Source organism: Rhipicephalus microplus, chromosome 1 (genome assembly GCF_043290135.1).
Source record: "Rhipicephalus microplus isolate Deutch F79 chromosome 1, USDA_Rmic, whole genome shotgun sequence".
NCBI lineage: Eukaryota > Metazoa > Arthropoda > Arachnida > Ixodida > Ixodidae > Rhipicephalus > Rhipicephalus microplus.
Window position 1 is genome coordinate 128991081 of NC_134700.1, and position 72089 is coordinate 129063169.

Genomic DNA, 72089 nt, shown 5'->3' on the forward strand with positions numbered 1-72089 from the left:
GTTCTTGCGTAGAAGATGTTTCACGAAGAGAGAGCTTGCTCGGCCGGCATTGCGCTGATAGCATTCCCGTCAGCACTCTAAGTCACGATTAAATTATCTTAGCTAGTGTAACGTTAGCTCATATCAGTTCTGTTTAGTGCCATGCGCAACGCGTACTTGTGATCAGGCCTTGATTGAGTCGCTCGTCGTCGCAGTGACCGATGTTAACTTTGTACACACCACCCCTTAGCATGTATGTTCGTAAACGTACAAATTGGCAGATTCCACGTACAGTGGGAAACGATGATATGCGAAGCACGAATAAGGAATGTTGATATGTCACTTTGAAATCAGCCCAACGTTAAGAGGCAGACGTAAATTGTGCTCTACATGACTTCAATGAGATGATTATCTTGTTTGAACATGTCATTTAGCTTCGTCATCTATGCAAATCGCCTGATCCCAAATTTGGTATATACCGAGCTAGAGAAAGGGCAGGGAGCGTGCTATGAGTGGAGCATGTTGTATAGTTGTGGCATGAAACCCATTTCATGATTATCTTGTTCGCGTCAATCACATACCTTCGTCGTCTATTCACATCCCGTTATAAAGTAATCGAAATTTCTGAAGCTAGCGACATGACGGTAAGCGCATAATGACCGGCGCAACATACTCTTAAGCAATGTTGACGCGCGCACACGCTCAGAGCAGCGACGCCATGCTAGCAAAACGTGACCACTATATAGTCTGACGCCAGGCGCTACCAGCGTCCATCGGCGCGGCCCGGTGGCAACAGGCTCGAAGTGCGACATGCTGCATTTCACGCCGACGACGTTACACAGACAGCACCGCGTCTACCTCTCTTCTTGACGGAGGGACGCCGGGCGCGCTCAAAAGCCCATGCGTCAAAACAACGCAGCGAGGCGCGCGCCAGCGAGTATATGTCAGGAAGAATGGCACCTGGGCGTGGCATCGCCGGTGCGCACGCGCACCGGGTCACGTCGAAGTGTATTGGTGCCAGATTATGGCATGTAGTCATGCTCTTGCATGACACGCATCTCATGATTATCATGTTTGGACGTGTGCTTTACTTATGTCATCCAGTCGCGTAACGTAATACTCAATTTGGCACATGTGAAGCTAGTGAAACGGTCATGAGTGCATTATCAGCGTAGCATGGAACCACGTTCTTACATCACATGCACCTGATAATTATCATGTTTGCACCAGTCGCACACGTTCGTCATCCATTAACGTCCCGCAATACCAAATTTGGTATATGTGAAGCTACTGAAACGGCCGCGGCCGCATCATAAGCGTGGCATGTAGTCATGATTTTACATCACACACTTCTCATTATGGTCATGTTTGCACCAGTCACATACCTTCGTCATCCAATCACGTCCCGTAATATCAAGTTTGGTAAATGCGAAGCAAGCGAAACGGCCATGAGCGCATCAAGAGTGTGGCATGTCATCATGTTGGTACATGACACGCATGTCATGATATTCATATTAGGGTCTGTCGCTTGTGTTCGCCATGCAGTCATACCATATCATACCAGTTTCGTAACACGCAATGTGAACAAAACCATTGCAAGAGCAGCATGACCACGAAATATAAATTATGATATATATTACACACATGTCATGACTTTCATGTATACAATTCACTTATGCTTGTATTTCAGTATTGTACCAATATCAAAACGCTCAGAACAGCTAAACGTCGTAGGCAGATAGATAGATAGATAGATAGATAGATAGATAGATAGATAGATAGATAGATAGATAGATAGATAGATAGATAGATAGATATAGATAGATAGATAGATAGATAGATAGATAGATAGATAGATAGATAGATAGATAGATAGATAGATAGATAGATAGATAATGCTTGAAGTCTCCTCAATTCACTATGAAATGGTTCGCATTCAAAAAACGTGATCGTCAGTGAGAAACCCCGTTTTTCGTGAGCTCGTCGTTTAGCGCGTCTTCGGATAAGCTTTGCATTATAAATAACATCGCTCAGATGTTCATGTGCGGTTGCTATGACTAACCTTTTTGTTAGCTGGCTCGATAGCGCCCGCAAGGGCAGTGAAACTGCATGGGTTCCGCAAGCTTCACCATGCATAGGGTACATAATATGTGCAGAGAGCATTCACAGTGACTATCATGCAGTGCAAGCAATACCTCACGTTAACGCTATCGACGCGAGGCGGTGATATCGCCGACTGCATACTTCAGCATTTAGTAAGGCTTCATAATGCATCAAAAAAACGCCCAATGTAAGTGTTCGAACAGCTGTTATTGTTCCTTGAAGTGGCTGAAGGCGCAGCAATCATATTTCAATGTGCGCCTTGGGGACCTATCTCACATACGGAATAAATCGCCTAAAGAATGAGCTAGTGTATGAATGAAGTAGCGTGCCACCATACGCGATTACATCGCGAGAGCTCCCCTCGCGGATATAAACTTTCACAAAAAATAGCAAATAAACTATCATGTGAAATGACACGTATGTGTGAGGTTCCTAAACCACGCACTCAATGACCCGAAAGAATGCACGCATTGCATAGCTGCCCTCGCATCGCGAGGCCCCCGACTTATCAGTCAACTTGAAAGAGCCAAAGAAAGCAAGTTGCCTTGAAATATCTAAATGTGAGTTGCTGCAATCTAAATGTGAGTTGCAATCTAAAAGCAATCTAAATGTCAGTTGCTGCAGTCCAGTTTTGTTTATTCAAAACAGAAACGCGAAATCTCAGAAGTTTGGCAATCACAATTTCGAGCGTCTTTGCGCGTACATTCTAAGCGCAAATTATGCAGCCTATGTGGGAGGGGCCCAGCTCTTGAGGACTAGCCAAGGCTCGTGGAGCGGGCGCTAATTTCAGCACAATCCAACGGAGTTCTAGAATAGGGACCCGCCCAGTCCTCTTTTTATCTACATTTTCAGCAATAAATGTTTTATTCATTCATTAATTCATTCATAAGCACACAATCCAGCACCACGCACTCAAACCAGTCGGCACCCAGCGACAAGCATAATACGTAAGCATAAATTACTGACAAAAAAACTGCCCCCGCAGAAGCTTTCATGAAACCTTACTGAGAGATTGCAACGTCCTGCACAATTAACTGTCACTTGTTTATGGTGTTTGAGTAGGAATTGAACTGATCAAACATCTAAGCACACTTACATAGAGAGGTGCGCAACTTACTTCGTAAAGTGGACTTGAATATGTCGGCCTGAAGTTCTCACTTGCTCTTGTATGTAACCATGTCTTTTATTGCAACACGTTGTGCTTGACGGGCGGTATCGTAAAAAGCTTTCGGCCGTCACTAGGATTGCTTCGGCAACAGAGGGTGCAATAACTACCGAAGGCAACGAACGACGACGCCATTCTTGGATGAAAAGCATTTCACAGAACGGCGTGTACAGAAGGACAAGCCCGTATCTGTCAAAACAGAAGCGCTGTGCCCAAAGGAGTACGCACCTCTAGAGCAAAGGTAGCAGTCACAAGCGACTGTAAACAAACGAACACTGCGAGCGGTCCCACATGCTGGCATCTGGCCGATACCGACGCGGCGCAGGCTTCGGAGTAGGGGGAGGAGGGGTAAAGAGAGGAGGCGGTGAATAACCACGTATGTCACGACATTGCGAATTTTAGGAGCTATAGTTACGAGTGATCTAGAAGCGTACGTGGCTTAGCAGTTACGTAAGTACAAAGACCAAAGAAGCTTCTTTGGTAAGTAATGTCAAAATGTTGAAGCTTTACTAGCTGCTGGTTGAAGTAAAGAGATGGCACGAAGGCCGTTAATTTTGCTCGTAACAAGTAAATACATGCACTGCCAGTGGCTAACTTTAGCCCCTGAGAGTGTGCTGGCCATACGAATACGTAGCGGGATAACTTCCCCTATGGAAATCGGTAGTGTGGTTGTACCACTTGAGATATGTCACCAAGAAACTATTGATCAACCGTAGTAATGTGCTTTGCATGCTTTTGCAGTTCTTAACGCATCTGAGTACATCAAGTTGATGGGACGTTGATTCTTAACGAGATAAAAATATCAAGATGTCTTTCCTTGATTGATTGATATGTGGGGTTTAACTTCGCAAAGCCACCATATGGTTATAAGAGATGCCATAGTGAAGGGCTCCGGAAATTGCGACCACCTGGTGTTTTTTTACGTGCATTCAAATCTGGGCACAAATGCCTACAGCATTTCCGCCTCCGTCGGAAATGCAGGCGCCACAGCCGAGTGGCGAAGATGTCTTTCCGACGTTGAGGAATTGTAAAAATGAAATTGACCTACCCAGCCACTTCTGGAGAAGCAATGGAGCCAGTTGTTTTTTTTTTCCTTCCGAGGAATTAAAGAGAATGAAACTGCGGTCAGTTATCCTTGCTCGGATTGGAATTACAATGAAATGGAGGCGCCGATTCCGCAACACAGCTTGAGACATCAGACATCGGGAATGCACCGCGAAAACGAACAAAACGAGCAAATACAGGTTAAATAGAGACAGAAGAGGAAAACAAAATACTTTATTTACAAAATATATGAGGCGTTGGTCAACACATGCCCGCATAAGTTTACGGGCAAGGTAAGCTCAAACGTATACAGGTTACAGCACGAAACATAATAGCTAACGACGCGTGCTGCTAAAGCAGCAACTTACGTCCTAAATACTATATTATAAAAGCCAGGCCTTGTGTATGCCCATTTTTATTACACGATTGTCTTCTAACACATTCATCTGTGCACAAACGTATTCGCAAAAACAAAATAAACTTGGCCATTTGCTAACGAAAGTATTTTTTGTGGCGCGACTCTTTGAGACAATATAGTTCACAATACCGACTAGCCACATATCAACTTAAAAAGACATTGTATTGTTTTCTGCAATGTTTTGGTATTCTAATTTTCGCAGTGCACTATGTCTTTAATTTTATTTTTGTCAGTCTTTCCAATTTTTCATTGAACATAATTTGAACACTTCGGCGCAGTACTTAAGGTTCTCTTTCTCAAAGTCTGTCAGTCCATCTTGAATGACGAAATTTCCACACAGTTTGATACCTCGGTCGATTAAGCTCTGTCCGATGTCTGTGATGTCATCACCGACGACCTTCATGTACGCGCCAAAGAGATTCATGTCCTCGAAGGCTGTCCTTTTTTGGCTTTGAAGAAGGATACTTTCGATGGCATCGCGTGCCTGCTGCATAGTGCCTGGTTGAAAAGGATCGAGGTTCTTCACAGCGCCCAGAGCTTGAGAGATGATGTCTTTATACTTTGCACATTGCACCTGCGGAGATGATCCAAACATGGTAGTTGCGTTCTGGTCGTTAGTGATTGATTCCGGCGTTGTCGGAAACTATACCCTCAAGTATTATTGCAATGGCATCATAAAAATATTTCAGCACAAAATATTCAGAGTAGGCCAGTGACTTCAAACCACGAAATTACTGCACATTATAATTGGTAAAAAGAACGCTCAATATGAGCATGCGCCCTCCACTTACACTCTAAAATAAGACGAACCATGCGATTCGGGGCTGCACGCAGAAGTGTTTTTCGAGGTGGGAGGAGGGGACCTATTCAAAATTTGAAGCGGGGGCCGCACAGGTAAATAATCATCTTGCGCTTGTGTATGGAGAAATATATTGGGCGGGAGTGGGGGGGCAAAAGACTGGAATGACACCCTCTGATTGCACCCCTGAATTGCAAATGTTTGTAACCAGCGAACATGGAACATTGTTAAAATATATATAGTTTAAGTGATGTTGCTCGTTGTCTTATTATGCGGCACAAGTTAATAACTCAGTAATACTTTATTTAGTTGTACTTCGTACGTATTTCTGACAGTTTCACCACAAACACACAAGGCATTTAATATCAAAACACATGACACAAAGAGGCGCTCACTATAACAAACGTTATTCCTTCATGCTTTATTGAATATATACGCCTATGGAAGCCTTACGTCACATGCACACACAACAGTAGTTCTAAAGAAAGCCAAACAATGCTGAAGTCTGTGTACTAAAAGCGCAAACACAAAAGTTCGTATTTAGATGAATGCATATACAAAGATGCATTGCTGATACAAAGCTGAGCTCCGCTTCGCCTACTCACTTTCTCTTTTGCCTACGATCGAGGTACCTTCAAATTGTGCTTCACAATTTTCGGATGAATTATATGATTTACAAGATGAGCTCTTTTACAAGCGCTCTACAATATGGTCCCACTAATATTTGGTGCGGCTTCTAACAACTATCTAGGTGGTCCCAGGAGAACCAAATTACTGGCATTAATGCGGCAGCCACGCTGTTGACAAACTCCCTCTACCTATTGCTTAGAAACGAAAGCCAACGATGATTTTTAGCTCCGATTAAGTGCAAATGGAGAAGTTGTAACTGAATAACCTGTCTTGATTATTAAGCCTTTTTATTCTATGCAGAGTGGTGAGCTGTTTTGAGGCTTTATCTCTAAACTAAATGCCAATTTCAAGATTCGCGGACATTAGCATGACTAAGACGATGTCACTACTTTTGTCACCACCATGTGCATTTTTCCTCCACTTGTCTCACTTTTCATGCTCAGGGATCGTTGCGCATAACAAAATATCTGGGTGATCACAAGTTTGAAATATTAGTTTTGTATTTTGTACAAAACTGCTTTTTTTAATACCACTGATCCACGCTACATTTTCTGAGGGAATGCAAAATTGTAAAGCTATTCTTCCATGTGATTCAAGCTATACTACCACACGAAGGTTCCTCTGTGTAGTGCTATTTTTTGGTACACACCGTTTGATCTCGGTTGCTCTATCCTAAATTCATCCTGACCATATCGTTGCATGCATTACGCGGAGGATATCACCGACCTGACCATAAGTGCTTTATGAAAAACAGAAAAGAACGAGGCAGGACATTGGGAACTGTAAGTATAACTTTGCATTAACACATTCCTTAGATGAGTGGGGTAGTTTCAATGTCTTGCAATGAACAGAAAAGAAAGCCCCCCCCCCCCCTTAAATTGTAAACCTTTAGGAGCACATATCATTTAGCCGTCAGGTTTCTTCGACCTGCCTTGCAATATTGGAACATTCAACTTAGTATTGCTGCCGCATGCGGTATTCTATGCACGATGATAAAGTCGGCAGGAATTCTCAACCGTTTTTTGGCAACTCTTGTCTGATTTCCGCTGCTATTTTTTTGCAGGTTCAGATTAAAATGCAAAGCCTACTTCGTAAGCTCTTGCAATTTCAATGATCTTTTTAAGGTGATAAAGAGTGCGTGTGAAAATATTTGAGGTCAGCGCTGCATATATCAATCTGGTTGTGGCACTTTGATGCGAGCCATTCGCAAGCGGGACGTCTAGAGCCAAATAAAGACAGGTAAATAAACATTATGTATAACAAGTAGCGGCACAGAAACCTCACCGGACACTGCATCGAGAATTCGATGTTTACTTCTAGCTGAAACACCCAAATTCAATTAGAAGCCAGCCCCTGCAAAGGGACTTTGCATGATATCCATGCTTTAATTGCGACCAGAACCTCACCTCGTCGTCAACGTTCGACTGGCTTCGAAGGACTGTCATCATTCTTCGGCTGAATTCCTTCAGGACTTGACCAAGCTTTTGCGCTTCCTCACCCATATTGAAATTTAGGTCAGTGAAGTTTGCCATAGGCGTTTGCCCGTAAGCATGTCCTGTGTTAATGAAAATAGGAAGGTTATTTCTACAGATATAACATTTTACGATTTAACCTATCTTTGCATGAATCATGATATATTTGAACACAACACTTGTTTCAAAGTTTGGGTGCTGTAGGTCACCGATAAAAGCAAACATTGAACACTTCAGACAGGAGATATCCGGCAACAACAAAAAGCTCTCATACTTAGCCTTGCATTATAATGCGGCAGAGAGTTCTAACTCACCTAATGTGAGGACGAGCATCGTGCTCCAAAGGTACTGACTATTCATCGCACCTAAATGATGGAAAAAATAGAGTAGAGGATGTGTGTTAGTATCGAGATGTGTGCTGGTATTCGGATGCGGCGCGTCCAGATGCGGTTACATAGCTCCGAAATGGCAAACCTGTCGTAGCCACAGTGTCACTTACAGAGAAAAAACTGTGCGCAAAATATCTTCAAAATGAAATCGTTTAGCAGACTCACAGATGTTCATTTCTCAGCACCCTCAGTAATGGAGTACTGCTACTGATTACTACAACTTGTCATTCATGTGCGCTACTAGACTACTAAGTAGGTCGTGCGTTTGAGCGGTTTGCGGCACACTTTCAAATAGGCGCAGGAGAAAGGGTAGCTAAATTTCTCACAGGAGAAAGGGCAGCTAATTTTTGCCCAATTTATGTATGAATATTTTTAAGTTGCCTTTGCCCAATTCACTTCGTGCCCATACATCATAGAAGATAGGTTTACGGATTCATCTCGTTAGATGTCAACAAGAAACAAGAAGCTTTTAGAACAATTGCTTTTTTTTGCTTGAATGCATACTTACTGTTTGCTCTAAGAAAATCCTGTATCATTTCTTATTTTTCTCCTCCAAATGCACTTTTATAATGTATAAGTGAGTTCTCGTCGCTGTTCCCGGTTCTTTCTGCACATATAAACGCTATCTCTGCTCGAGTCCGCCAGAGTGTACTATCGGATGAGGTGAAACAGCTGACTGTATATAACATGCGTTCCCCTTTGAACTACATGGTAACAGAAATGCCTAACTGTTCACATGAAATATTACGTACATGCATACAGTTTTGCGCTGTCGAGGAGTCTCCACTGTTATTGCACAACTGCAATACAGATTCAATGAAATACTTGCATAAGAAATTAATTTACGGTACCTCTACAAATGCCAGGAACTGCACTATGGCTGTCGCTTTGAGTAATAGAACCACTTTCAGGAAGTGCTCGAACTTCAGCCAGCTGGGGCGCAAAGAGTAGCTCGGTGGAAGAGCTTTTATAGCACATATGTTTTATCTATGAACTGATAGCTGCGCAACGTATAAGATGCATGGTAGCTTCTCGCGCCAGTATGTGAAAATTCACAGTAGGTCATAGAGGTAAGGGAACTTTGTGATATGGCGTGTATTGATGTGAGCGCAAGGGATGAAGCAGGTGCACCAACACTCACTGAATAAGCAAACAAGGGCCTTGTATATGAGTTGACAACCTTTATCTAGTTCGTGGCGCCCTGAACAAACACCGCTTCCAGCATACCGACCGATGAGTACGAAATGGCGTAACACATACACTTCTGCATGTACGCAAGCATGAGCGTTAGGAGACCATATAATGCGTTTGGAAGGATGGGGTGTTTAGTTGAATGAGGCTCCAGGAATGTCCCGAGATACACTGTTTCGAGAACATCAAGCCAGGTTGATCTCCAATATTTCCAGTGATGTTGAACGAAAAAAAAATCAAGCGCATCATAAGGACAGAAACACATAAGAGATGTGGCAATAAAGGTAGACAAAGGCAATGTTTTCTACTGTTTGTTCATTATTAATGTTTAAATAAAGATTTTTAACATGCCATGGTTCACATGCCCTCATTATGATTTTGTTTCCCTTATAGTTTCCGATATTTCTCTTAGTATGTACAATTTAGGATTTCGTTGAAGGCTTGTCAACGTAAGTACGTTTGCAGTATGGTTTAATGAGCTGCGGAAGCTTTACAACGTAACCTTTTCTTAATGCATATCAATGCATTTCTCCGCATAAGCAAAAAAATTGAAGCAGCTTTATTTAATCAACGAGGTGATGGCTGGTTACATCACACTGATAGGCATTTTCTATTTTGGTGCAAACAAGGCCATTCATAATTTCATCCTTCACTCTCGACCAAATGTTTTATACGAAGTCGGTCCTCCTTTCTCTTTTCCTCTCCTTCTTCAATCCTTTCTTTAAAATCGAGTCTGATGGAATCCCGTCTGGTCGGGGACAAACATGGTGCCAAATATTAAACGCGCTGAGCAGCGGGGGAACAAGGCTCCCGTACGGGGAGCCGAAACATCTTTTTAATTTTTCTGTATTTTACTTTGGTCAGCGTTTTTAGTATTTGACGCTATCTTTTTTTGTTTTGTTTCCATCCGTTCTCTCTTTCTTCTTTTTCTACGATTTTTCCTTCTTCCTTCTGTTTCTTTCCTCTCTCTTAATTTATTTCTCTCATTCTTTCTTTAGCCATGGCACATATGCTTGTGTCCGCAGACCTAGTTTTTATAGGGACCAGTGGTGAGCAGTGGAGCTTGGCCCATTGCTGTAGCGCAAACCTGTGAGCTAGCGTGAACGCTTCCCGGAAAATAACCTCGGCCCTTAACAACACTTCTCTCAAAATAACGTCTTGTTTCATACATTCGCTTAAGACTACTGGAAGCCTAAATGCGTTTTTTGTCTTATTTTGTCCTGATGGCAAGTATGTGGACACTCTACGCACATTTTTGCCGTTGGTGCCACCATCATGTTTTATATAGTGTCCAAGTGATAAGATTCCCCAGTGCATTGAAGTTCTTGTGTAGTGAAAGAGTGAGAGTGTCGTCAGTGGGTGCGGCTGAACCACAGGTGAAGAACGCCGGCCGACTTTGCCGCGCAGCAGCACACGAAGGGGGGCGAAATCGTGTTCCTCGCCCGGGTAGCAACTTTCATGGAAGTACCGCTGTGGCATGCACGTCTCCTCGATGGAGTCATTTGCTCATGTGCTCATACCGCATGCTAAGCCTTCAAGCAATAGACCGCACGAAGGGAGCTATGCTCGCTGCAGCGGCCATGTTTCTTTTGACCAGGTCACTACGAAATGAGCAGATGACCTTGCTTTGTGCAGCATTCGAATTGGTTTCTATTGTACTACTTTTATTGCGTCGCGTGTTCAGAGCAGCTAACAATTTTTGAATCTTTTTTGAATATTTTTTATCACTAAATGTGTTGCACCTAACATGGTGTTTCACTGCCTCCTACTTCAAAGAAAGACGCCACACGATGGCGTCTATAGTGATATTATAATATGCTAACAACATCAGGCAAGCCGTCCCGTTTAGGTACCTTCACTTGTGACGTCGTGAGGTGACGTCTTCTGGCGTTTTGAGAAGGTCATGTGGGTTTGAGATCAAGTATTTTGGTATGTCTCGCCCAATCTCATGCCTGGGAGCACCAACTTGAGGCCTTCACGCAAAAACATGTTCTTGCCTTTAGGAAAATATTCTTCGGAGAAAGTCGCATCTTTTAACAAGCTCTGCAACTGAAGAAGATTAGTGTGTTAGCTCAGTAAATTGGATCGCTATGTAGTTACCTGAGAAGCTGCATTTCTTTGTATTTTTTGCCACTGCACCTAATTGTGGGTCTTAGTTTTGCTGCGAAGTACTGTGCAAGTGGGTACACTCCCTGGCTTATTCACTACCGGGTGCCTTCCGCGTCCAACCTAACACTTGCCACGATTTCTGCATTCGAATTGGGGGAAGCTTCTTTAAGAATGTGCTCAAATAAAACACATACCCTCATATGAAATACAACATTACGTTAGCATGCCTGGGCTTTTATGTGTATTTTCTCCTCACTTCATGTCAGAATTTTCAGCTAGCATACTTATAAATGTATTGAATCTTCCTACACCTCACAAACTACCACCTTCCTAAAAATTGTGATGGTACATTAGGTTTCAGATCACTAGTAATCAAGAAATCTGGCTTTTCTGTTAGTCCTCTCCACGGCGTCAGAACCAGGCTTCTGACTGACGTCCCTCATTATGATATAAAGCTTTTGAGATGTTATACCCAGATATTGTTCACATGTTATCATTTCTGGCCTACCGCTAATACTAAGAACATAGGACATAGCTCGGCACTTGTTGCAGTGTAGTATTCGTATACTTTTCCAACGCCGCGCCGGCCAAACTTATGTTGATGTTGCTTTTTTAGGGGTGAAGCCCCTTATAGCGGCACCCGTTCGTCCCTCGTAGCCGTTTTTGATGTAACAAGTATATCATTTTGACATCCAAGGTGGTACCGGTAAGAGATTTCTTCTGTGCGTTGTTGAACAATAAAACCTAGTGCTTAATGTACATGCCAAAGGCTGTTAATGGGAAAGGAGAGACAGAAGCAATCGGCTTTTAGTTAACGCGCACGCTGCGATCCCCATTAGCAGCCATTAGCATGTACATTGAGCACTATCTGACAAGCAAGGGTTGCTACGTTATACTCGCTGGGTGTAACCTCCATGGTTTTAGAAAGGTTTAGCGAGCGTTGGGCCGCAGTGCCATAAATACAGTGAACTAGTATATACCATGAAGTCGATGTGGTTAAAGGTAGGAAGTAGACCCGAAGCGCAAGTCGTAAAAAAGTGTGCGTGTGCCACTTCTCGTTTAGTCCGTGGAATGTCCGCTGGATTGCGGCGCCTCTATATGGGGAATATATTATAAAAAGATGCGAGATGGTGGTACTTGGAGTGTTGAATAGATGGACGAACGAACACAGACAGATGCATGGATGGACGCATGATTGGACGCCGGGGCGGATGCATGGACGAACGCAGGGACGGACGCACGAACAGACGCACGCAAGGACGGACGGATGTACGCATGGACAGTCACACAGACAAACGCATGGGTGGACGGAAGCAAGAACGAACGGACGTATGAATGCTTCGCCCCACTCTCCATCATACACTCCGTGGATATGCTGCCATTTTTTTTATCAGAGTTTTCTTGTGATGGGTGGAGTCTGTGGTTTTCTACCACAACCTAGATTACACAGCCACATCTTTTCTATGACAAGTACTCTAAATAGTGCTCTCATCAACGAAAACCTCCCTTCCTATTTACCTATAAAACATATATAGCCATAAATGTAAGCGAAATTAATAGTTTTTCTTAAATACCTAAACCATAGAAGCACGGACATTTTGTTGTTAAGTAAAATAGCGGTGTATTCCAAATAACTTATTTTTTCAATTTTATTCTCAAGTGCAGATTTTGTCTAGCCTTGCCCATGCATTGAAAAATGGGTGATAACGTCGTCAAAGTACGGTGCCAACTCTGTGAACGTGTACATTTGTTGTTCTCAGAAATAACAAGATAATGTGGCGTGAAGTGCTTTCTTATCATCTTTGCGCACGTTAGAAAAATTACAGAGAAATATAGGGTACAGTACTCAGATAATGCCCTTGTGTCGGTTCGGACGCCCAATTAAAGCCGCGAGAGCTGCTCATGTACAAACTATATCTCAAGAAACAAGTCTGTGCTCGGTGTGTCTCCGCTATGCGCGTCCTTGTTTCATGTGCTGTAGAACGTTCACATTCTTCTCTAACATTTCGCCCAAGGCTCAACCTTGGAAAAGAAATCACCGCCATTCACACAAAGCGAACGAAGTTAGGGTAGCTTGCTCAAAGGTGCATGGGGCGCTTCTTGAAGGGCCGATTTCTGTCAGAAGGCTCGCTAAGAAGCCGGTGCGTGATGAGGACGTCCAAGGCAGTGTCCTGGCCGGCACTGCACACCTTTGTCCATCTCTATCAGCACGTTAAGCACCTGCCCCTTTAATCACATTCACATTTCGAGAGGTGATGCGAAAACCAAAACACCCGAGCTGCCGGAAGACCATGACCGCGTGCAACAAATTTGTTCTCATTCGTTCTGAGCCATCCCGTCACCGCTGGCGTTGCTGCGTTGACAATTAATTCAACTGTGCCTGCTTTGCCCCGCCGCGGTGGTCTAGTGGCTAAGGTACTCGGCTGCAGACCCGCAAGTCGCGGGTTCGAATTCTGGCTGCGGCGGCTGCATTTCTGACGGAGGTGGAAATGTTGTAGGCCCGTGTGCTCAGATTTGGGTGCACGCTAAAGAACCCCAGGTGGTCGAAATTTCCGGAGCCCTCCATTACGGCGTCTCTCATATTCATATGGTGGTTTTGGGACGTTAAACCTCACATATCAATCAAATCAACTTTGCCTGCTTTCTGAGTACTAAAATTTATACCGAATCCTCACTACACGCAAAGTTGGGAAATAAAACATCTCGCATTTTTTTTTTCATTTTTTTTTTGCTTTTTGAGATAAGCCAGCACAAACGACACGAACGAAGGCACCGGCAGAGGCGGTGATGAAACGCGAGGCACATTGGGGCCAGCCGCCTCACCGCTGCTGCATCGTTCAATTTCAGAGTTCTCGGTGATCATAAGGAAAACCAAGCTCTCAATGAACGTGTCCTTTTTGAGAGCTTTAAGCTTCGTCGTGCTTCAAGGCTAGTTTGCAATTTGAGCCGACGCGAGCCATTGCCGACGCCTTTGCCTCCATGTTGAATCTACGGGCGGCTCACGTGGTTTGATCTAGCGCAGCCACTTCCGTAAAAGGGAAACAGAATCTGCATTTGCGTGACAAGAAAATTGGTCTTACACTAATTTTTGCATGACAGCCGCATGGCGTGGTTTTACGGGCGATTTAGTGACGAAACGCGCCCTTTTGCTTTATTGGCCGCTTCCCTGTGTCAAATGCCTAACTGTCATTATTGTCAGATGGGGAGATATTAGGCTTTCTTTAATGGGCTTTGAACAGAAAGGTGAGGGGGCTTGGGAAGGTTTCGGTACCCGTTCGTGGTACTCATCCTAAGAACTTGTAACGTGCTGCCGTGCCCACGAAGCGAGGAGAATGAGGTGGGCGTAGCCGTGAGGAGGCGAGCACCAGGGCCAACGAAAATCGACGCCTTGTAGGGTACCTCGATCTGCACGAGCCTCCGCTTCCGGTGTAGAGGCATCTTCTGAAAGTCTCCGCGCCGCCTGGCGGAATTATTGGTTCTAAATTGCCGGGTGGGGAGTAGAGGTAAGCGCGGGAACGGTGCTGTGAACTCGTTCTTGACGAATTGAGATCCGTTCTTTGGCCACCATGACAAGCAGCGGTGGGCCACTGGGTACTAGTTCACACGCGAAAGGCCAGCAGATGTTTTGCTTCCCACGTAACCGCTAGGGAAAAATATGGAAGCACAAGTGGAACGCGACCACTCACATTCGACCAACAGCAACAACATGTGCATGGTAAGTTGTTCATTTGTCCAGCATGCGGCCGTGCATTTTTTAATCGCTGACAGTGAGCATCCTGTCAGAGCATTCCTTGCTTATCTCGCTATAGCTGCCTCGCATAATCACCGCGTGAAGCTGCATTTATAAAAAGGTTGTTAAGTTGTCTGTTAAGCCATATGGGGTGAACAGATGCTTCGCCTACATTCCTGATAAGAATAGACAAGCTTGGTCATTATAAGTTAAATACAGACCATGCTATATTGAAAAGAATCAATAGTGTTCTATACAAATCAATACTAATTTATGCTCATGATACCAATGAAGCTATTGGATTAATCTAGAGTATGCTTAGAAAGAGCCTAGTCAAGCGGGTATATGTCATCCTAAGTTTGTTTGCACAGGCAATATACGATAGTCGACACCAATCTCTACTGATAGATACCTACAAAGTGAAATTAGGCAAGATTAGTGGATTTGCGCCAGATCCTGCTCGTGCGGTCTAAGATGAAATAACATAGCCAGAGGCATATTAAACCGGACTACGCTATGTTCTTTCAGATTAAGCATAACCAAAGAAATCCCGGTTGATCTAATCCTGAACAAGTCAATGTTTGCTGAATTGAAAATGACTAGCCGTTTGGGTGACCGTGCATGGTCACACTAAGCCAATCTGAATAAATTCAAATAATCTGCATTAACTTATTATGAAGCTTGATTCTTCCAATTGAGAGTAAGCTGAGAGTGCTTAGGCAGTTGGATGACATAGTATGGCCGCAATAAGTTTATGTTTGTTAAGCCGAGTTGGGCTAAACCACACTAAGCTAATCGAGAGCAAGCGAATTTGGAGTGAATAGAGGCTGTCTAGCCTGTTGTATGCCTGAGCAATGCCACGTTAAGCCAAACAAGGTTTGAGCGTATTAGGGTAATCTGAAATAGGTTAATTATAGGGAAATCGATTTCGAGGAAGTTGAGGTCACCTAGCCAGTTTGATGACGTGGTGTGACCACAGTGATATATTGTGAATTATGCTGGAACAAGTAATCACGAGCAAGTGAGTTTGAAGTTAAGATGTTCCAGACTGTTGGATTCCGGAGCCGGGTCACGTTAGGCTCATTGGGACTAGACCCGATTAGACTTATTTGAATTAAGATATGCTATTTCAATGCATTATTACTAGTCATTTATGTTAGTCGTACTCTCCAACAGTGTCATATCAACATTGGTCGTCAACACAATAAAAGCCCCCTGACTTGGTCATGTGTCATGGCACACATGACACGAATGCGTGTACTGCTTGCTGAACGCCCAGTGGGGTCTTATGCTTTAATAGCTCCTGAAGCGACAATTTCGTGGTTATTTTCCTGGGCCGGCACGGGACGCCAGCGTGTGGCACGAGGCGCGTGCTTGCACAGCGAGTGTGAGGATGCCGCAGCCGACGCCGAAGCGCGGCATCTTGCGACTAAAAAATTCTCCTCATTTAAGTTATTTCTTATTCTTCCTGTCGAGAGGCAATGCATGAGGGGTGCTCTCACCGATGACCGTAAAGCACACGCGAAGGCTAGGCTATGGGTCAGAGCAGGAAAGGCTTAGATGAGAGGCTGGAGAACGGATGAATCGGCACATATGGCAGAAAATAATAAAGTAGTGTAGGCGCTGATAAAAAGAAAACGGAATGCCGTCTTTTTTGTCGCTTGTTCACATTTCACAAGATTCAAGTTCAAGCAAGTGAAAGTAGGTTAGCACGTTTTTAAGGAGTTGCGACTCTTCCATTCAATTGATGGAGGGGTGATTGTGGAGTTTTGGTGCATGATGATGCAAGTTTTCCATGTCGGAGGCCACTCCAGACAATTCATTCTTTGCGTGCAGTGACAGTAGTTTCTTGCATAAAGTCTACTTACGCATGACTTTGGCGTTTTCACGCAGAATATTCCTTTACCTAGCCAAACGCAACTCATGCCCATCAGGGACGTAACCACCTGTTATCAATACTGCCAGCACACAAGCCTAATGCGTATTCGAAAGAAATCTCATAGATCAAATCTGACCATTTCATGGAAAACCGAATAAATTTTATTCAAATTCGGACAGCTTAGAAAATCTTGCGAAGAGATTTTACATGGAGCCGTGCTTCACTATGATGTCGATGATATTCTGTATGAGTGCTTCAGCTGATTCGTTCAAGTCATGCTTGGGCAGGGGAGCGACTGTGCCATTTCCTCCAATCCCAGCCAGCCTGGTGGCGACGTCTTCCAATGAGTCACCTGTAGAGCCAACAATATCGCCAACTTGCTCGACAGCCTCGAATATGGAGGATGCTGTGGCCCTCGTTGCGTAAGCGCTGATGATCTTGGCGGTGATTTGGGCAAGCCGAATTTCAGCCGTGCTGTTACCAAGCTGTGCGATGTCGGACACCCAGAAATACGCCTTCTGTTTCTTGAACCTGAACATCTTTTCTCCGAACACGGTGATCTGGGTATCATAGAAAAATGAATCTTTTCAGTGGACGACGCATGCAAAGTAGTTCCAATGGTCATTTCCCCGCAAGCAACTTGTTCAATTTTTCTCGGAATGCATTTTTCAAGAATGAATGTTGTAGTTTCTAACTAGTGTTTCCTAGGTATTTGTAACGCACGTTGCAACCTGTTAGTAAGGGCAGTTATTACAGGTAGTAATAGTTACTGACTGCTCAAGATACCAATGGCTATGCATAGCGTAAACGCATTAAATTCGAAATTTTATAAGCGCTGCCAACGTTACACAATTATGTGCACTTCATTAAAAATCTGTCCTCCTAAAAAAGGTGGTTCGTTTGGATAGTCGCTTTTAACCTACACACAATACCGACCAGGATCACCAAGACTACCGTTGGTAAAAAAGTGGCGTGCAGAGCATTCAACAACTCAGTGCAACTTCTTACAGTCTGTAGTGAAAGAACAGCCTTTAGGGACACGGATTTCAAATGAGTCAAACATTTGTCCTTAGTGCCGCTTAATACAAAATAGACCTTTTTGTACGTGTGTGTATTTCAAGACGAACGAAGTTGCGGTTCGAAGCGTGCGAGAAGAATGTATTCAATAATGTGCACAGTAAGATGGCATCTAACTGTTAATAAAAAGTCATAAACAAGTATCATTCCACTGTTTTGCAAAAGATCCATTCCTTTATTGCAGTAGACATTGTGCAAGATGAATAAATACTTGGTACTAACTTTGCACAATTTTATCTGCGATGGACTGGCGTTATTTCAGAGCTAGGTAAATATTTGTAACTACTTGTGAGACGCAGTAACGCCGCCCGTCGCTAACTTGCTGCTTGAAGTTACAAGAACTAATTATAAGCGAACGCTGTCACTTCAAAGGCTGTTTGTCTCATTTATACCTAACGGGTAGTCTTTGCTAAAGGTCATTACTGCATCGAGAAACATAACAATACGGATCGCAAGAATGACTAAGTTGTAAAAGCTTGTTGTGAGAAATACTTTTTTTTTCAACCTATGGTGACTGCTTGGCATGCCTCACAAGAAAATTATTTCAGTGAAATAATCTTGGGAGAAACACAGACCCGTGTCGACCGAGTCACTGGCGTAAGATGCATGGGTCACGTGCTTTAGACCTCAGGGGTACACAAATGTGCGAATGCATAAAACTGTCAAATTTCTAAAAAGACCAAATACGCGTTTAGAAGATTGAGAACTATATACGTAGTCTCATTAAAGTCGTTGTTTTTACTGTGCGCACGCTTGCTTTCCCAAGCAAAACTGTGAAAAAAATGAAATAATTTTGCTGCTTCCTCATGTGCCATGTTCTTAAGTGCGTCAATCTTTGAAGATTGCATTTGAATTTATGCGTTTGTATAATGAAATGAAATAAAGTGCTTGGTTGTTGTCTTTCGGAAGGACAGTTCGGGATGGTAGCATCAAAGTTGTCTTAAAAGAAGTTTACAAGCCTACAACTTTTTCATAATATAGGACCGTGAGGACACAATAGACATGGATATTTCTTTAGATACTAAACATTTATGATTGTATACATATGCAGTTCTTCCACATTATGTGCGGAGAAAATGAAAAAAAAATGTTGTATGTGTCCGATCATGGGAAAATCCGCCCGAGTTATTGCTAAACATATAGTCTATTTGTATAAGCATATGACGAAAGGAATGTAAATGTTGCGAATGAGCATAGAAACTACGCTATCAGGTGAAGTTATTTAGCTTACTATGGGTCATTAGGTGAGGTTAAAGTTTGATTAACGAAAAAAATGGCGTTTAGCAGTCTTAAGGATAGGACATACGTGTTATCGTCTGCGGAGTATAGAAGAGTAGAGCAACCTACCACATCCGCACGTTTCAGACAGTATAGAATGCAAATTGAAGGAAAGAGTAGTAAAGCTGCGTGCAGTTAGATGAAAACGCACCACTACTTTACGTAATGGAAATGTACTGTGAATAAATATGCTATAATTGACATCTTGATGTAGGTAAAAATAGTTAGGTAATATATAGGCGTCCTTAAGCGCAGTAATAAATTTTACTCGAAAGTCTACTGCACACTTGATGTTGGTTAAGTATAAAAAGAAATTCAGTAAACTGCGACTCTATTGAACCAACCAGATATGATCGGCATTGCATGTCCTATACGAACCCGATCATTGAATGTATGGATGAAAATGCGTTTAGGGTTAGAATCAGGTACAAGGAAATAAAAGTGAGAGGAGCGGTGTGATGCTGACCCACTTGTCGCACATTTACCACTTGATTTCCACTGTTTTTCGATGCGGAGCATCTTATACTCGCGCCTTGTAGTGCGCCGCCCGCGTCGTCCGCGCCGTCCACACCGCTTCTCGAACATTCGACAGCTGACGCGCGCGCATGCGCCGTCGCGCCGTCGCCCACTCTTCCACCGTCTGTGCATCCCTTCCTCCTCTACACACCGCGCGCGCTTCACTCCCCCACCATCTGTGCACCCTTCCTCCTCTACACACCGCGTTCGACATCTACAATTCTCCTGATTCTCCAGTGGACGCGCATGTGGCGTCGCGCTTCGAGAACATTCAACAGCTGACAGTGCATGCGCCGTCGTGCTGTATATATACTCAAGGTCGGCGCTCGCTCGCTCAGTTGCCGCTCGTCGGTTGGTTTGTACGGCGCGTCGACGTCCAAGGTCGCGGTGAAATGAATTCCAACGAATCCACAAACACAATGATCGACGTCCCTTCGACCAGCGCCGCCCTTTCGCATACGTGTGTACGTGTTCACTCATTTAACACCCCCTCCTACAACCACGTTAACCAATTTAGCCATCAACCCAAGTAAGTCGCAATTTAACACCCCATTTCAAAACCACGTTAACCAATTTAGCCATCGACCCAAGTAAGTCGCACTTTAACACCCCGTTAACCAATTATATGGTCCGCATCCTCCTCAGTGTTCCCCCGAGGGAAGCTGCGGGCAATTTTTTTATTATTCCTTGTTATGCGGATGTTTTAGAGGAATGTCCGTGTTATTAGGGCGCTTCAGTGTTAGCTTGGGCAGTGCGTTGCATATGAGAGCCGCTACAGGCAGAATACGGCAACACAAATGTTTTTCTTACACATGGCTACACACTCTGAAGCGTGAATTCAGTCTTACCGTTATTTAAAGATTCATCAGCAGTTCATTTCTCTTGTTCGTTTTCTATAATTTTCTTACTAAACAATATCCCCTAAACACCGTTTCACAGCACACGATGTATATTCGCATGCAATTATCTTAGCCTGCTACGTCTCTGCAGTTTGCAATGCGCATTTCAATGTCGTATCTCTCGAAATGTCATGTGACTGATTTGACGGAGGTTACCTGACACTTTGACACTTGTTAGTTGCAGCGATGGCTGTGATCATCACTGGCGGAAGTTATTATTTTTCTGATTTTTATAGAAAACTACAGTGTTAGGTAAAGGTGTAAAGCAAGGAAACGTTAAGAGGCCGCTCACTTATACCATGGGCTTTGAGTGAGTACTACGCTGGTTATAATAAAGTATCGCATGTAACTTATAAGTAATATTTTGGCTGGGCAGCCAATCTGAAAAACAATGTGCTCTTTACAAACCATGAGGCCTTCGAGGTCTAGCAGACGACGGCCTCCAATTTTCAGAGCGGCTCCCATTCTGGCAAGCAGGAAGCCCATGTCATTGAGTTTTGACGCAGCCTCCCTGAATATGGCGTCCGTCTGGTCGTGAACGCTGGTGCTGCCGCGCATCGAGTCACTTGCGTTCATCATCACGTCACTCACCAGGCGAGTGAGCAGAGCTGATGCGACGTCGCTGGTTGTCTTCGGCGGCATTGCTTTAGCTCGTAAGATAAAATCGGAAAGGCTAGAAATCATGCACTCATGCCAGGTTAACGAAATAGTAACAGTAAGATAAACGAAATAATTTCGTCACGTTTAGCTACGAAACTATAAATCGCCTGAAAACTGAATTGAACGTTCATGATTATGCAATTCAAGCATGTTATCTTTCGTGCATTTTGAGCTCTCTTTCGTTTTTTTTTCTAACGTAATACAACTACTCTACCCATCTAAGGTGGTTATCGAGTCTATTTCTTCGTCGTATCATTTTAAGCTAACGCGTGAAGCTACCATAAAGCACATCCTGCTCTGTTGAGCAGCGTCGACTTATTTATTTATTTATTTATTTGTTTATTACATACTGCAGTCCATAGACCAAGCAGGAGGGGCACAAAAAGGGAGCATAGGGCACAAAAAGAAACTTGGAACACAGAAAACGAGGACACAATGTGCACAACGCACTACACAGTGTTTTTTCATGACACCGTGTGTATTTTCAGGTGGTAAATCAGACTGCTAAAGAAATTGTTGAGGCTCATCACATTAACGAAAAATCAATCTATGTGCAAGCACGGGCTCAATAGCATAGCGTGGCAGGACAAATTATTCTCATCTTTCGTAACATTACATGGTAATAAAAAGCGTGCACATAATTACTAATTTTTTAGATTATTTTAGTATATTTAGGAAAATATGTTCCTTTACTTTTGGCTATCAATTATGTGCGAGCATGTGACATTCCATCATACTTATATTACTGCGCGTTCGTTACGACAAAAGTTTCTGTGAGAAAAATACGCTGTGTGGGGTATCGTACTGACTTCAAACATACAAAAATGATTTCACTTTGTCAATGTCAACACTTTTGTCGCATGGAACTCAAACGTTAGTCGGTCAAAACTAGTGCAATTGGCTGATTGTGTGAGGCTTTGGAGAGTTCAGCACATATCAAAAACAAATACAGTTATTTTATTGCACACTGAAAATGAAAACCTACCTTAATAGTTAGCTATGCCCAAGAAGAATATGGCGTGCCGGTTAATTGCAACAACTTTTTGTTTGCATTGTTCTCTAAGTTTAGTGCTACCAAGGCTCCGGACTGGGCTAGCCAGCCTGTGTCATCATTCTCTTTCTCGGTTTTTTGTGTTTGGCGCTGGTTTTTATCTAGTTCTTCATTAACTAGAGCACACCAATAGTTCATTCTATGACATTCGCATTACGCAACAACGTAATGTAAAGATATCTTATGTGCATAAAGTAACGGAGAAAAAGGTATCTAAACATATCTGTATTTGTGTTTTATTTCACAACTAACACATCACCAGATTTGTACCATCAGTAGATTTAAAACTGAGCGAGAACCACACATCTCATAGGAGTGATACGTATAGGCTCTGTTTGATACGAAGACTATACGCTAATGAGTAAAGCCATACTAACAATAAAAGTACAATGCGTTGATTGCCTGAAAAGCATGAATTCAATCAATCAAACTCACCTTTCGCTGTACTATTATAAGTGCTGGAAGCATAAACAGAAACAAAATATAAAACAACATAAAACCACACTTCTAAAATGGAACCTGTCACGAATGTGTTTAGAGGAGCTTGTGTTTATCATCTAGAAGATAGATGAACGAGTGGATGAGTAGATATATAAGTAAAAAAGTAATTATTCTTGGTCTAGATGTACAAAACCATGCAAATACTTACGTCTCAACGCCACCTTGAAGAATTTGGCATCCGCCACATGCAAAGTTATTGAACATATTATTTTAGTTATTGAAGATCGAGCGCACATATACAAATCTATGTGTGAAGAGAGTATCTTTGTATATTTAAACAGTGCATCAGTCGTTATTGTTATCTTCAAGATTGTGAACTATTCAACCCTTCAAGATTGTTAATATTGCTACCGTGCAAAGCCGGAACGTATTTCTTTGAACATTCGTTGTTGGTGTTTGTTACAATTATATTAGTTCCTGTCTCTTGGCATGAACCACGGGCTCATTACACTGACAGCCAGGATACACAGATGTGCAAAATACCATAGCGTTCTCCATGGCTCCCCAATTCAGCTGTTCTTTCACAACCAACGAAGTCAGTACTCAGCTTTAGCTCACTTACACGCGCAGGTAAAAACTCGAAACCAGGCATATCAATCATTTTATGAGCAGCGACTGCATAGGTCATAAGTGCTCATTTTCAACTTCAAATGAGAATGTGACGAAATTATTTGCAGTATATAGATTAATTTACGCAGACATTTGAACCAAACTATTGCAATCAGCTTACAGGACACACGGCGTGAAAACTCACTTGAAAAGTGGGCCAGTGAAATCACGAGGACGATGTGCACCAACTTGAACTTCATGTTATTTCTTGCGTTGCACCTGCGCACTGTAAAGATGTGCCTGATGGCCTGCATAAAATATTTTAGAAGAATGACTTGTACTTTTTCTAACCGATAAAATCAAATAAAATCCTTTGATTCGTCATTATGCGAAAGAATCAGGACTTATGTTTAAAAAAGCTGTAAAATATTTTCGCTACAAATTGTTTATTAACACATTGCCGTAAGATTTTGAACGGCGTGTATTGGTAGATGGGCAAAATGTACACAAAATTATATAATCGCCATAATATTGTGTTTTGTACTTCTATATATCTATGTATACATACTAGATGCAACAAACGTTGGTTTACCTAAGCATGAAAGCAATTTAAAATAAAGAATATTGCTGCAAACACGTACCAACATCATAAAAACTTCTTTATTGCATAATTACAAAACTAATCTCCACTACAGAAAAAGCATTCATTATTTCAACTTCGCACAGATGTCGTTGTTTTTGAAATAATGCGAAAATGAGGTAGTCAAGTTGCACTCATCTTGTTGAAAGAAATGAGTCAAGCAAGGTATGCTGGGCAAAAAAGACCACTTACTTTTCGCTAGTGGTCGGTAGAAGCTGAACAACTAGTTTATTAATCTATTCGATGTTAAAATCTTGTGAGAACGTAGTGAAACAAGTGTTTTGGGTGTTGCCGTTACAATTTTTGGCTTCGGCGTCATAATCAGTGTAAGATTAGAATCTCATTCATAGCACAAGAATACACACCTAACTTTCCAAGGCAGACACGACAAAATTTTGTACAAGGGGCCTGGTGAGACATAAATATAACTCCACACTTTTAACGTAGTATTCGGTATGCTATGCCCCAAATACCTTAGAAATGATCTAGGATTCTTGAAACCAACCAGAACAATAAGTACTAAATAACTATCGAGTGCTCGTGTGCGTCCTTCTTTGTATCGCATGGCATGCAAACCCCAGTGTTATAGGATCACGAGCACTTGGTTCAAGAATGAATCAATATACCATGTTAAGTCTTAGTTAACTTGTTGCAAGTCAGTTTTGCGAAGCTCCGAGAGGCGGTGGAAATGTTATGTAAAAGAAATCGACCACCACTCACTCGTAGCACAAAACTACAAGAGAATCAGTACCAATTTTCTAGACGGAGAGCTTACCAAGACTATAACAAATGCTTCTGCAACAAAGAAGGTATGTTTTTTTAGAATGGCATAAGGTTTTTTTTTGGTACAAACGAGTAGTCACCAACAAATTTCCAATTACTAATTCTTGTGAACATGGTATACACTTTTTGCCTACAAAATCTTAGGCACAACGTGCGTGTGTGAGCACAACAAATTAGGATATGCCCTTCCTTACATAACAAGCCAGCTATTTGCCGACTGGTGTTGTTTCGGCCCTCTTTTCAACCATTTGTACCTTTTTATAGCAGTCAACCTGGGTGATTCCCGTCGCATGAAATAACTACACACAATACTTAGGCTTAGATGTAAAAAATGACTCCTGTAATCCAGCGTAACCTGTTGCGGTCTTTATTCCAGCTTGAGCGGTTTAAAAGGACAATAAACGTAAATATTAGGTCAATGGTGGTTTCTGAAATAGCAGTCCGGAAACCCTGTAGTGCTACTTGTGGGCCAAGAAAGTGCTCATTTTAAAGCAAAATCATGTTTTAGTGATTCGCATCGCGTTAACGGACTTCGATTCAGACGCCTCAAGTGGCAACTATCAGGTCACTGTTTTCGTGCACAATGTTGCCCCGCTTTACTGTGCGGCCGATAACACTAGCTGCGGCATAGCAAATGCATCGTGAGCCATAACAGCGAAAACGACCATTAAACAATTTCTTGTATTGGCCTTTGAGATGGCAGACGTGCTTGGTTCACCTGGGCCCCAATAGATGGGATGACCTTTCTAGTTAAAAAGGCGAAAATTGAAGTGATGAAGCACTCGGGACTTGCTCAATGGTAGCGTCCAGCTTTTTTTTTTTTTTTTTTGGCGAAGGAAGCAGAAACGAACAAGCACCGTTTCATTGCGTCTCTTCATTCACAGAAAGTTTTTCATTTAGTGCAGCTAGTTAGATTACGAATGATGAATTGTAGGCGGCAATTTAGACCTCATCAGGATCACTTTTGCGAATATCCTATTTGTGGCGCAAGGCTTCTCGTGCATTTACATTAAGTTACTCGTATGCACGGCACATTTGTATAATATTGTCTTTTTAAACGCTGTCAATAATTAATCGTTCACTCTGTCATAAACACTGATTTGACTTTAGTGTCCCCTTAAATGCTTTTTTTTACCATCACCTTGTTTAAAATTGCGTTGACATTGTTCATAACAACAAAGCAGTTTCCCATAATGAGATTATTTTGTTATCATCAAACTTGACCTACTTAAGACAACACGGACACTGACTCCAGACAGACAGCTGATTATTCTTAGTACAACGGTGATGTCAATAAACAACTAAAACCTCGAAGCAGAAAAACGGTTGTTTTCCTCAAGAAGCAATGCTTGCGGCTGTCTTCTGTATTAATGTTTGTCAAACCAAATGTGCCGTCTTGTCTTTCTCTTCCCCTGTGCTATTGTGAAGTGGTCAGAGCGTCAAAGTTTTTCTGGAATATTCTTACAGGTTTCTGAACAAACATTCTTCATTAAAAGGTATTCAACTAGGAAAACATAATAAACACAAACATGAAATGAATGAAAATGAGTCTAGACAAATAAATTCAAAAGTGCATCCAAATAGCTTACCTGGCACGAACACTCCGGTGACTAGAGTGTGCACATCGGCTTTGTTGCCACAGCGAAACACCTGCGTTATCTCGCCGTGGCCCAATTTGTCGAGGTCTCGTGCAGGAATTCTATTGACACTTATGCCGAGTGATAAGACTCATTATTAAATCTAGACATGCAGTTATCTTTATTGGCAATATTGCTTTATCTCAAGTACTTTCAGGTGTTCGCATTCATCATTATATCTCTTCCTGGCATAGGTGGTCGGAGCCATCGGGCACATTAGTCTCTTCTATAGCCATTTCATTTCTGAAACGTTCATCTAGTGCTGTAAAGAACCTCAAAAAATCAATGCGGCATGTGCATGGTATACTATATATAATAATGAGCGTTATCTAGGTTGTAAGAAGCATGCTATGGCTAATTGGTTATGATAATAGTTGATAGTATGGCTATACCTATATATATATATATATATATATATATATATATATATATATATATATATATATATATATATATATATATATATATATATATATATTGACGCAAAACAAACGCAGTATTAAAACTACTTGCGCTAGTTCGTGTGCCCCCCAAGGGACCAGCAGCCCGATGATGAGACAAGAAAAGGCCGTGACGGCGCGCGCCTCTTCAGCACGGGATGTTGACGAAAAAGAAGTGGTGCACCGCTCGAGGGCTTTTCGCAGATTGATTCCTTTTGCTGATCGCCTGTTAGAAACGATGCTGCGTTTTCCTTTGCTTTTAGGGCACAAGTTAGCCCACATAAACAGTTATTTTTACACCGTTCGGATTGCGCGTAACAATTCTGGCGGAGGTGCTGACTAATGATCCCAAACCCAGTTGTACTTCGAAGAAGCAGCCCGGCAGCACGACCAGTCGAACCAACTGAGCTCACGCCAGTTCATCAGCAATCCAGTGGTCTTGTACGCGGTGAGCCGCCGGAATTTCCCCTGCCACCAGAGCCTTGAGTGTCTCCAGCTGTCTCCGGCGAGACTACTGAAATGTCATCTCCAACCGCCGCCGCACACGTCGTTTCGTCTCCAGTTACTGCCACGCACGTCGTTGTCGATAAGCCACGGACGCCCGACCTTTTTCATCGGCAGGGCTGACGATCCTCATGAAGACGCTGAGGATTGGCTTGAGGGTTTTGAGTGCGTCGCCAAGTGCAACGGATGGACTGAAGAATAGAAGCTCCGCCGCGTTTATTTTGCGTTGCAGGACAGCGCACGAACGTTGTTCGAAAACCATGAAGGTGCCATTCGGTCGTGGGATGACTTCTGACGGGAGTTACTGGCCTCATACCCGAGCACAGACCACAAGAAAAGAGCTGAAGCCGCCTTGCAAGCAAGAAATCAGCGCAACAATGAAAGCGTCGCCATGTATGTGAAAGACATGTGCCGGTTATTTCACTGGTCTGATCTAAATATGAGCGAGGACAAGAAACTTCGGCACCTGTTGCGTGGGGTGAAGCAGGAGATTTTCGCTGGTTTGCTCCGATGCCCCCCGCGGCACGTCACTGGATTTCGCACCGAGGCGACAGCGGTTGAAAAGACTCTGCAACAGTGAGCGAGGCACTACAATCGAGATGTTACCGTCGCAGCTGTAGATGCGGTGTCGGCAGTCTTCGGGAATGGCATCGACGTATTACGAGAGCTCAAGCAATCGGTGGTTCTAGAAGAGCTTCAAAAGCTAAATGGCGACCCCTCAACGGTGTTGTCACTACCGGAAGTTGTTTGGGAGGAAGTGAAACAGGCAGTCCGTGAGCAGCAGCCACAGGCACAGCCGGTTCAAGCGTCGGTTCCGATGCATCCCGCAGTCTCGTACGCCGAGGTGCTGAGAGGTGCCCCTGTACCTCCTTTCGTTGCCCCTGGACCTTATTTCGCCGTAGCAAGCATGCATCTGCCGGAACCTCGATTGACGCCGTCCCCAGCCGAGACGAGGATCCGAAAAGCTTATATACGGCGCACTCCTGATCGAATTGCGCTTTTTTATCACTGCGGCGAAGCTCGCCATCTTTACCGGATGTGTCAATATTGCCGAGATGGACTTCGGAGTTTTCCCGTAAACGCTGCTTGTCCAAGGAATGGAGAACGACCTTTTGAAATCGAGGAGTACTTGTCAACGCGTCAAGGTACTCACCCCTCGCAGCAGCATCAGTCCCGGTCGTCAGCGCTACTGAGGTATCGGACACCAATTCCGCGCCCATCTTCAAACTCTCTCAGGCGACTTCCCCAAAGCTCGCTTCGGGAAACTAGAATCTGTTTACTGGGGAGGTAAGGCCGCTGCCAACGCAAGAAAACAAACTCCAGTGCCAATTTCAAAATGTGATGATGGACACGAGACTACGTGCGGAAACGGTAACGTCGCTTCTGATTTGTCGGTACTTATAGACGGCGACGAAGCGAATGCTTTCGTAGACACAGGCGCAGACTATTCCGTCATGAGCAGGGGACTTGCCAGAACGCTGAAAAAAGTGCTGACCTCTTGGATAGGACCACAAGTGCGAACCGCCGGGGGACACCTTATCGATTCGGCAGGCATGTGTTACCTCTAGAGTCGGGATACGCGGCTTCACCTACGTCGCCAGCTTCATTGTCCTGTCGGAGTGTTCAAGAGATGTAATTATCGGAATGCACGTTTTGCAGGCCATTGGAGCAGTGATAAACTTGCAGGAAACGTGCGTCTTGTTCTCGACGAAACACGCCATCGAGACATTCCAGAGTGAAAAACGATCCAATGCGCTCCAGATTGCAGGTGATGATGTAACTGTACCTCCAAGATTCATCATCGTTGTCACCGTAAAAATCAATGTATACAACGACTATGAAGGAATGGCAAAAAGCAATACTGGGCTATTACTCGAGAAAGGGGTCTGTGCAGCTAGAGGTACTGTACAACTGCGTGATAGGTGCACGAGTGTCTTCCTGACAAATTTCCGAAATGAGGTGCAACATCTTGCGAAGGGAACTGTTGTTGGTCACTTGCACGATTACGTTCCAATTGTGGATTTGAATTCTTCCGAGACTGCACCACTACACCCTGACGGTATAGATTCTATACTCGCATCTATCCACATCGAAGCAGCCCTATCGCCGAACCAGAAACAAAAAAATCGAGAGCCTTATACGGGAGTACGCCTCGTATTTTTTCCACGTCATCGAAAGTGCAAAGAACATCGATCACCGAACACCGCATCATGATCGATCAGTCTTTTTGACCTATTTGCGAGCACCCGTACCAAGTGTCACCAAAAGAGAGAGAAGTCATCAGAGGCCGTGTTAAATAAATGCTTAGAGAAGACGTAATTCAACCATCGGCCAACCCATGGGCCTCACCTGTAGTGCTGGTAAAGCAAAAGGACCAGACCTTGTGCTTCTGCGTTGACTACCGAAAATTGAACCTCGTCACAAAGCGGGATGTCTATACCCTTCCAAGGATTGATGACACCCTTGACAGAAAACGAGACGCGAAATTCTTTTCCTCTCTAGACCTCAAGAGCGGATACTGCCAGATAGAGGTGGACAAACGAGATCGCGAGAAAACTGCTCTCGTCACCCCAGATGGGTTATACGAGTTCAAGGTACTCCCATTTGGCCTGTGTTCCGCAACCGCCGCATTTCAGCGGATGATGGACACTGTGCTGTCCGGGTTAAAATGGCAGTCCTGCCTTGTTTATCTCGAAGACGTCGTGACCTTTTCGGCCACCTTTGATCAGCCTGTGGAACGACTACGGACTTTGCTCGAAGCGATTAGATCAGCAGGCTGACAATAAAACCCCAAAAGTGCAATTTTAGTTTTCATCAACTGCTTTTCATCGGTCATGTGGTTAGCGTTGAAGGCATTCGGCCTGACCCCGAAAAGACAGCAGCTGTAGAACAGTGTCCTAGACCGACGGATAAAAGTGCTGTGAGACAATTCTTAGGACTTTGTGCCAATTACAGAAGATTCATCAAAGATTTTTTGATTATTTTGGAACCACTAACCTGACTGACGAAAGAAGACACGCCTTTCGCTTGGACAAGCGAACACAAAGACGCGTTGAATGAGCTACGACAGCGACTCCTAAACCACCCCGTCCTTGCACATTTCCACGAAGAAGCCGAAACAGAAATTCACACGGACGCAAGCAATTTGGGACTAGGCGCAGTCCTCGTGCACCTGCAAAACGGAGAAGAACGAGCGGTCGCATATGCTAGTCGCACTCTTTCGAGAGCTTAAATAAATTATTCGGTGACAGAAAAAGAAAGTCTGGCGGTAGTATAGGCTACACAGAAGTTCCGACCGTACTTATATGTAGACCATTTCGAGCAGTGAGCGACCACCGCTCGCTGTGCTGGCTCGAAAGCCTGAAGGATCCTATTTGGGCGACTTGCTAGATGGAGGCTCAGGTTGCAAGAACACGACATAACAGTCGTATACAAGTCGGGTCGCAAGCACAGCGAAGCTGATTGCCTGTCACGCGCACCAATGGAATCTGCACCTGTGAAAGATGGAGACGACTTTCCGTTTCTTGGAGCCGTCAGCACCGCAGACATGACTTAATATCAATGATCTGACGCATAGTTGCTTTAAGTGTTCCTCGAGTTTTTGTCCGGAGATTGTCCACGTACCTGATGAGAAACAACGTTTTATACAAGAGAAACTTCGAGCACAGCAGGAAGAAATTCATACTCGTCGTCCCTTCGGCTTTGCGACCCTAAATCCTGGAAGCCTTCCACGATAACCGAGAAGAAGGACACCTCGGAGTGAGTAGAAGATTGGCTCGAATTCGCACAAAGTACTACTGGCCAAAGTTACTGGATGCTGTACAGCATTATGAGAGGACATGTAGAGATTGCCAGCAATGCAAAATGCCTCCATTGAAACCTGCAGGATTTCTCCAACCAATAGAACCCCCTAAATCTCCGTTTGAACAAGTAGGAATGGATCTACTTGGTTCAATTCCTACGTCATCAATGGGCAACCAATAGATAGTAGTGTCACAGACTACTTAACCCGGTATGCCGAGGCAGCCTCTCTCACCAAGGGCACGGCTATAGAAGTCGCTGAATTTTTCGTCGCTAACATTGTACAACCCCATGGAGCCCCGAAGGTGGTTATCACAGATCGAGGAACTGCAATCACAGCCGAGCTGACGCAGTCCATTATGAAACTTACCCACACATGTCATAGGAAAACAACTGCTTACCACCCCCAAACGAATGGGCTAACCGAGCGACTCAACAGAACTCTAACCGATATATTGTCGATTAACGTTGACTTGGAGCACTCCACGTGGGACTAGATACTGCCATACGCCCCTTTCGCTTATAATACTGCTGTGCAGGAGCCATTCCAGCTAGCCTATGGTCGAATAGTTACCACACTACTAGATGCAATGCTGTCTGTAAGCGACAATACAGAGCACAAGTCTGACATCAGCGAGTTCATTCAGCGTGCCGAACAAGCACGGCAGTTTGCACGACATCACATAAAACAACAACAACGCGTGGATGCAAACCGTTACAACCTTCGGCGGAGAGGAGTCGACTACGCACCAGGCGATCGAGTTTGGATTTGGACTCCCGTGCGGACGCCTGGCCTCTCCGAAAAGCATCTGTGCCGCTATTTCGGCCCTCACCGAGTCCTTCGTCGCGTAAGCTCCTTGAACTACGAGGTGTCACCGCAAAGACAAGTGAGCTCATCAAGATGCCGAAGGAGCACAGAAATCGTGCATGTAGTCAGAATGAAGCCATACTATGACAGGCGATGAACATTGAACTATACACACCCGATAATGAGGAATATCTATGTCTCCAATGGAAACTACGCATTCAGACCATCTCAGCAACACGGCTTTTACGCATCGGTACGATGCGTTCTTGGAGGAGGGATAATGACGCAAGACAAACGCAGTATTCAATCTACGCGCGCTAGTTCGTGCGCCCCCCAAAAGACCAGCGGCCCGATGATGAGACAAGAAAAGGTCGTGACGGCACGCGCCTCCTCAGCTTGGGATTTTGACAAAAAAGAAGTGGTGCACCGCTCGAGGGCTTCTCGCAGATTGATTCCTTTTGCTGATCGCCTGTTAGAAACGCTGCTACATTTTCTTTTGCTTTTCGGGCACAAGTTTGCCCAAATAAACAGTTATTCTCACAACATTCGAATTGTGCGTAGCAATATAATTCAAAGAATGTCACACATTACCACCCAGCGAAAGCAACCATCACGAAAAGATGTCGGAATTCGACTAATGAACTGTGCTCTAGTGCGGGAACGACAATTATACTATGCTTAAAAAGTATGTCACACCACAACTCGACTACACCTTTAAGTGTTGGCTCGTGGCTACTTCTATTCACATTTTTGTTTTCAATTTTCGTTGAAACGCTTTGAAAAAAGAAAGTAAGGTACCAAAAGAAATCTTTATGTGAGGTGTTTGATGCGAACGTGATAAAAAATTCCTGCGTACTCAACTTTTCCTGCCTTTTTCTTCATTTATTATCTTACAAACTTCAAGCTACCGTTCGGAAATTATATCACAGACTTTTCTTATATCACGTAGATAAGTACGCATTTTTTTTCTAAAGAATGGCTTTATAAAGCAGGACCCATGGTTTTCAGGGCAAAGCGGTACTTCCATATGTCTTTCTTTTTCCGATAGGAATTACACGGGAGCCCTCTTTAAATATTTGCTCTCACCATCACCATCAAATACCGGATATGCGAATGCATGGAATGGAGTTGAAAACAATTTTATTGTGTCCTGCAGAACCCAACTGAACCGCGCACTCAGCTCGGTTCCACTTACTAACCCGAGGTATACATAAATAAATGCCGGAAATTCTAATGGCCAGCATGCACCGCTGTATTTACGCAGTACTCTGTGGGCGCTTGGCCGTGTTCAGTGTTACCAAACTATGGTACCGATGACGCTCTTGAGAGCGACACCTCTAGACTCTGTTTCAAATGCCCTTGAGACACGTGCGAAAATCGGCCAATTTCTGTACACGTTGGTGACGCCTACGCTGGGCAAGCGATGCTTCGACCTGCACCCGCCACACGAAGCGCAGAGGGGTCACTTCACGTGACACCGAATTCAACAAAGTGATGCTGGCATAGCCGACACTTCCGACCCACTGATCAAACACAACTAAACACTGTGACAGCTGTTAATTCGTGTTTCTCCTATCTACGCCTCTTTTAGAGCGTCCATCACATTTATCAGCGTCGTTTTAGTGTCAAGTCCCAATAGTTCGCGCCCGTTCTATGAGTTTTCTTTTCGTGTGTACTTTTGGCCTAAAGATCACTCCGAAAGTATCAATTTTTTTTACCGTTCAACGTGCGAAATTTTGTTTTGTTGCTATTACATTCATTGCTTCGTCCTTGCGGTGAAACTGCCACCTTTTTTGTCAAAGAAATTCGACATGTAGCAGTCTTCGTGGTAAATGCCCTAATGAGTTAAGGTAAGCTAATAAAACTGTTAACGTAATATGGCAAATGGTGTGCTAGTGCTAAAACATGTGAACTTATACATAGACGATTTTGGTGCTTAGGCTTCACTCAGTATGCACAAAGAGCCCTCATCATAAGTATTGTTATATAACCATCATCATCAGGACCGTAAAACATCTCGTAATGACGTCCCGATCAGTGGAAAAACGAAGCTCCAACAAGAAATTTTCGACATATTTAATATAACGAGATGAATTGTGTGAGTGGTTTTCATGACGCATCCCTGGTAAGTAGATGAGTTTTGTGAACACTGCAGTTCGACGCTAAATTTTTAGAATTTCAGCGGTGCTTTTGGTAGTGGGTAAAGGTTCTTCGGTGTGTATAGTCGTCTATACTTATGGTAAACATGGTGAAGATCTCTTGCACAGATATGCGGCAGCCGCATCGCAGGATCGCTGCGGCTGCACGTAATGAGGCAGCCTCAGCCGTGCTGTGCGCGTTGCTGCTCCTTCAAATGTCCCTCTTCAGCTGCGGTGCAAATCTATGAAACCCTAATTGGACATCCAGTTCTTGCCATGGCGGCAATTCAGTTTCTGTGCACAAGTGTTTGTTTCCTGTTTACTAGTAAAATGAAGATGGCCTTGAAATCGTAATAAAATAATTGGCAGACCTCACGTAAAGTAGGAATCAATAATATGCGAAGCACGAATGAGTAAGGTTGATATGTTACTTCAGAATCAGCCCAACGTCATGAGGCTGACGTAAATTATGCCGTATATGACTTCCATACTAAGATTATCATATTTAGACGTGTCATTTACCTTTGTCATTTATTCACGCCAGGCGATACCAAATTTGGTAAATGTGGCACTGTTAAACTAGCGAAATGGTCGTGAGCACGCTATGAGTTTGGCATGAAGTCATGTTTTACAAGACACGCATATCATGACTATCATGCTTGGACGTGTCATTTACCTTTTTTTATTAAATGTTTGAAAGGAGAGGTTGGTGGTGTCATTTACCTTCGCAGTGCATTCACGTCGCGAAATATCGTATTCGGTATATGGGGAACTAGCGAAATGTTCGCGAGCGCATCAAGAGCGAGGTAACTTGTCATGTTAATACATGACATACTTTTCATTATTACCATGTTTGCACCACAGACATTCCTTCATCATCCATTGAGGTCACGTAACACCAAATTTGGTATATTTTTAGCTACACGAAACCAAGAGCGTGTCGTGTAGTAAAGACTTGCATAACATGCATTTTATTATATCTTGTTTAGGGTCGGTGACTTATGTTGCCCATGCAGTCATGTCATTCCATACCAGTTTTGAAACATGGCATGTGAAACAAACCCACTGCATGAGCAGCAAGACCACGAAGTGTAAATTATGACACTCATGAGATACATGTGATGATTTTCATGTTACTACTACTCGCTTTAGTTTGTCAAGCCTTATTGCTTTGCCATACCAATTTTGGTATCAATATCATTATCGAAACGAGCAGGAGAGCTAAAAGTCATGGGCGGCTTGACAGACAGACAGACAGACAGACAGATAGAAATATAGATAGATAGATAGATAGATAGATAGATAGATAGATAGATAGATAGATAGATAGATAGATAGATAGATAGATAGATAGATAGATAGATAGATAGATAGATAGATAGATAGATAGATAGATAGATAGATAGATAGATAGATAGATAGATAGACCTAAGTTTGCTAAGAAATGTTTTGCATTTAAAATTACACTAGCTGTACAACTCGCGTAACTGTATTTTTCTATTGAGTCTTTGCTAAAATCAATCAAGTTACAGCTGCCATTTCAGTAATATCACACAGCTCAGGTGTATTTAACCCCAAACACACTGAAATAAAAATGTTGAACGTGCTATACTTCTATGTCAAGCAAACATCAGTATGATGTAGGCCATCAACATTTCAAGAGGCGGCAGGGCAGTCTCTTGAAAGGAGTGTATTCCCCAGCCCGAGCACTGAATATGTGAGGCCTCATTATTTACGCCACTGCTGTTCTGCCTCCTGCCGCACAACACGCATTCGTGCCATGGTGAGTTCAAAGGGAAATGGCTGATAACAGTACCAGCGCTATCTGCATGTCACGAGCTACAAGGGCACAATGATTGATAAGGAAGGCCACTATATAGAGCCGCGATATCTGTCAAAGAGGTATTAGTGGTGGTGACGGGTGTCGAAAATTGTTGCAATACGCGCTTTGCGTCTACTGTTCGCCAGAACCAAACCACACAGCTTGTTGCATGAAGCGCATTATCATTAGAATTCGAGGACGCTCTATTCTCAAAACCTACTTTATTGTAAAATACACTGCAGTGATCACTCATTCATTGTCATTCTGAAATAGTATAGCGCATATTTCCTCCACATGAACGTCACCACCATCGGTATCCTCTTCTTCAGCAGCATACAGTGCTCCTTTGCCCTCGAAGTACTTCTTCAGAAAGTCACTCGCGTCTGATGAGCTATTGGCTCCGGAGCCCATATTCTTCTCCATGAGCTTCTTCAGGATATCTCTACCCTTGGATGCGTCACCACTTTCAGAACCCATCTTTTTGCCAAGAAGCTTCTTCACGATGGCTTCTTTTTTGGAGGCTCCATCGGTGTCCGAAGAGTGATTGCCGGCGCGCTTCTTTTTCTCGAACAACTTCTTCAGAAAGCCACGGCCTTTAAAAAAATAAAACATGAATTACGAATGAGTTATGTCGAGGCATGCTTGCTATGATGTGGTTTTCGTCATGTGCTTGACTTGTGTAACAGAAGCCTGAGTACGAATTTTTGGCAATATGAAGTCCCAATAACAGTTAAAACTTCTCTTACGGTATATAGTATCTGCATAAAGGTTTTGAATAAAAATTGTAGAAACAGACTCGTGCATTAGTAAGTCGTATTTCATGTGCAGTGTAGCGCCATTTTTAAAACTTTGTTGCAACATGGCGTGATTGAAAATTTTTTTAAGGCGACGTATGTGTTCACTCAAAATTAGGAAAGAAAAACAAGACACAATTAGCAATTCATTGCTGTAAATCTTGCGGTCAGAATACTTGAAAGAGATTTTGTGTTTTGTGTGTCTTAAATAGATGACACTACATAGGTTACGTCAATTTTAATTAAATTCTCGACATATAGTCCCAACCACGTCTCAATAGTTACCCCAACAGCCGTTCAGCAATAAAAATTTGCCTGTAGGGGACGCATATATAAGTGACATGCTCATTGACGTCACAAGAACCCTTTGTTGCCTACGACCCCATGTTTAAGGAATTTCCTACAACGTGATCTTGCGAACTAGCTACGTCTTTCTAACCACTAAGTCTCAATATGTTTCGTTACGCCATTGAATAAATAAGTATAAAAAATTACTTTGAAGAGAAAAACTTGCCTAGTTCGATGCAAATATTTCCTAAATATGCTAGCTTAATATGATTCTCCTTGCAGTGTAAGTTATCCCTGTTCGAAAATTAGTGCAGGTAAATGTATAAATTTAAAAACAGCATTTTTGAGTATCTGTGAGGTTTTAGGTGTTCTTCAGCCTGCTTCTTAAGCGTAAAAGTAACCTATCAAGAAACCACGCCTCAATATTTTGATTTGCAATTGAACCACCTGTATAGCACCACCTTGTTTATGTTCGGTACTTTCACTCGAAAATATATTGGGCTTGAAAGGTGAGTACCTTTTGTTGAATTGCGTGCTTCGCCTTCGTCATCAGAAGTACGCGAACCGCGGCCCTTGCCTCGGCCTCGCTCTCGACCTTTTCCTCTTCCTTGGTCCGTACTGTTTCCATCTTTTCTAAGAGAATCTCTCATACGCTTGAAGATCTTGCCAAAAAAATACTCGTCACTCTGCAAGCGTTCGAAATAAAATGTTTCATTAAGGCACGTAACACGATAAATGCAACCAATTATTGCACTTGAATGGAAGCCATGATTGTGAATAAATAAATAAATAAATATATATATATATATATATATATATATATATATATATATATATATATATATATATATATATATATATATATATATATATATACAGAAAAAGACAGAGAGAGAAAGTGTCAGTGGATCTAGTGGTTTCCAAAGTTCAAAATATTGGATGAAAGTGCGATAAAGTTTTAATCTAGTGTTTCTGTTATGGTCCGGCCTTCGACAGGGAATTCCCTGACGAAGGCTGGACCTTGGCTTAAACGTTGTAAAAAAAGGTTTTCACACGTTCGTCTGTTATTTTCAACTTTGTATATATGTTTATATATATATATATATATATATATATATATATATATACTGAAGAAGATTTTTTCAATGAGCCAATTGTAATTGGGAAGAGAGAGAAGAGACAGAACTTAGCGGTTGCCCGTAATTTTATTGAATAAAATTAAGGCAACCGCTAAATTGTGTCTCTTATATATATATATATATATATATATATATATATATATATATATATATATATATATATATATATATATATATATATATATATATATATATATATATATATATATACTGTTTCCTGTACTGTATATACTATACTGTTTCCTGCACACGCCTGGTCATTTTTCACCCAGTTTTTTTTTCTTTTTTACATTACATTTGTTCTAATAATTTCCCCTACACATTCTTCGGCATTATTGTCTGTTAGATCTCATTATTATTGTGTCAAAACACGAAAAAACGAGCCATTAGGTTTACACTTCTTTCCCTTGTTCATTAACGAGGGTCTCGTACTGGCAGACTTGGTGCCAATAGGCTGTATACGAGGGACAATTGGTCAGCTTCCAGCTCATACTAAGTTCACTTAATACGTGATGCGAAACAGGCTCATGAAGAGTGTGCCACACTTACCGCCATGGCTACAGCGGTGGCGCTGACTGACAATCTCGCGTTTAAATTTACATAAGACCCAATAAAGGCACTGGAGGGATAGCCGTCGCGGTAGCTCAGTGATAGAGCAGCGAACGCGTTATTCGAAGGTCACAGGTTCGGTTACTGCTTACAGCAAGTTATCTATCTGTTAACCCACTTTTCTTCTTATTTCAATTTCTATTCGTTCAGATAGCTTTCCCTATACATTCCTTGGCAATATTAATATTGTCTGTTAGATCTCATATTGTGTCAAAACCCGGAAACATTATATATATATATATATATATATATATATATATATATATATATATATATATATATATATATATATATATAGTGGGCGCTGACTATGTACTTCATCTTCATCTGTATATCTGTATGACCACACCACTGTAGTGATCATCATCGTATGTCATGCGGGCTGGCTCTCTGGCTCGTGCGTCTGGATTAAAAAGATAACCTGGTTACTGCCGTACCGGACGTCGTCTCATAAGTGGTGGAGCGTGCTTTGGTTTTCACGTCCTCCTGCTCTACCCTTCACCCCTGGAGCTCCGGTCTGGCCAACGGCTGTGCCCTCAAGCAACGGCGATGGCTGAACCCAACGCGTTGTTACCTGGACGACATTGCCATCTTTTCGTCCAGCTTTTTACAGCACCTTGAACGGCTAGACGAAGTCCTCACGTGCTTGCTAAGGCCGGTCTTCTACTCAACACCAAGAAGTGTCGGTTTGCCCGTAACAGCATCAAGGTATTAGGTCACGTTGTCTGTAAACTTGTCGTTGAGGCCGATGCGACAAGGCTGCCACGGTACTGCGCTTTACTACACCAACCACGCCCAAAGACCTCCGCCGCTTCCTTGGCTTGGCGACGTATTTTCGCCACTTTGTGCGTGACTTCGCTACCATTGTGGCTCCTCTGCACGAACTTCTGACCCCGAGCGCACCTTTTGTCTGGTTGGATGACTGCGAAGCCACATTTCACACCCTCAAGCGATGCCTCACATCACGGCCATTGCTTCGCCATTTCGACTCTGCAGCACCTGCTCTGCTACACACTGACGCAAGCGAACTTGGCATCGGTGCTGTACTTCTTCATCAGAACCACGCTTTCGAAGAACAAGTCATGGCCTCCACGAGCCGTACTCTTTCGCCTGCTGAGCGAAAAGACAGCATCACTGAGCATGAATGCCTTGCCATCGTGTGGTCCGTACAAAAGTTTCGCCCTTATTTATACGGCCGGCATTTCACATTAGTGACTGACCATCATGCTCTGTGCTGGTTATCGTCTCTCAAAAATTTGTCGGCTCGCCTTGGCCATTGGGTACTACGATGGCAAGAGTATGACTACAGCGTCACATATAGGTCGGGTCAAGAGCACCAAGATGCCGACGCGTTGTCACGTTTCCCGCTCTCGCAGAGCTCAGAAGTGTCACCTTCTATCTGTTCATCACTGCCCTCCAAAGTGACTAAGCAGACAGCTGTTCGTTCGAAAGAGTTCATTGCCTCGTCGAACCTTTTTTCGTCCACAGATCTCACCTGGCTCCAACATGCCGATACCTACTGCCGCACAATCATCGATCGGCTCACTGGCTTATCGCGTGCTTCAATCAGCCGCCTAACACAACTTACCGTTTCAAGCTTCAAGATTGAACATTATGGCCGCAAATTTACTACCCTCTTAGTAACCAATAGGTTCCCGTCATTCCTCCCTCATTTCGTCTGGACGTTTTACAAGCGTTCCATGACGATGCGACAGCTGGCCACTTATGGTTCCACAAGACTTACGACCACCTCAAGACTCGCTGGTTTTGGCCTGGTCTCTCCACTTCTGTCACCAAGTACATCGCTTCCTGCGCGTCATGCTAACACCAAAAACGTACCACGTCTCTTCCCGCGGGACCATTACAACTACTTTCGTGCCCGTCCACTTCCTTTGAGTTTGTGGGTATAGACTTATACAGACCTGTTCCGCTTACGCCAGCCGGTTACCGTTGGATTGTTACTGCCATCGACCACCTTACTCGCTACGTGGAGACGGCAGCTCTTTCATCTGGTGCTACCTCTGAAGTTGCCGACTTTTTCCTTCGCACCAATATTTTACGACATGGCGAACCGCGTGCACTTCTTAGTGACCATGGCAAGAGATTTCTTTCACATGTTCTTGATGAAGTGCTCCAGGCTTCTAACACCATCCACAAGACCACATCAGCGCATCACCCAGAAACTAATGGTCTGACTGAGTGTTTTACCGAACTTTGTCTGACATGATCTTTATGTACGTTCAGACGGATCGCAAAAACTGGGACACTATACTTTCCTTCGTCACATTCGATTATAATACTGCCATACAGCGTACGACAAATTTCAGCCCATTTTTCCCCTTGTGTGGCCGTGTACCGACTTTTGTTCTGGACACCACCTTTGTGTCCACATCTTGTGTTCCATCTTCATCTCTCCCGGAAGAGTTCGCCGCTCGCGTCGCCCGCTGCCGTTAAATCGCCCGCGCCAACACTGCTACCATTCAAGAGATGAGAAAAATCTACATTGATGCAAAGCGTCGAGTTGTTCTGTTCCACCTAGGCGACGAAGTCCTTTTGTGGACACCTGTTCGTGCACCTGAGCTCTGCGAAAAATTCCCTCACCGATATCTCGGTCCATACACCGTCTTGGAACGAACTCTTGAACTATCGCGTTGCTTCTGTTAACGCGGCTCCTGATCGCCGTCGCCGCCGCACTGAGATCGCCCACGTCTCTCGATTGAAACAATATATTCGGCATCCCAACCCTTTCTAACCTGCTGCCCTCTTTCACGAAGGGGGGAAAATAGTGTGAGCGCTGACTATATACTTCATCTTCATCTGTATAACCAAACCATTGTAGTGATCATCATCGTATGGCACGCGGGCTTGGTCTGTTTGGCTCGCGCATCTTGATTAAAAATATAACCAGGTGACTGCCGTACCAGACGTGGTCTCTTATGAATATAAATATAAATATATATATATATATATATATATATATATATATATATATATATATATATATATATATATATATATATATATATATATATATATATATGTATATATATATATATATATATGCATATATATATATATATATATATATATATATGTATATATATATATACATATATATATACATATATATGTATGGCAAGAAAAGAGAGGCAACTTAGCGGCTGTCTTAGTTATAATAGCACTAAGACAAGCACTAAGATGTGTCTTTTCTCTTCCCAAGTACGTTTGACCCGTCGGAAAAACTTCGTCAGTATATATACATACATATATATATATATTGTCTATTTTTTGTCTTCCCCTAATCCGCTTGCCTTCTCTGGGAATCAATTAGTTATTCTTAATGACCAGTGGTTATCCTGTCTACACGCTACATGTCTAGTCCTTGTCCATCTTCTCTTCTTGATTTCAACTGTGATATCCTTAATCCCCGCTTGTTCCCTAATCCACTCTTTTCTCTTCTTGTCTCTTTACGTTACACCTACCGTTTTCCTTTCCGTTGCTCGGTGCGTCGTCTTCATTCAAGCTGAACCCTCTTTGTAAGTCTCCAGGTTTCTGCTTCATAACTAAGTACCGGCAAGATGCAGCTGTTATATACCTTTCTCTTGAGAGATAGTGGCAATATACCTGTCATGATTTGAGAGTGCTTGCCAAATGTACTCCACCCCACTCTTATTATTCTAGTCACTTGAATTTCGTGGTTCGGCTCCGTGGTTATTAGCTATCCTAAGTAGGTATAGTCTTCTACAACTTAAAGTGCACTATTACCTATCTCGAAGCGCTGCTCGCTTCCGAGGTTGTTGTACTTTACTTTCATTTTTGACAGATAAATTTTAAGACCTGCCTTCCTGTTCTCCTTGTCTAACTCCGTAATCATGTGTTGCAATTTGTCCCCTGAGTTACACAGCAACGCAATGTCATCATCGAAGCGCAGGTTACTATACGACCACGCACAAATCTACCGCAGCCTCTTGTCCAGTGAGAGTGGCGAGGGAGGGGGGGGGGGGCACGTGCTAGTACTACCACATAAAAGGGTAGCATGCCAACCTGAAATATTTTCTTTCTGCTTGCTTGCACTTTAAAATGTGCGAAAAATGAGTGATAGGTGGCGCTCGAAATAAGAAACAATGTGATGGTTACAAACCTTGTCTTCTGTCTCTTCGGTATCCGTGGGCTCCAAAGCATTGCATATTGCAGGAAGTTCGTCAAAGAATACATCAATTTCGCTCCTTTCTTCTACTTCTTCAGAAGAATTGGCTTCATCAAAAGCAACGTCTGATGCTGAAAACAGTCCAGAAAGAATGAGATGCCTTCATATCAAATCAGCATTTAGTTTGTCACTTCGTAAAAAAAGCAATTCCATCAAGAATATGAAAATACCGTGAAACGTTTCTGTTTTAGGTATTATAGCCATCACAATCTGATATTTGCATTGTACCGCTATGTTAAGGTGATAGATTCGGGTGTTGTTAGGTGCTCAGCTGTCCTTTATCAATGTGGCTGATATGGACGCAAAATAACAACGCGAGAGATCACTGTAGATGGGTTTATGTATCTGTAAAGAACCACAAGCGGTAATACTTATTCCAAAGTCCCTGTAGCGAGAAACGTGAGAAATGCGTGAAGGTGGCCGACGTGGCCGTGTCGATCTCGCCAGTTTACTTCAAGGCAAAACGGAGTGATTGCGGCTGCCGGCGTAAGACCACCACGAGCGTAAGCTCGTTTTACCATGGATCTTTCTTCGAGCTCTATGTATGAGCTGTGCTAGGGTGTGATGTGATTGCTAGAAACTGATGGTGATGAATGGCGGTGATGACGATGCATTCCCTATTATAGCATTCTTTAGAGTAGTCTCAAACTCACTTCAGCCAGCGGGTCACAGCCACTCAATTACGTTCCTCAAGGCCCGCGGCAGTGAAGAGAATAAAAAGGGAAGGGGCGGTTGGTCTTTTGTCAAAATTGTCAGCAAACATGACGTCAAAGAAACCCTTTCGCATATCGCATTTGTGAATCATTTCTATAGAGATGTCATGCCTGGATTTATATAAGATATCGATACCGATTTTCGAAATAACGAAAAGCTGCACACCAATTCCGGAATACAGTTTTGATTTCATGCCTATGCCTCAAGACAAGGGGGTGACTAGATGAAGGGCATCACTAAAACAATGATTTAGACATGTGTAGCTAACGAACAAAGCTATTAAATAATTTTGAAATTGTGAGCGAAGGCAAAGGCAGTCACGTACAGGCCATGGGTCACAAGAGAATCACTCGCGAGCTGCAGTTTTCGACTCTTGCTTTAGACACACATCTTTGTTTCCACACGACAGAGCACAGTAGTACTTTTTAGGTAAATTAGTCTTAAATCAAGAACATAACTAGATATTCATGCACCTTTGTTGAGGTACGTAGATGTTGCTAGACTGTGTATGGGATTTCGCGTATGCCATACCTGCCAAACACCCGTGCAGCCTAGCACGGATATGCTGCGAATTCGCGTTTACTATTAGGACCGCGACAGAATCAATTCATACGGAGTCAGACTTGCAGTGCCCTCATGTGGTACTGCTGAAACAGTCGCACTTAGGCTTAGATTTGTGGGAATAAATTTCTTCCTGTCGCTAGCTTTCATTACGAAAAGTGATTAGTGGTTATTTAGCATACCTAAGGGTCCTCATTGCAGAGAAAATAGTAAGCATTGACGCCTTTTCTTTTGCCAAGGATTACGGAAACATTTCTGTAGGGTGTGTAGCATAGATCGCTCTAAGATTTGCGGTCAACTAGAGCTCTTGCTCCTACAGCTTGCTTTGGCATTAGTGAGTGCGCTCGCTACCAAAGCAGCAATAATTCACACCATATTTATGCCATGCTTTCAAACTCTAATCTATAGAAGACATAATGGCACTCTCATGCTGGCAGTATTGCATATCTGCCAGGCTCGTTGAACAAAGCTGTCGCCCCATCTCATAAATTGATAGATGTGAAAAGTAGAAAACACAAGCTAACATTTATACACACAGAGAGAATACTAAATAGACTCAGTTACTGTGTGAGATTTCCTAATTATACGTCACCACCTAAAACGCTTGCCTTAGCTATGGGATGTTTCCTCGGTGGGTATGGAAGCAAGTTTGCAGATAAATACCCCCTTCCAATGAAAGACATCGGTATGTCTCAACACAGACTGCGCGGTAACATATTGCTGCATAAGTGACGCCTCATACATTACAAAACTTCATGCACGTTCTTAAGGACAGCCCAACAGACGGCGTTCATTACTGAACGTTGTGATATAATCTCGCCGCTTGTAATTTCACTCAACTTAACTTCTGCTCAACGTTCAAAACGTACAACTTCTTTATAAAATTATACTAAAATTATGTTAAATTACTATGCCTTTCAAAATACCCGTCGGGACCTTTCAAAAGGATTATGCTCTCCATTCTATCATGAGAGATCGTAGCGGTATTGGCAAGCTTAAAAGCCGGTTGTGACTGGAAAGAACCAAGCGTGTAGCGGGGAGGAAAGGGTAGAAAGGGAACTCGGGCAGGTAAGAGCATAGAGTATTAACGGTGATTATGGTGTGCGGAGACGGTGATCCACAAAACATGGTAACTGGCCTGTTGTAACTCGAAAGCAGACACCATTACGTGCATGTACGCTTCCTTGTCAATGATTTACCTGAAATGCGATCTTTTCAGTGCTAAATTTTACCCATGCATAATTCTATTAGTATTCTTTTAGTATCACTGAACTTCGAACATATTTAAGGTGTTATTATGTATAAGTTCTACGTATAGGCAATTGTTTTGCGTGGCTACAGTGACCGACAATACTGAATAAAAAGCCGAGTAGCTGCAGCTGTGCAAGCTGTGAACAAGTGTGTCTTCATTTCACAGCTAGCAATGTATCTACGAATATAAATAGTCACGATGAAGACCCATAATCTATAATTCCTATTGGTATTCACCCTTCCTCTGCAGTCATTAGCTTCCGTTTATAAACTCATCGAGCGTGTGGTAAAAAAAGGCTATTGTAAAAATTCAGGAAGGTAACATTCGACTATGATTTGTTGGTTACCTTTTTTTAATTGTTACGCTGAAGCTTCAACACTGGTACACAATTTTTTTCTGCATAAAGCAGTCAATGAACGTGCACTGTACCTTTGCCATCATTGTGCACATTGTTCTTGTTTAGCTTTACACTTACCTGCTTTGGCAATGAAGGCCACGGTGAATAAAACAGTAAGAGTTCCCTTCATGTTGGCTGAAAATCGATCAAAAAAGATGCATTAGCATACGAACGTTCTGTTGCAAATAAAGAAGAAAAAAGGGCCGGCGAGCGCGAGCCCAAGCCACAAAGCCCAGGCTCGCTTAGTTGTTCCTTTGACCTTCGGTGTAGCCAGAAGATCGGGTCCCGGGTCCCCTCATTCGTTTCTTCACACTTCATTTTGGTGCCGAAACCCGGCACCAGAATGTATGAACACAAGCCTCTTTTTGAAATGCTTCACAATTGATCAACATAAGTTTACGATTTATTTATGGTGCTGCAGAAACATTTTGAGAAGTTCCTAGACATAACTTCTCAATTACGAGAGAGTTCGTTTCTTATTGTTCTTTGGAAGCATAAGTCTTGAACGTAAATTTGTTTTACTGTCGTCTTGTAATGCAATCTGCCAGTTGAGCGGAGCTAAACCAACTTTAGTCACTGTGTAGTATGGGACAGAACATGATCGCACATGCACAATGCAGTAAAATGGTATTGCACAAAAGAGCACCAAATGTGCTGGTAAGGTGATTGAATATGCTCGTAAAAATTATCCATTTGGCAGTTATATACACGTATTGTTATCAGGGTGCACCAGCAGCCAGCATACATTTACATGAACGACTGTTATGAAGAGGTACGTACCTGGTGAATCAAACAGCTTGAACTGAATTTTTTACGTTGCTTGATACATGCATATTTACTGCCCATTACCATGTTTTATTTTTGTTTTCTTGATTCTGCTATCACACTAAAGCAATGCTGTGCGTGTTGGGTTTCGCTAAGTGAACCCCTGACCCATAAAAACGATTCTCAACAATGATGAGCAACGAATAATTTTATTCATTTTCACTACGTCATTTTTGAATAGTTGCAGTGAAAAGAAATATTTGTAGAATGAATGCGTTCGTATCCGATAGTCGTTTTTTTTTTTTGCTCCGTGTGCATGGTTGCAAAGCAAAGCATATTTTTAGGTGAGCTCAATCTTTGTACCTCGCTTTGAGCAGCATTTATTTTAAACCAGTATTAAGGCTTTCAAAAGTTTTATTTTATATTTGATTTGTCAAAAAACAAGTTATCATTATTATTGAACAAACCGTTATCTTCTTGGGTTTAAGGAAAGTCCACACAAAGGTTATCACACAGTGGCACCTACTGAAAAACAAATAACTTCTTGTATATCCATGTTATTATAGCAATGATACAGAGTATATATTATGACCTCATCGTGAAAGCCACTACGTGGCTTCTGCTAAATAAAACTAATACCGAAGGTAGCATTATCAGACATTTAGTATTCGCAGGTTGCAAAGATGAGGAGTGTATTTACTATTGCATATTTAAAAGCAAATACTCCAACTGACTTCGAGACCTGACGTAAAGCCTACTTGCTTATTCAAAGCGTATGCAATTAGTCGGACTTACCAACAAAGCCAGGTGGCCTTTCAGCACTACTTGTAAAAAGAAACACCGAATGCCGTTCTCTTCTACTGACTGCTTTATATATTCAGCTAAAACAACAGTCACACAGTCACATCATGTTTTTTTCTCTTACGTGTTTTCGTTCTATAGATAGACTGACCAATGAAAATGTAGAATGTGCTTTGTTTATCGTTCTCTCTGGATAATTGTTGCCGTTGCCAGTTGCATTAATACATGAAAACATCATAGCACCTCGTGGGATGATCAGTATATGCCATCCCAAAGGGGTACCACGCGTACATGAATGGCGTTACGGGGATGCAGTTTTATCGGCTGTTTTCTCCGTATTTCGACTTGGTCCCATTGTTTTAGGTGCATTGTCCGCTCTTCTTTATGTTATCTCAACGCACGTGTTATTACTTTCAGATAACTTGCTATCGCAGGTACGCAAACAAGCGTCATAGTGGTGTCCACGCTCTCACGTTGCTTGAAATTCATAAAGACGTTCATTCTGTCTACACTTTGGCTTTGGTATAGGATCGTTGTCCGATTATTATGACAGCCCATCAGCTGCTAATTCTTCTCGCAATTTTTCTCAGAACATATTCTAGCAACACTTGAATCTTCATTTTCATGGTTTTAATAAATAGCGCATCCACAAAAAACGCGCCCCGGTAGGCACTAAGACTTTATTGCAGCCTTTGCCAGGTTTTTATGCTTATCTGACGTGTAGAACGGTATAGACGCAGACACATATCACTACATACACGCAGACACATATCATTCTTTGTGTTTTATGCAGGTGAAAATGCTTGAGGCCACTGTTCCTAAATTTTGATGCACAGTAAGAACCACACGTGGTCGCGATTTCCGGAGCCCTCCACTATGGCTCCTCTCATATAGTCATACGGTGGATATGAAACAATAATACCTTGAATTCTTCTTATTATTATTGTTATTAGTAATGATAATATTATCAGTATATTATTATTATTAATATTATTATTATTATTATTATTATTATTATTAATAATATGTTTGTGTTTTAATTGCATCTGGACATTTGGGTGTGTTTTTTGACATAACATTTCGGGTAGGCGCACTTATCGTCTGAGGTTCGAGACAGATGCTTTATTTGTTTTGTTTTTTTACACTGTGACTGCATGTTAACGAATATTTTCTCTCATTCAGCAATGGCTGCTGAGAAAAAGGCAAATCAGAAGGTATTGGAGCAAAGTAACGAAACCTGCCTAAAGTTGTCCACCATAATAATAAGATACCTTTAGTTCATATTCCGCAGACAACACTCCGCCTTACTTCACTGCGTCCTGCATCATATCGGTGCCATAACGTTTTTGTATCTTTGTGAAATAAACCTTTTACATTGCCTAGCTGGTGCTGCACGGCGCAACGCCACGCAAGAACGTAATGCGCAGCATGGTGTCATCTATGTAAACTTCGATTGCAAAACTCGCCAACCACTGCCATTTTTTGTGGTGTCCTGTGTGTGTGTGCCTTTGGAACGGGGTGTTTGAACATGACTCATAAAACATCAGCATATACTAAAAACTACAGATTCATCTAAAATGTCGACTAAACTTGAGAAATCCGACCGAATAGTATTATAACATGTCAGAGCTTTAATTAGCGTACCTATGTGTAATGCAGTCGCGTTCAAAGGTACATAGACCTGCGTCTGCATTTTTTCACAACTTCTCTCCAGTTTTAAGATTTCCTCGTTTCCCTTTTTTTCTGCTCGCTATCACGTCTACCGTTAGTCGACTTAGCGCCAAGGCAAGAGCTCTGTTGTTTAAGTCAAGGGCAAGTGAAGGTCAATGATAACAGGAGGTAAACGCGTTTTAGGCTCACAATCACGATCTCGGGCTGAAATCGTCCTCAGGTATTCAGTATGGTACTCTGGTGTTTTACCCCATAATGAGAGAGTAAAAACTCTAATTTAGTGCAGAAGTAGCACGGTCTGAATGGGACAATCACAGGGTTGCTAGAATTTGTTTCAGCAAGAAACCATGCACTACCCTAGTGTAACGTGAGAAATCGCGTTAACAGAAGACATACCACATGAGAGAAGCGTGCGTAGAATCACACAAGTAGGTGGCTCACGTGTACACCAATTACAAAGCAATCAGACGTAATTATTGACCTCATGATCACAAATTAATGGGGCGAAATCACGTTATCACTTTCCAATCGCAATAACAGTAAAATTATCTGCGGTTCAACATCCGAAAACCATGGTATGATTAGAAAAAATTGCACTGGAGGGCTCCGCAAATTTGGACCACCTATTCTTCTTTATTGTGCACTGACTCCGCGAAGTACTGGGGCCTCCATCATTTCCACTTCATTGGAATACAATCGCCACAGCCTGCATCGAACCCCCCAGCTTTCAATCAGTAGCCGAGAACCGGGACCACTACTCCAGCACGGTGGAGTTTATATCGTAATAATAAAGCGTAATTGTTCTTCGTATATTCAAAATTTTGCTAAGTTCAAAAATATCATGTGTATTGAAAGAAGACACAGTATTATTTGTACATGCTCCAAGAGAAAAATTGTTCTTATATGATGATAGCTCACACATTTTGGCTGTTGTATTTTTAAAGAGATATGATGACCTTACGCAAATGGAATTGCTAGTGTGCCTCAGCTGCAATGCTCTTGTGTAAAAGATTGCGTTTTAGAAGCGGATGTAATGCACCCGTATTACGTTTAAGCCTCGTGCTTTAATCGCAGAACATGATACTCATAACACTCACTTTAGAGTATTTATTCACGAGATGACACCACGAAATGATCAGTATAACGCATAACACATCAATCGGCCAGCACTTTCATTATATGCATGTTCACTACGAGCAATTTTGTTACCAGCCCGTGCACTTGGAACAAATATGCGTGTCAGTAAACGTACAAGTGCTGATATGGCTGTGAGACATGGACCTTGCGAGAACTATAGTTGTCTCTACAACATGCACTTTTGTGACAACAACGCATTAAGGCTCAATAAATAAACTTGCCCTATAGCGACAAACTTGAGTCTGATAGAACAATAATTGTAGGCAAAACGTTTCTGTTACCTTTCTTCCGACAATCGTAGGCCTTACCCAAGTGGAAAACAAACCTGATTTTGAAAGCGCAGGCAACAGGCGATGCACAATCAGTAGTCCACCATTCATCCGGTCATTGTCCCAGACCAAGTGAAAGTAAACATTTCTTCGCCAAAGAGCACGACTTATATCTGTTTTGGTTAGCATCGCCGTTATCAGTCAAGCGATTCATCATAAGAAGTTTTCCTGCGTCGGGTGCTATTGTCACACTATTGCTGACTGCGTCCACTAGCGATTGCCGCTATCTATTTTCATCAAACTCTGTGCATGAATTATACACAAATATTCGTTTGTTGTTTATTTGTTTCTTTACTGTTCTACCACAATGGCGTCACGGTTTAACGCTAACTCACTAATCTTTCTCTTCAACAATTCATTATTCAGGTAATCGTTCTTAGTTCGTTGGGTATGTTGTTTGTAAATTAAAAAAAAACACTAATCTTGAAATCTTGGAACAAGAATCTCTGGAATCACATTGGCAGAAAAAAGTGTGTTATATCCAAAGGCAGAGCAATGCCGTATATTGTGCTACACTTATATCGCACCATTCATGCGACATAGCAAATATACCTGGCCATACACCAGCAAAAAAATCTTATTAACATGGTAACAACAAAACTCGATAACATGTTACAATGTATAAATGACTGGGATAACAAATATGTTGACAGGAATGATGATGAGTTGTGGTCACAATACGTTAAACTCTGATTCTGGTTTGAAATATGCGCGAATTGCCACAATTACAGTGAAATTCAACGTTACTCTAATGGTGCCACACAAACAAGAGCAAGCTCTTAATTTGAGGTGAAATTTATGAGTTCAGCTTTAGTATACATTAGCGGAGTGTGTTACAATCGTAGACAAAAATGCAACAGTTCTCTGGCTCTGTTGGCTTGAACTTTTATGTTAAGTGCTGCATGATGAGAAGGAAGTACGCTTTTGGTTTAAAAATCCCCAAAAAGTAGACAGGCTTCTGGTTACTCTAAAAACTCCTCGGGCCCGTGAATCTCAGCAGCACTGGTAGTTGGGCAAGTTGGATTTGGGTTCATGTTTAAGAACGGCTCAAAAACTTGATGCAGACACCAAAGGAAGAAACCGCAACATCGGCACCCATCATTGTATTGTCTTCGTTTAGTGTCTGGTGTTCCTGCGCTATTCTTAGTCATGGGCCAGGGACGGCCCGAAAGCCCGGCAATGTCCCACCTACAAGCTTGGTTACAGTTGGGTAAAAGGTTTTCGGATCAGGCCCCGGCCATGCTCGTGCTCATCACCTTCATCCTCGGTGTGGGCCTGATTCAGGTCTGCGTAAACCTGGGTCTTATACATATAATAATGTTGCGGTTATGTTAATTGATATTGACATGTGGATTTGAACGCCTTGAAACATCTTAAGCCATGCGAGGCATGTTAGTGGGGGGCTACGGATATTTATTTCTGGATAGATGAAAACTTAACAGGAAGAGCCTGATCTATAAAGGAAATGGGACAAAGCTGACATAAACATCTACGGTCCTATAACAGTGACATCAGTAGTCTACAGGCTGGCGATGCAGATTATAAAGGAAAGACTGCAGGCATTGATAGGAGATGACGGGGTGCTGGGGGAACTAAAGGATGGGTTTCGGAAACACAGTAGGCTGGAAGACAATCTGTTCTCACTGACGCAGCGCATCGAAATAGCAGAAAAAGAACACAGGCCCCTGTGGCTAGCATTTTTGGATATCAAGGGAGCGTACGATAGCGTGGTTCAAGAGGAATTGTGGCGAACACTGGACACATTAGGCATGGAAGATGTAGTCACTAATCTTTTAAAGGATATCTATAAAGGTAACAAGGTAATTATAAAGTGAGAAAAACAGGTATCCAAGCCTGCAGAGGTAAAACGGGGGCTTAGGCAAGGGTTTTTCCTGTCACCCTTATTATTCATGATGTACCTACAAGGATTAGAGGCCAAATTAGAGGGAAGTGGACTGGGCTTCAACCTCTCTTTCGTCAAACAAGAAAAACTTATTGAACAGGCACTACGAGCATTGATGTACGCAGATGATATTGTGCTAATGGCCGACAACAGGGAAGATTTGCAGAGATTGGTGGACATCTGCGGTGATGAGGGAGATAGGTTAGATTTCGGATTCAGTAAGGAAAAATCAGCAGTCATGATTTTTAATGACAATGAAGGTAGTGAGCTTAGAATACAGGAGGTCAGGCTAGAGATAACAGATAAATACAAACATCTGGGCGTATGGATAACGAATGGGGCAGAGTACCGAAGGGAACAGGAAATATACGTGACGACTAAAGGTAAGATGAATGCAGCGGTAATGAAAAACAGGGCACTATGGAATTACAATAGGTACGATGTTGTGAGAGGAATATGGAAAGGAGTCATGGTTCCTGATCGGACGTTCGGCAATGCGGTCTTGTGCATGAGATCAGAAGTTCAAGCAAGATTAGAAATTAAGCAACGTGGAATGGGTAGGCTTGCCTTAGGAGCTCACGGGAATACACCAAATCAGGGAGTACAACGTTATATGGGATGGACATCGTTTGAGGGCAGGGAAGCTTGCAGCAAGATAAACTTTGAGAAGCGATTGAGAGAAATGGGAGAGGAGTGTTGGGCTAGGAAGGTATTCACCTACTTGTACATGAAGAATGTCGATACAAAATAGAGGAAGCGAACCAGAAAATGGACTGGTAAATACTTGGAAAACCGCAGGGGTCCAAACCAAAAAGAATTATCGGTTAATTAAGAAAAAGGAGAAGGAACCTGAGACCGGTATTTGTAGAATTGGCATGATTAAGAAGTCCGTACTTGAGATCTATTGAACTTTTAAGCAGGAAATTGCCAAGGAAATGATCTATGATAATACAAGCGGTAGTTCTTTACTGTTTGAGGCCAGGACGGGAGTATTGTGAACGAAGACATACCGGGCCAAGGCCAAATGCGCAGGGGTAGACACGGTATGCAGTGCGTGTGGAGAGGAAGAAGAAACTGCCGAACACTTGATAATGTTCTATAAAGATCTTCATCCTATAGTTCAAAATGATGGTGCCGAGTTTTTCAAAGCACTGGGGTTCAGGGACAGGGAGGGCAAAATAGACTTTAAGCGGGTAGAAATAACTAGAAGGAGGTTATCCGATTGGTAGCTAAAGTCAAGGCACGAGTGAAAATTGAACCCTTCACTGAAAAGTACGAATATTATACCTCACTATTTAAGGAAAAAAAATAAATATAGTTTTTGGTTCATTAAGTATTACGGCTTGATGGTGCTAGCCACCGCCTGATCTAAAGGGTACAGCCATAGCCACCCATCCATCCATCCATGAAAAGAAGCAAGATGTTATAAACTAGACGGCGGTACTTGTAGTTGATGATGAAAGATGGGAGATGTTATAAAATAGGAATGATGTCACATATGGCGCGTGTCATTGGTGGAAGGCCATCGTTCGATTTTTCGCGGCGACGTACGCTAGGGGGAGCGTTGTAATAAAATCGAGTGGGCAAAATGTACGGACGCTTCATGGTTTGCCAGGTTTACCTCCGGAGCGTCGCCCACTCATCCTTATTAGCTTAGTGGATATGGCGGCACTTTTTTTTATTTGTGCTAGCAAGACCCCGAACATTAAGTGCAGTGAAACGCAGAAAGCTTTCCAAAACCTTGGCATGTGATCGACTGAGATTGGAAGCACGCTCTGCCGCTCAGTGCAACTGAGGCTCCACAGAGTGTCCCGCCACAGTTTGGTTGACACAAGAGACGCGTAGCTTTCGGTTATTGTATATAGATGATACCCGTGCAGGTCGACTCACTATCTTACCATACCGAGGTATTATCTCGGCAACAGCGGCCTGAGCGTCGCGGCTGGCATCAGTCAAACTAGTCAATGTCACGCGTTGGAGCGTTTATGTTGAGCTTGCTGACGACTTTACATATCTGAAGGTTAGTTTGTTTAGCACTTTTTGTGGAATGACATTGTGCAAATAAGACGAACAAGAGTGATGGCCACTTGTGTGTGTGTTTGTGTGTGTGTGTGTGTGTGTGTGTTGTTACGCTGGACAGCTGGAACAAGTAACGTATGCTTATTTTTTATTGGGCGGCAAGATGACTGCTGTTACTAAGATGACGCAGCCGCACAAATTGGTGCATATATGCCGGAGTCATCTTTATGAGTAGGTATTAAGGAAAATATAGTCTCAAATACCAGATTCCTGAAAAAAACGTCTGCAAGGTTTTCCTAATACAGCGACAACTGCACTTCAGAAACATTGACAACTGACTTCGTTACCGCATTTTCCTCGCGTGATAAATGACGGGAATAACTTATAGTCGGACCGTGTACTGCCTGTTTTTACCCCCGCACGTGATTACTGTACGTTATCTACACTTTCGGAAACCCCCAGACGGAATGGAGAACGAACACACGTGCGCTTCGCAATCACACGACCACTGGCTCAGAATCACGCTTACCTGGCAAGCATTAACGCCTATCGCTCCACCGCCATTTGTCCTCGTTTCCCAAGAGGAGGCAAAGATATGCAGCTGCGTCTGCATATCTAAACGTGCTGTCCTGAATATGTTCGTGTTATTTTTTTTCTCACGATATGGTTGGAAAAGGTTCCACACGTGGGGTGATAGCCACTCACGAAAGATATCTCAGTGCGACACGAGAAGAACTCACCAGCCACAGGGCTATGTTTTTCAGGCGGGAAATAAAGGGGCGTACTAGTTTGGTAGGACCTCCGTATTATTCAGTGATGAAAATCCCTCACTGTGGAAATTATGCTAGCTCACAGAAACAAAGATTTGGCAGTTGGTGCAGCTTTCTCCACAAAATTTGGTAACGAGAACAAAAATACTACAAACAATCCAGTTCATTTTCTTCAACCTGCAGTTACTTCAAAAAAGTCACAGCTTTGCCACAAAGACGAAGCGATAAATGTGACAGAAACAAATTGGAAGGTCACGAGCTGAATGGCAAGCAAATCTAAACGTGCCCCGCGTTTCTTACGCACAAATGACGCAAGAAACGTACCTATAGGCACACATGAACGCCTTAGTTTTTATTTCGCTGCGTCTGAAAGCGCACCCTTTACACAAATGGAGGCTGTGAAATATTGCACTGAGATTTGTGCACCCCGTAACTGCAACAGAATCGTTACAATGGAATGCCACCGCCAGCCAAGGCGCATGATCTTCCTCACTGGGAGATAAGGGCGCGCGAGAGATCGTCCACTCCCCTCTTCTCTGCGGGCCAAAGTACGCGTGAGAGACGAGGACCGTCGCACGCTCACTGCGTCATCTTGCTGGTAATGCGGAAAATACGATAGTTCCCCCCCCCCCCTTCCCGATATGCCCGACAACAGCGGTAAGTGGTAGATGTAAATAGCTTGCCGTTTCAGCGTTGAAGAAGGTATCTCTCGGTGGTTCCGTAGTTAACGCCTAGCATTCACGATGCGGAGGTCGCACGTTCGATTCCGCACACTGTAGTCTCTTTTCTGTAGTTTTTTTTTTTGCGTGTTCATATATATAGATGCGTATACACATACGGTGCATGACGCCGACACCGATGCAGGCGGCGAAACCCAGCCGACAGTGTCCATATATTTGCTATCGAAATAGCAAGTACCTGTGAGAAACGTTCGCTACATGAACAGCAGAAAAACCGCGACGAACCCTATTATTATTTGGCCGTCTCCCTTGCAGCCTTACAAAGGTGGATTTTCACACATTTTTCTCACAGTGTGCCGTGAATGTGCATACTTGAGTCAATGCATCTTCGACGTTAACCAACCCTCCGACACGAGTCTGGTGCCTCTCCTCCGTTTGTGATCTATTCTCGATCTGTTTTCCCTTCACTCCCCAAACTACGCATGTAAGCTAACCTTGAAATGCTCTCCTCTCTATACATATTCCCCCACACTGTTCTCGCCCTTTGCCCCTCCGCCTTTGGCCACTTGCTGAGTGCGTCACCTCTCAGGGTTCCATTTCACGCTTCACTCTGAACACAATGCGTCATCTAGTTCCACTTCCTAAATCTTTTTTCCAGGTGTAAGCCTGATTTTATTCAATTTGATATACGTTCATTGATTTTCGCATGGATGTTCAAGAGAAATTGTTGAACAGGGGCTGCCACTGGCACCAACATTTCAATAAATAGACTTGATTCGTCAAAGCAAAGATGTTTTAATGATCTCCCAGCGATCAAGCCTTCATAATCGTTTAACTGCAGCCTTTCATGCAAGCATGTGTGGCCAATGTTACAATTTGATGTGTCGCCCTGCTGCTTAGGAAACAGGGCCTGGTGTTGGTTCTACTACTTCAAAAACAAAGACAGAAAAAAGTTAATCCTGTTCTCGCTTTCATCAATTACACCTCGGCGTTTTCTCACAGAGCTTAAAGAGGTACTCCTGCACTATCATCGCCTGATATATACTGGAACGTAAGCATTTTCGTTATAAAAACAGTAGTCAATTGTGGTAGTCGTTAAGATATCTTCAGTGTTATAAGCCTTCCTGTTTTCAACGCCACTTCCCCAAAAAACATGCGAAGGATTCCTAATTTTTTTTCCTTTATGAAAAATTGAGTGTTGGATTCACACTTAACCTGTATCTTTCGTTTCATCACCAAATGCAATATGCATTCCAAAGGCTGTTTCCTAAAAAGCCTCAGGCCAAAATAACGTCAAGAAACAGGAGTGACTAGCCTCCATTTTCCTTTACGTTAGGGTGGCACGGAGAGCCAGAAATGCGTTATCTACATAATACTCTGTGGGGGGAAGCGAATAAACGCACTGACTGGTGTAATGAACCCATTTCTTTCCCTTTCTCGCTTAACAACCTCGTTATCGGCCGTTGCTAAGAGGCTTCGCTCCTCGACACATGGCTCTCACTGCGACCAATCAAGAGAGGCGGTGCCCTCGCACAAGCCAAAACTTCCGTGCCTCCGAATGTTGTCCACGTTGCGGTTTGCTTCGCCGTGAGAATTGAGCCCGAGGGCTTCCCACCAACTGCCCCCGTGGGATTAGTCGCTGCATCCTGCACGTTCTCTTCTTCAACCCGTCTTCCTTCATCTTTTCATTATGAAAGACTAGCGGAAATATTTATCTGGATTGCCTCTGACAAAGGCATACGGACAAAGCTAGGGCTACACCGAAAATAACACGCCTTTTTTATCGCTTCCTTTTTTTTCACGTGGCATTTCTCACTTCAGGGGCTTACCATCCGCAGAGCATGAGGCCCTGTTTTGTGCCGTGCTGGTCGCAGAGTGTGCTGCCCCCACTGATCTCCAGTGAATGAAAAGCACTTTTTTTTTTCCACTGGTAAGTAAGGCATCGCAAAAACAGGAGGATGCAGAAGTGATCTCACTTTCCTAGTCTCAATTTATCGTTCTTTTTCGCTTTCTTCTCATCTTTTTCGTCTCTCTGCTCGTCCTGCACGTCGACTGACGGTGCCAGAATGATGGCTTTGTCCGTCATCCAGGTCACCCTGCTTGCTCACTCGTTGCTTCGCGTAAACTACATGGGTATGCTTTCTGTTCTTTTTTGTGCGATCGTAAGTGCGTCTGAATTACGGCTTTCGGGGTATCAAGCAGGAGACGATGAAATCTGCTCATAGCTTATCGTATTTTCTTTGTTTCTTTGTACAGGGTCCTTCTTTTGGAGCCGCCAAGAACAAGTAACATCTGGACATATGACCATCGTCATCCTTCGGGTCATGCGTCTTACTGGAAAATCAACGTTGGCGGGTTGATGACCAGTGGTGGTCACCGACAAACACTGGGTCGTTCCTGTAAATTAGATTGTTGCTTCCTTCAGGTTCTATTTCCCAGAAAAGCAAAAAGAAAGCGCTTTCGTACATTGAAGAAAAGGACCATGGTTCATCGATTACATAAAATAACCACTCGTTTATTGTGCGCAACAATGTGGCACTTGTCTCCTCTGTCTTCTGAGAGTGTTTACCCTTCAATATCTTATTCGCTTACCGCAATTATTCGAAGGCAGCTCTCATAGTGCCCAGTTTATGGAAGTTATAAACTCATCTCTTTTCTTCATAACATTGCGTGTCTGTAGCCGGCAGAATGAGGACATTTCCTTTTAGCATCTAATTAAATTAAAACTATCTTGAACTGCTGCCTTGTTCTGGCGACACTTTTGCATTAACTGGCTCCTCAAACTATAACTGCGTAATGAACATGCAGTGGTCGAGGTGTGATCCTCTGTATCACAAACGTCTATAACTATGTAAAACAGAAAACTTTAATTAGAGATTGCCTAGTGTTTGCTGTAGCGAGATATGAGTTCTATAATGTGAATTAGCAGAGGGTGCTTTTCTCTCGACTTCTTCAATGTCATCAGAGTTTTCTCCACGTATATTGAGGTTAAGGCAAGTTTTCTGAAGCTTCGACGTAATAGTCAGCACAAATCTTCTTAACTACGTAATCAGCTGTTGAAAGTACGATATATGCTCTCGCAAGTGGGCCCAACGCGAAGAGTGAAAAGAATGGAATGAACATTGCGCCATTCACGGTCAGGTCGACACAGCGCCAGAGGAGGTTTGAACTGTGCCTGGATCACTATGCGAGCAAAACATTCAATAAAACGCTCGTAACGGCAGTTTAACAAGTGCCACCAAATCACACTAAACTTAATATGACAGCTGCCTGGCAGACGATATATTCCTCACTTCCCTTGTCGTTGAGTGACACTCTGTTTGCCCTTTCGATTACACACTACTGCTCACACGCTCATTTGCCTGCGATTCTTTAATTGAAAACCTGCATCGCCTCCTTACATTTCCTATATTTAAATGTGATTAAGCCGAGCAGCGTCACATAAGAATCTTTCTTCATTACCAGAGCCAAGGCCAGAAACGACGATAAAGTCACATTTGTCGAGTGAACAGACATCCGCCACGACGCAGACGTGTGTCTTTACATTTGCTCTTTCAGTTTTCATTCTCCTATCATCTCGTGAGTTTATTTAAAAGAAGAAGCTGTTTGTTTGCGTAGTGTATTGAATCTCGATGTATTTTAGAGTCACGCTCTAGTCTTGAAGATGATATATATATACATATAGAGGGCTGTTATCTTAGCACATTCTTCGAGGCCTTTTTTTTGTGTGTCTCTAAAGGCGTCAGGACAAATGCCAGGCATGATATTGGTTCTCCTCGTTCATCTGTGACTAGCGAAGCGTCGAGTGTCGCACCCACGCCTCCGACATTCGTGCCGACCCATTAAGCAGAGCGGTAATTATGCGCCCCGGCTCTTCTGGATCGATCCGCCGGGACTGCGGCATTTGCGAGAATCTTGGCCTTACTTGTGACTAGCATCCGGTAATACCAGAAACAAAAAAAAATGATGTGTGAAGTATGCTGCTGTGAAAAACTAGGGAAAAAACACGGAGATTGAATTATTGAACCAGGAGTCAAAGAAGTCGAGACTAATGGGAACACGTGGCGCAAATATTAAGGGATAGTTTCTCACTTAATATATCACCATTCCTTGCAGCTTTGACAAAGAGATGAACCTTTGTAGTGGAATGTGCCAGTGAGTGCAAATAGCAGGGGTCTATATCAAACCGCCTAATTTTTTTTCTGTGCTAAATGCACTATTATGCTTGTAGCTCACGTAAATTGCGATCATAATTCTTGTTTTTGAAAACGGGAAGGAAGGTGGGTTGGGAAAGATTGGCAAAAAAAGTCCGCATTGATATTGTGCGCCCTACTAGCCTCAACATGCATTTTTGGACGTTGCAATGCATCTGCGCCATATATAACTCTTCAGCGTTCTCGTGGAAGGCTTGAAACATCGCAGTAGTACTAATTCACTGCAGCTGTCTTCATATCGTACTTCAACGATAAATATAGTTTATAGCTCCGTCCTATTTTTCTAACGCGCTCTTTCTAGCATCTGCATGAACACGTGATTCCATTGTGTGTTTAATGGCTGAATGTGCACTTAAGGGTGAAACAAATAATTTTAGCGGCACGATCATACTTGTGTTCCCCTTACAAGCATTCCCCGTGTAACACTTTCGTCCAGTTTTCCGTATATGCAAAAACACGTTTCCGAAAGAAAAACTCGTGTGTATTGAATTGTTCTGGCTCATTAAAAAGTTATCTTGCCTGCGTAAGTCATCGGCACTTTCTCGACGACTCTTTAGGTGTCTGACCGCTACAGACCTCGCACGTAACTGGTGCCGAGTGACAATTATGTTGTGTTGTGGTGCGGTGATATAGAGATCTGGCACACCTCTGCAATGCCGAATACAGGTTTGGCCTCCGGGTTAGGCGTGGTCGCGTCACGCGGCCCGCGCGGCATATCCGATGGTGCATTCTGAAAAAATTCTGACACAACGTTTTTAATAAATAAAATGGAAGCTTTCCCAACTCACATGCCTCTAGCCGTGGGCAGAGACGATAGATAACATGAAACATCGCTGTGCTGGCATTGTATTTTTGTCTGAGCGATAGTTTATTTTTTATCCTCCATCCTTTTCTATTCATGCACTATGGGAATGGGCTTATATGCTTTGCGACTGTGGTCGATACCAGTTAATAAGGCGAAAGCCTTGAATGAAACAGTAAAATGATCATTGTGAAATTCAACGCGGATGATGAAGAAAATCCTGGTGATTTTGGCCACCTCATCTTGGCCACCTCATGCTGACACCCTGACGTCACAAATAGCCGCACTTTGTCACATAACAATGAAGTCATACATCAGATTGAGACGTTGAAAATGACGTCATCACACAGCGTAATCATCTGATCATAGGTAAGTGAATTCCGGTGGCATGTGATATTCAGAAATGCCTCCTACCCATGAGGCATTGCAAAGTCACCTCTGGTACAAAAATCTTTCAAGGGTTGGGGTTTGGAATGTCAAAACGATTGACTCAAAAGACAAAAAAAAACCTTTTACCTTCAAGTCATCTTTCGCAAAAGTTGTGGGAGCACGCGAGCTTATTTTCGATCACGTCCGATGATTGAAAGCGTGTCTTTTTTAAACAGGATGGGGTGAGTACACCACCAAGCTGAATGTTGCTTTTCTTCTTTTTCTCCTCATTCATATAATTGAATTATGACCTAATGTTGTAAATTTGAATTGAGGTTCTCCTACAACAAAAACTTTTGCCGATGCTTCCGTTGCGTTTGGCATGTCTAGCCCTCATTTCATCCGCAGCAGTTTCCCGCCAACGTTGCCGTGTGGCGTGTGGAGTGGAGGTTGTCTCACGCTCACGCGAGAAAAGGGGTGAGAGGTGTCGCACGCACAGTAAGGCACTCTCAACAGGTTGTACTTTGCCTTAAGCTGATTCGCATTTAAAAGATGGAAAGAAAACTGGTGGGCAACCCCACCAAAGATCAGCACAGCGTAAAACCAGCGTCGAATAGTCTCGTTACATGTTTTCGTAATCCGGAATTTTGTATAAGTACGCCAGCCCATCAGTGGTTATTTATTTATTTATTTATTTATTTATTTATTTATTTATTTATTTATAATACCCTCAGGGCCAAAAAGACACTAAAGAGGGGAGTGGGTAAATACATGAAAAATACAAATAAACAGTTCAAGAAATACAAATGAAACAATTGATTGATTAACTTGTGGGTTTTAACGTCCCAAAACCACCATTTGATTATGAGAGACGCCGTAGTGGAGGGCTCCGGAAATTTTGACCACCTGAGGTTCTTTAACGTGCACCCAAATCTGAGTACACGGGCCTACAACATTTCCGCCTCCATCGGAAATGCAGCCGCCGCAGCCGGGAATCGAACCCGCGACCTGCGGGTCAGCAGCCGAGTACCTTAGCCACTAGACCACCACGGCGGGGCAAATAAAACTATACAATAAATACAAATAAAACAATACAATAAAATACAGATAATATTAACATTTCTGCAAAATGTACAAAAACAGTTATTACCAAATATACAAAAACAGAAGCAGTAAGCATAGGTAACATATTTTCTTGGTTACACAATGTTAGCTAATGTTTCGTGAAAAAGTTTGAAGTCAGTGATGGTTGCGACATTCGAGGGAAGGCGGTTCCATTCAAGAGATGTGCGGGGAATAAATGACTGAAAGAAAGACCTAGTGTGACATGATGCGATTCCTACCTTAATGCGATGATCAGCACGATTTGAGATACACAGAGGCTGGAGAATCAGGTCATTATGAAGTGTATGGTGATAGAAAATTTTATGAAACAGTGAAAGACGGGCAATTTTTCATCGGTGAGGCAATGGAATAAGTGATAAAATATTTTTAATTGAAGTCATACTTGCAGTGCGTTTGTAATTAGAGAGGATGAACCTAGCAGAGTTATTTTGTACTAGTTCAAGAGAGGTGATGAGATTAGCATGAATGGGATCTCATATGGCGGATGCATATTCGAGTTTGGGGCGTATGAGAGACTTATAGAGTACTAGTTTCAAGGAAGAGGGTGCTTTGGAGAAGTTACGTCGTAAGTAGCCGAGCATGCGATTAGCATTGTTAATCACGTACTCTACATGAGTTGTCCAACTTAAGTTATTTATGATGTGCACGCCAAGATATTTATAAGACAAGACGGAATCTAAAGGAACGTTGTTTAGGTGGTAGGTGTTATGATTTGAGTAAGTTCTTGATATGTGCATTATCTTACATTTCTTAATAATAGGTTCCAGTAACCAGATATTACACCAATTAGCTATATTATTTAGGTTAGCATGAAGTGTTTTAGTATCATCAACATCGGTAGTTTCGTGGTAGATAACACAGTCATCTGCGAACAGATGCATGTTAGAAGTTATTGAAGAAGTTAGATCATTAATATAAATAAGAAATAATAAAGGTCCCAACACTGAACCTTGAGGCACACCTGATTGTACTTCAGTGAGTGGTGAATGATGGCCGTTGGCAGTTACGAATTGGAAACGATTAGAGAGAAAATGTTTTATCCATTTAAGAAGGTTAGTGTCGATATTTAGCAAGCTTAGTTTTAAGAGCAGTAATTTATGGCAAACCTTGTCAAATGCTTTACTAAAATGCAAAAAAATACTGTCAGCGCAAGATGATCGATCCAGGATTTGATGCAGATTATGAGTAAACGAAGCAAGCTGTGTCTCGCAGGAGTATTGTTTTCTAAAACCATGTTGCGCTTTAGCAAAGTACGAGTTAGACTCTAGAAAGTAAGCAAGGTTCGAGAAGATTACATGTTCTAATAATTTGCAACAATTACTTGTTAGTGATATGGTTCGGTAATTAAGAGGCGAGTTTCTGGGGCCAGGTTCATAGTTTGGAACCACCTTCCCTATTTTCCATTCCTTTGGAAGTTGACAAATACTCAATGATTTTTGAAATATTTGACTTAGTATCATTGAACTAACTACGTTAGTGCTTTTAAGAAATTTGCTATTAATGCCATCATAGCCAGGAGCGGAGTGAAATGGTGGCTTATCTATTAGTTTCAATATTCCAGGTACCTCAATAATTACTGAATCCATGGGCATGTAATTATAGTGGTGCGCATAAGGGAGTATGATGTTGGTGGATTCAGAGTACTGGCTTGAAAATGAATCATTAATAGCTGATGCGCACATGTCATCGGGGATATTATTTCCAGATGAATCTTCTAGTGATATAGTGTTGTTAGCGGTTGGGTTAATCCTTGCCAAAACTTTCTAGGGTTATCTTTCAGTGTTTCAGGTAGTGTTCTAGTTAGGTAGTTGTTTTTTGCAGTTTTTAGAGCGACATCAGCTTGAAGTGAACGTCAATATGTACATTTGACTGAAAAGCCACACCACTGCCACGCGAAAGGAATACGTTTTATTTTTTTTTCTTCTCAGATAACTTGACTTGCAGTGCAGATTGTATATTAAACTAGGAACCCAAAACAGCTCTAGTTAATCACACACTGTTTTATTTCAGAATTTATTATTTCAGAGCCCCGTCAGCGCACATCATGCAATATGACTTTGCGTCAAATTATTGCATAAAGCCCTTTTTTATTCAATGAACAAGCATACTTGCTTCGAAAACAATCAATGGATTCGGAAGAGTTGAATGAAACCGCGCCACAGCAGTACGCATAATGCACTGAATTTATCTTTTTTTTTTCTCTCAAAGGCACATTAGCTTTTCGCGTCCATGAAAGTTTTCTATAGCAGTTCTTTGTTACAAGACACTCTTTGTAAAAACGTTTGCGAATGTAATCAAGTTTCCATTGTGCATGGGGACAGGTAACTGTGGTCGCATATTACTGTAAAGAGAGATGCATTTTTCGCAGCTTTTTAAGGCGAAAGCCTCAACTTTTATGTTCCGCGGTCCCAACGGTGCCGAATATGTGGTACAAAAAAAGCGAGCGTGCCTGCTGCACGTGCTCACTTGAGGGCACGTAGTGTGCTTGTGCACATTTGTGTATTTCGTCTGTTCGGTGTATTGGTCAGTGAATCAGTTCAAAGAGCACAATCGGCATCGCTAAGTTTGAAGCAAAACTTAGAAATCCAACAAACGATGCAAGACGAAGGATGCAAAGACACAACACAGGCACCTCTTGTCGGGAGTGTGTTTTGTTTACTCGTTTTAAATAGCCTGATTGAGCTGAACATTTTACATCAAAATGCGATGCTAACGAGCCTACCTATCTGTCCTGTTACAAATCATTATTCAGCATTGCCGTTGTTCTCCTGACGGACACGATAGCCTAGTCTGCTTAGCACGACCATTGCGACATCTGCGAAAGAAAGACTGAACTAGCCTGCGTTTCCGAAACGGCGCCAGCTTTCGAGCTCATCAGTGCTGGCGCGCGATGTTCATGATTTAAAATATTGTTGCATTTGCACATTAGCATTCGGAAATTCAGTTCTTGATAATATAGAAATAAATGTACAAAAGAAGTGCAGTCTTCTGCGTAATACCTGTTTGTTTTAAAAGCCAGCAATTTTCAAATCTGGCCCTACCGTGGTGGTCTATTGGCTAAGGTACTCGGCTGCTTAAGCGTAGGTCGCGGAATCGAACTCCAGCTGCCTCCATTTTGCCTCCATTTTCGATGAAAGCGAAAATGCTGTAGATCCATGCGCTCTGATTTGAATGCACTTTATATAACCCTAGGTGGTCCAAATTTCCGGAGCCTTTACTACGGCGTCTCTCATAATAATATGGTGCTTTTAGAACAATTAAACACCACACTTGATCAATCATTTTGAAAGCTGTGAAATATGGCACACAAACGTCGAATGTAGTGTAAAACGAAACCTGAAGTTTTGCCTGAAGTTATGCAACACAAATGTAAGGCACGTCATCTACATTAATTTTAGCACACGAATATGTGTGCATAAATTTTGCTCCGAAATAAAAATGCGCATGGTGGTGCCGCTTCATCAATTCTGTATCATTCCATAGTTCAGCACTAAAGTAGCACCCCCACTGGAATTATTCTGGAGAACAGAAGATATGATCGCATTATAAGGTACTTTCGCCAAGTGCAATAACCAATTATAGTGAAAGGCATATACAGACGAGCAAGACAAAATGCTTGTGCACATCTTGTTACCCATATGTACGAGTATAAGCCGCTAGACTTGCACTGAAATAATAGAACAAACTGTTTTTTAGGGAGGGCATGACCTATATACGCACACATACAAATACCACATGCCTATGATACGACGCACGGAAATGTCCACACCAAGCGAGCTTCAGCCAGACGCCACCGGGCGGCGACTACGATGGATATCGTGGCCAATAGCAAGCGGGATCGCCTTATATCAAGCGTTTTTTTTTTTTCTCGTTTATCACCCATCGTAAAACCTCCAACGACCCTTGAATTAGCAGCGGCAACGCCTGTTGTGAACGAGAATCACGTACTCGAGACATTTGTGCCACTTTGATTTTAACGAGAGCTTCGAAGAGCATCTGCTTTGGAATATAAGAAAACGTAAACTCGAAATGTGGCTTAAAACAACGTATCGACAATGGCACTTGTCCATCTCAGTTACAACTGCCGACTGCAGTAACTGTCAAAGACAGGTGTTTTTGTCGAATCGTTGACCCTAACGACACTACGTGTTCAAAGTGATCATGTCATGTTTCCATCTACAACGATTAAAATTGCTGACTATGTAACTTCGAACTCACAACTCTCATTGTAGCAGCCCACAGAACTTGGAGCCACAACTTGTTCCCAAGTCCAGTGAAAAGCCTCTCTCTCTCTCTCTCTCTCTCTCTCTCTCTCTCTCTCTATATATATATATATATATATATATATATATATATATATATATATATATATATATATATATATATATATATATATAACGCAACTGTTGCGAAATTACTTTTGTTTGCTTCCTTATTCGTTCAATTTTCGAAGCTTTGCTACCACGAGCAGGACCAGAACTTCTCGGCTTCTTTGGGATTTCACGTGGCAAAGTGCATGTGATGTTGTCGGTGGCACAATAAACGTCTGGCAGCAAAAGCAAGCCTACATAGGCCGTATGGTACTCAGATTCAGACACCACACGATATATTTCTGTGGGCTGAAGTCAGTGTAAAGAAAGTTATAGTAAGTTGGGTGCCTCATTCAACAATTAAAGAAAAAAGAAGGCTCACTTCGAGATTCGCCTTGGTGCTAGCTGCAAAAGGGACCCAACAACTGCACTCTTCCAGACTATGCACTTTTTTATACCCTTCTTGTTGACCTGACATCGTTCTCCTAAACTCATGAAATTCAACTGAAAAAGCCCGTATGATTGACAATGCAGCGTATTTTTGTGTTAACGATTAGAGTGTCAACAGAGGACGACAGATCACAGAGAAAAAACGTGAACAACAAAACAATTACATCACAGAAGCCATGACTTTCTTTTTTATTATTGGTGGTACATATACTACTATTTTTCTGCGAATATCAAGTAGCTGAAAACAATAAATCATTTGGTTGAGGACTCTGTGGGAGATAAAATGAAGCAGAGTCAGCGAATGAATACCGTTCCCCATGTTTGGTACGTCGGCTTTACTTTCTCTAGGGCAGATAAAGCCAGTTATGAGGAGAAAGAAGCAAGTTGCTTCTAATATATTTACACTGATGCGAAGAGACATAACCAGAACTAGCTTGCACAACTCACAAGGTCCTGATGCAAGCCCAAAAAACACCAAGAGCGAGCATGGGCTTTACAGAGAAGACAGACATCGCTACTCCCTACCTCTGACATTGGTTGTTCACGTCAAAATTTTTTTCTTTTAAATAAAAATTAGAAAAATAAACTTTTCCACATCAAAACAAAAGGCATTAAATCACATAATGAACTGTCTTATGTAGTTTTAGCACGAAGTTTTTGATGCTTAATTTGATGCCTAATAAATTTATTCTCCTAAAAAAGTCACTTTTTATCAGATTTGCAAAAGTTTTTCTCAATAAATGTTAGTTTATAGACGTTCCAAATATTTTTAGCAGATATTAGTCAACTAGTAAAAAATACGAAAAAAAAGTTTCGCTGCTGGAACGTTGCCGCAGTTTTTACAAAAATTTCCTGAATTGTTTTGAAGTGTTTTCTTGCTCATTTGCTAAGCCTTTATGTCGTAGAAGTTATATATGATTGTGGTTGTTACGTAACGGTAAAGAACAATGACATCATAATGTTTTAAACGAAATGTGTCATCATACTTAGTTGAAGGTTGCATACGCATTATTTACGCCCACCTAACTTTTCCTTTTCACCAGCACATTTGAAGGGTGGTCTCGTGACCACACAATTTTTAAACTAAATTACTTCACTAAAGTCACTCTCGAGAAATCACATTTCAGCTCGAAATTTCAGCAGAATTGCTGGTGGTCGAATTTCGAGCTGGGACGTCTCACTTGGGGTGACTCTATTCGAATTGACTGGTACTTGTCAAATTGCGAATTATTTTTGAAGTAGTTTTTTTTTAATAATTCGCACCAATGCGAGAATCCCAAAAGCGAAAAAGTTCTTAACCGGTAAATGCAAAATTTTTGCTTTTTGGTTCGCTAAACTGCCAATGTACATGCATATATTGAAGGTATCATTATTACCAGACACACTGTTTACATTCTTCTAGCGCCGACGTCTATGGAGCGAAGAAAAAATTATTTGTTTCACTACAACTCTGGCTTTACTCGTCAAGCTGTTCTCTTGAAAACTAAGTCGTTGTCTCTTCCTATCTATTAGCAGGTTACCAAGCTTCCCGTTGAATACTGTAGTTAAGGCAGCATTTACTCCTATAGCCTATGGGTACGTAATATTTACAAGGCCCTGGTCATTGCAGTAGACGAGTGGCCCTCAGTTTTCACAGTTGTAACAGTTCAAGTCAGTTGAGAGCTATCGTAATGTTCTTTGGTAGAACTTGTGAATGGTTTGTTCTAAAAAAAGGTTGAGAAGTTTTGAGACCCGTTATTACCAGAAAAAAAAATAATCGGAATCCCGCAATATAGTGCTTGTAGGCTAGCAACCGTTCTTCCCGCAACTAAGTAGCTTTCTTACTGAGAAATTCACATGAATTTTTTTGTAGTTTTGTGCTACATAATGGTGCTATTGAATTCTCTTTTGTTCACTTCTACGCCTGTTTTTTGAAAATGTTTTTTTCAACTATACGAAAAACCTTGCAAGATTTTTCGGTTAATGTTCGCATTGAACTTGGTGTCATCATTTTTTGCTTCATACACAATTCAATTTCGAAATTCAGTATAGGCGCACCTCTACGAAAATCCTCAAGTACCGTCTATCAGTATGCACAGAAATCTCTGACAATTGTGAAAGCGAAATCAGGAAGCGTGCAAAGCAAACAACACTGTCGCACTGACACTAAAGGACAATGCTGCTGCGTTCGAAGCTGAGTAATTGTATGCATAAAGCGAATGCTTTTGTTTGGACATCTGGAGAACATCTGGAAATTCGCAGCTTAAAAAAACAAAAAAAACACAAGGTGGATCAAGATACTCAATCTTTTGGTGCAATAGCCTCTTCCCCGCGGTCGGGCTGTCAATAGCATTTCCTGAAGATGGAGGCAAAGTGATAATTATATATAGCCCATGATAGGTAACTTCAGTGACATTGTGTGTCATGACCCTTATCTCGCTAAGTTGACAAGAGGAATTAATGAGTATTGGTTCTTATTAAAAACTTCCTACTGAATACTGTGAAAGCTATAGAAGCTGAGCTTGTTTGCTGTTAATTCGTCACTGGACATTATTCAAATGTTGGCACTCTCCGCAAGAAAATGTTCAATTGTGACAGAATTGTGTATGCAAGTATTCATAGTTGTATTTGACCATGCATGCCTTTGCCCTCTTCGCACACAACTTTCACAAACTCTCTTCTTTAGCCAAACATCAAAGATTACCTTCGTCTTCAACTAAGAGATATCTAACTGGCGTGAATAACAATGGCATTTTTTTATTATTGCAGGCGCTGTGACTTGATAACATAAAACACATTCACAAGTTTTAGTTTACCACATTGCGCTTTTTCCTTTACGTTCAGACGAAGTGTTGCATCCTGTTCGTTTAAGTCGGCAACGACACCAACGGAGGTATGGTGGTGTATGTATACGTAGATGATCTGCCATGAAGGGAGGATCGAATTACCCTGGCCTACCCAAGTAAGCGACGGCTGGCAAGGTATCAGTGTATAAGCCTTAAGGTTTTACGAGCGAAAGCTAGAATAAGGTGTTGATATGCTCATATGATCACAAAATCCCGAATCAGGATGACATTTCAGTTCCTAAGGTAATATAGCCATAAATGTTATTCTAAATACAAATGTGACTTTGAATTTCGCTGCCAATAAAATGCTGCCACCATAGTAATAATGAGAACTCGGCTCCATGGGCTCAGGAACAGAGCGTCTAAGCCGTTCAGTCACGACAGCAGGTCAAACAATGACCTTTTACGCTTAAAACTATATGCAAGATAACAATGAAAGCGAAACTTGTCAGCAAGTCTCTTTGTCGAAGGAATATTTCTTCTATATATTTTAGTGTGCCACTCCTGGTAATATTGATACTTAGGAATAATTCTCACATTATGTTTTCTTAGTAATAAGGTTACATTTGCACACGTGACAATACAACCTCGACATTTCATTGGGTTCTGCCTTCACTCACTGAATACGAGTGCACCATGCCAAGAAAGCAATAATATGGAGCACCTCTTCGCTAATGCATCCAATGGTCAGCTCGTGAAAGGGCCGGTGTCTCTTTAGACAGCCAGAAGCCCTATCCTCGTAAACAGAGCCCCGGATGCGCGATGAGAACGTCCGTGGCTGGCGTGGCAGTGTATGCCTGTCCTTGCTCAAATCACTCGCCATTTTTCTTTGTTAAGGACCCGTTTCGCCCTGGGCTCTCGGCTAGGCTCCTCCAGGCTTCATCGAGGTTGGAGAAGCCGCACGTAAACGCTGCCCTGGAGGAACCAGGGAAACCGCAACGGGAAATGAAAGTGGCATGAAGCTCGGGCTCATTCGGTAATATAAACTCCGGTTGCTGCCAACGGGTTTTTTTCTCTCACGAGCAACATCTCTTTCTCGTTCGGCCTGCGTTCTCTTCCGCATTAATACCTTTGCCACAGAGGCATGGCGTCTTGCGTTACCCAGTCCTGTTTTGTTTTATTAGCAGATTTTCTCAATACTTCTTGATCATTTTGGCTGAACAAAGGAGGCTATAGAAACCATTTGTGAATCTGCAAACAAGAACTTCTTTTCTTCAAGGCATCCGATCTTCGCTTCATGCTATGTTTTGCATTGCATACCCATCTTCAAAAAGTGCCATTAAGTTGCCCATATGGTGTTGTTGCGGTAGATATTAGTGGTTGTTGATACAACTATATGCGTGATCATCTGTCATTTATCGATAAATGAACAACAGACTATCATTTTCTTTTTGACTAGCAACGCCCCGCTGCTTACAATTTGGACATTCTACAGTTGTGTGGAACCATGCAGTTCTATGTAACTACGTTCTACCGTAGCGTGTTGGCCAGTGTCATATCTGTTCGAATGGAGCACTTGCCACACGTGTCGCCGCTTTGCATCATCGAGGCCTGGGAACTCCCACATGATCAAAATCGATATTAGGCCAATTGACACTGGTCACAGAGCATTGTGTACTATAGGAGCAAATGAACTTCGATATCATGTTGTACACTATAAAAAGTACGATGCTCCACGGAATGACAATATTTATACATTTATCATGCTATAGCGGAGACTTGAAGCAGTTCGAGCGCTTTTACGTTTGAAGTTCATCCACAAGCCTACATTACAGCCGTTGCAGAGTTAAGCTCAAGCTTGTGTTAAGCCCCATAACACAAGCAGTCCCGTGCTTCTCAATAAGTGAGCCACGTGTTCTTTTTCAGGCTTCGCAGTAAACCTAATGGGAGATAAGTTAAGCACTTCATGGCAACGCTGTCACTAAATTTTGGCCGTAAGCCTAATG

The 72089-nt window shown here is 42.5% G+C and overlaps 3 protein-coding genes across 7 annotated transcripts; all 3 read right to left on the reverse strand.

Moving 5' to 3' along the window:
- Positions 1-4509: 4509 nt before the first annotated feature.
- LOC119178249 (uncharacterized) lies at positions 4510-8939 on the reverse strand. The gene is made up of 4 exons (XM_075887354.1): positions 8851-8939; positions 7925-7975; positions 7545-7693; positions 4510-5283 (listed from the first exon to the last, which is right to left on the reverse strand). The coding sequence occupies exons 2-4, from the start codon at positions 7968-7970 to the stop codon at positions 4939-4941; spliced, it is 540 nt and encodes a 179-aa protein (XP_075743469.1). The 5' UTR covers positions 7971-7975; positions 8851-8939; the 3' UTR covers positions 4510-4938.
- Positions 8940-17046: 8107 nt separating this feature from the next.
- LOC119177878 (uncharacterized) lies at positions 17047-26583 on the reverse strand. 4 transcript variants are annotated; one of them, XM_075887355.1, is made up of 6 exons: positions 26452-26583; positions 23645-23747; positions 23039-23051; positions 22825-22847; positions 21087-21322; positions 17047-17468 (listed from the first exon to the last, which is right to left on the reverse strand). In XM_075887355.1, exons 2-6 carry the CDS (start codon positions 23697-23699, stop codon positions 17112-17114), a joined length of 684 nt encoding a protein of 227 aa, XP_075743470.1. In that variant the 5' UTR covers positions 23700-23747; positions 26452-26583; the 3' UTR covers positions 17047-17111. The 4 variants fall into 4 exon arrangements, with proteins under 4 accessions (XP_075743470.1, XP_037284961.2, XP_075743472.1 ...); XM_037429064.2 differs by having other exon boundaries at positions 21087-21328; XM_075887357.1 differs by lacking the exons at positions 22825-22847; positions 23039-23051 and having other exon boundaries at positions 26452-26582.
- A 9635-nt stretch (positions 26584-36218) lies between these two features.
- On the reverse strand, positions 36219-50767 carry LOC119178290 (uncharacterized). Of its 2 annotated transcripts, none has more exons than XM_075887358.1 (5): positions 50673-50767; positions 46052-46108; positions 42984-43120; positions 37612-37780; positions 36219-36605 (listed from the first exon to the last, which is right to left on the reverse strand). In XM_075887358.1, the coding sequence occupies exons 1-5, from the start codon at positions 50725-50727 to the stop codon at positions 36262-36264; spliced, it is 762 nt and encodes a 253-aa protein (XP_075743473.1). In that variant the 5' UTR covers positions 50728-50767; the 3' UTR covers positions 36219-36261. The 2 variants fall into 2 exon arrangements, with proteins under 2 accessions (XP_075743473.1, XP_075743474.1); XM_075887359.1 differs by lacking the exon at positions 50673-50767 and adding an exon at positions 47534-47626.
- Positions 50768-72089: the final 21322 nt, after the last annotated feature.

What these genes read in the sequence shown, in the direction of transcription:
- LOC119178249 (XM_075887354.1), bottom strand. Translation starts at nt 7,970, where the DNA reads ATGAATAGTCAGTACCTTTGGAGCACGATGCTCGTCCTCACATTAG. An exon ending in GATGCTCGTCCTCACATTAG is followed by an intron (nt 7,694 to 7,924) that starts GTGAGTTAGAAC and finishes TCATTAACACAG; the next exon opens with GACATGCTTACGGGCAAACG. An exon ending in AGTCGAACGTTGACGACGAG is followed by an intron (nt 5,284 to 7,544) that starts GTGAGGTTCTGG and finishes TCATCTCCGCAG; the next exon opens with GTGCAATGTGCAAAGTATAA.
- LOC119177878 (XM_037429064.2), bottom strand. Translation starts at nt 23,699, where the DNA reads ATGAAGTTCAAGTTGGTGCACATCGTCCTCGTGATTTCACTGGCCCAC. An exon ending in TTATAATAGTACAGCGAAAG is followed by an intron (nt 21,329 to 22,824) that starts GTGAGTTTGATT and finishes TTATCTTACGAG; the next exon opens with CTAAAGCAATGCCGCCGAAG. An exon ending in TAGACCTCGAAGGCCTCATG is followed by an intron (nt 17,469 to 21,086) that starts GTTTGTAAAGAG and finishes TATGATACCCAG; the next exon opens with ATCACCGTGTTCGGAGAAAA.
- LOC119178290 (XM_075887358.1), bottom strand. Translation starts at nt 50,727, where the DNA reads ATGAATGGTGGACTACTGATTGTGCATCGCCTGTTGCCTGCGCTTTCA. An exon ending in GCCTGCGCTTTCAAAATCAG is followed by an intron (nt 46,109 to 50,672) that starts GTTTGTTTTCCA and finishes ATCGATTTTCAG; the next exon opens with CCAACATGAAGGGAACTCTT. An exon ending in CCGAAGAGACAGAAGACAAG is followed by an intron (nt 37,781 to 42,983) that starts GTTTGTAACCAT and finishes GAACGCTTGCAG; the next exon opens with AGTGACGAGTATTTTTTTGG.